This window comes from Mirounga leonina, unplaced genomic scaffold (genome assembly GCF_011800145.1).
Source record: "Mirounga leonina isolate KUSES-001 unplaced genomic scaffold, KU_Mleo_1.0 Mir_83, whole genome shotgun sequence".
NCBI classification, from domain to species: Eukaryota; Metazoa; Chordata; class Mammalia; order Carnivora; family Phocidae; genus Mirounga; species Mirounga leonina.
The window spans coordinates 1,776,355-1,848,443 of record NW_023270826.1 but is presented as its reverse complement, the minus strand read 5'-3'; the positions used below and the strand labels follow the sequence as shown (position 1 = coordinate 1,848,443).

Below are 72,089 nucleotides of genomic sequence, written 5' to 3'. Positions count from 1 at the left end.
CCCCTGTGTTAGTTGTAATCTTTGCCATAGTCCAACGCTTACTAACACTGTTTCATACTGGACCAGTCTTATTAGGCAAACAGATGCTAAATTTGGGGGGCCAGTGGTGTGGGTTGAATTTTATTTCAGGCTGTCCCTGGGTATTTCAGGGCAGGAAACTAGGAGAGGTAAAGACCTAGAACCACAGGGCGCCTGGGTGGCTTAGTCGTTAAGCGTCTGCCTTTGGCTCAGGTCATGATCACAGGGTCCTGGGATCGAGTCTCACATCGGGTTCCCTGCTCTGCGGGGAGCCTGCTTCTCCCTCTCCCACCCCCCCGCTTGTGTTCCCTCTCTCGCTGTGTCTCTCTCTGTCAAATAAATAAATAAAATCTTAAAAAAAAAATAAAAAACAAAAAACACCTAGAACCACAGCCTGGTCTCCCTGATCAAGGGAGTCAGTCACTTCATCCCCAGATGGCACCAGCTTGGCTTTGTAAGTTAACTATCACATTATCTGGCAGCAGCCTTCATGTTACTCCTGCCCTCCTTTGTCATTCCCTTTAAAACTCCTTGCAGATGGTTCCAGACAATGCAAAGCATTGCCCAAAGTAAGTAGCTAGGACTGCATTGTCACTAACTTGGGTTTGGCATAAGAGGAAAGGTCGCCAAGTTTTCAACCCTGCTTCAGCCTCCTATTAGCCCACCATGTTGCAAGCGCCTCCTCCTGGTGTGGCGCCAACCAACATAAGACCCAAGGTCGACTCTCAGCTTTCCCTGCACCCCAACCCTTGGGACTAGAAAGAATGCGTTGCCACACAGAAGGCACACTCAGACATGCCTGCATCATCACCAAGTCAAAGCCAACATATATTCCAGGAGAATTTACAAGGCAGAAAGCACCCTCTAATTTAACAAAAAAGCAAGAGGGCTGGGTGTTTCCTTTCTTTTCCAAAACTAAGACACAAAAGCTTTTCTCATATTAAAGAGCCGGAACCCACCCAACCTGATTCTCTCCTCTCAGTCAAGGAGTACATCATCGTCGGCAACCAGGGACCAGGGCAGACTGAGTCATGAAAGAGGCAACAAGAGGAAGCTGTCATCTCTGTCCCACCACCTCTCCAGGATATGGGAGTGTGAGGGGGTTGTCAGCTGACTGCTTCAGGGACAGGCAGGGCAGTGCTCTGTCTCACGTCCCCTGGGAACCTGTATATCACCTCACACCACGATTTGCTACAGAAACAGAGCAGGGACCAGCAGAGACAGCCCTAAAATATGATGGTGAAGACTCCAAGTATAGGTCCTTCTTGATGCCTCTAAGCTGCTTGGATCTCCCCATTTTAAGATAGATAGTGAGGCCATTTTATACTCAGCCCTTTTCTGAGCCCACCTCTTTTCATTAAAACTTTTCTGTCCAATGTGCTGTTCCTTCCCTGTCTTCTACAGGGATGATTCCTCCCCTCAGTGACTCCAGAGAAATATCCGTATATTTGCATGAACTGCTGAGCAATCATTGCAAGCATCCTTCCTCCTCCTCCCAGGTTATATAAGCATCCTAAATGTAGGAAATTCTCTTCAGTCCAACTCCCAATTTCAGCTCATTGCAGACTAGTGAGGTGTGAGCTATGGTTCCCCTCAAATCCTTATTTCTCAGGTACTTCCTCCACCTGCCCCTAAGGTCCATTGTGAAGGACGTTGGCCTAAGGCAGGAGTTCCAGATGATAACCACAGTTTTTCCTGCCCCTCCTCTGATTGCAGTCCCCTTCAACTTTGTCTCAACTGTGGTCATCCTTGGTGCACTGCTTCCCCAGGGATGCATGTACAGTCTGGTCAAGGAGAAGGTACTAGAGACAAAGGGTGACTCCTTGCCCTCCTCCTCCCTGGCACTGTCCACCTCATCTCTCCATAGCTCATCTACCATGCCTTTGGAAGGAAGGCACCCAGAACTGCCCTTCAGAGGCCATGGAATTAGCTCAGTGCGTCTCAAAAGATCTGTAGTGAAGAGCCAGTTCATTTTTTTTCCCAATCCATTATGAACTCCAACTTTTATAAAATAAAATTACTAAAAAAGAGTTTAAAGTAAAAGACATGCAAATGTAAGCCCAACTTCTTTTGTTCTTAGATCCAACAGTTATAAAATTATGCTAGCATGTTGCTATAAAAGTTTCTAAACACTGGCTCTCAACTTCTTACCTTAGTCCCAGACCAGCACAGGTATGAGTAGCCTTGCTCTAACGTGAGGCCTTTGCTACTTACTTAACCACCGAAACCCTTGAACCTCTGGTCTCTGCAAGATTGGAGAACAGGCAGCCGCTCAGCTGGTCAGTGATGTCCCCCCTCTGTATATTCCAGGGACTCATTGCCAATTCTTCCTTAGGTTCCAGAAATATCTCTAACATTAGAATAATGCTGACTTCCTCAGGAGGAGATCTGTCTGCACTTCTCACTACTAATCTGGAGCTACCAAACCCTAAAGCAACTTGGGGAGCAATGAGGAAACACTGTGAGAAGGAACAGGCAAACTGGCAGGTCACTGTCTTGGGCCATCCTATGAAGAACCGATGGGAATTTTAAAAAGCATCCCCAGAACATGTGAAGGTCTGAGAATTGTTATCATTCGAGCTGGTAAGTCATGGCCCACCCAGGCTTGCAGTCATGCAAGTACCAGCTACACAATCGGCTGCTGTTTATTCAAAAACCTGTCACTGGAGCCAGGCGGGGGGCAGTCCCTAAATGGCTACAGACAGAAGAGGGTAAGCTTCTCTATAGCATTCAGGAGGGCCTGGGGATTAAGTGGGAGGAAATGGTGACCCAGTTTAAATACTTCCTTTACTTCCAGAAGAAGCAAAGAAATCTCAGTGTCTACCATAACAAAGGATTGATTGCATGTTAGGAACAAAATTGGGTGGGAACTAAAATCACCTTTTAGTAGGAGGAAGCTGGAAAGTGAGGTAGGAAATATAGGGTGGGGAATAGGACTCCATTTGCTTGCAATAATTTTAAAAACACTTTATTGGTGTGTAACTGACATCCAATATAATTTGCATATTTACAATGCATAACTTGACCAGCTTTGACATACATACACACTTGTGAAACCATTAACACAATCATAATAATAATGAGCATACCCATAACAACCCAAAGTTTTCTGGTGCCCTTTTATAACCCCTGTCTCCTACTTCTTCCCTTCCCACCTACGAGGCAACTATTTTCTGTCACAATAGATTAACTTGCATTTTCTAGAATTTTGTGTAAGTGGAATCACACAGTATATACTGTTTGCTCAGATTTCTTTCACTCAGCAAAATTATTCTGAGATTCACTCAGGTTGTTGTATCTATCATGTTGTTCATTCTTTCTTACTGCTGAGTAGTCTTCCACTGAGAAGTAATTTTACATCACAAGCAAGGTTAGCCCATGACTAAGATTTTGAGGTGTTAAGGGAAATTTATGAAGATTTGGGCTTTCCCCTAGAGTGGAGTTTGCTGCTCCTATCTCGGGAAATAAACCTCTATTGCTTCAAAATTAAGGAGGATAACAAAGAAAAATCAGGCATTTAGGATTCTTAAATGATAAAAAGGATTTTGTAATATCCAGGGTCTGTGGGCTGCGGGGAGTTAAGAAGAAAGAACCGGAGAAACCAGGAACCATCATTCCTACCCAAGATACTTCTCAGCCTTTCTGACTTTCAGTCTCTGATTCAGTTTGTTTCTTCCCTCATGGGAGGAAATACTCTGGTGAGGATGTTCCCATCACAGCTGTGGTTTTGCTTTGGGAGTTACCAAAAAGGGAGACTATTCTGCAGTCACAATTAGAGTTATCCATTCATTCACTCACCGGACATTTCTTAGGTGTCTTCTGTGTGCTGGGCATCATACTGGGGATACAGAAACATGCCAAAGACTTATAAGAAGACTTGGTTCCTGCTTTCACAGAGTTGTAGGGTGTGCAGGCCTCACAGCTGGTTATTTTTTGACAGATTCCTTCACAATAAACAAGAGATCAGAGATGGCAAGTAGGTCAACATGGTGGTTGGGGCTGAGCTGTTACCAGCAGGGCGACCAGAAGACATGATTGAATGTGGATACGGTGGCAAAGGAAGAGTTCTGGTTCACAGATGGTCAGGAAGCACAGTGTCAGTGACAAGAATGAAAACCCAGCTGCCCCATATGGAGTAGTGAGGAAGATGGGAAGATTTAGGGGATATATAGAACATGTCTCCCGTCCCCCCCACATGTGTCTTGGACATGCACATTATTGTTTGTCCTACCAAAAAGTAGAGAACCTACTTTTCTAAATAGGTGACAGTGTTCTAACAGAAGGTTTCATAAAAAAACAGACCAGTATTTGCTCCCAATCTTCTGTCATAGAGTTATCCTAAAAGAACACAAATGGAAAAATAGCAGGATACAAAGTTGAATGAGTAAGGTGATGATTAAATGATGCTGATAAAACAAACAACCGGGGCGCCTGGGTGGCTCAGTTGGTTAGGCGACTGCCTTCGGCTCAGGTCATGATCCTCGAGTCCCGGGATCGAGTCCCGCATCGGGCTCCCTGCTCGGCAGGGAGTCTGCTTCTCCCTCTGACCCTCCCCCCTCTCATGCTCTCTGTCTCAAATAAATAAATAAATAAAATCTTTAAATAAATAAATAAATAAATAAATAAATAAATAAATAAATAAATAAATAAATAAAACAAACAAACAAACAACCTACTTCTTGGAAGGGAGGGGTCTAGTGGGGAAATGTCCAAAGAAAACACAAAAAAAGTTAAAAACCCACTTGTTTGTGTCTTCTTCAAAATTTCTTGAGTGTTTTGCTATTAAGTTTTTGAAGAACTACTTTGAAACACTCTTCATGGAAAGTCACGGGTTCTCAGCCAAAAGAAACCAAAGTCAACAGTCTGGATTTGCCCGTATTCTGGAGAGAAGCCTGGCCACGGAAGGATGTCAGGGAAAGCAGGGGCAGTGGAGGGGTGAGACCTCGTGGGAAGGTTTTTGCCCGCCTGAGGCTCTACCCTGAGATGCAGAGAGCCAAGAAGAGGCGCGGCCGGGAGTGGGACTACAGCGCTACTGGAGAGCAGCGCAGGGGCGAGCATGAGTATGCAGACAGCCCCAGATGGGCCAGGACCCACGAGGCCAGGACCTGACTGGGAGACCACGAGAGAGTAACCTGATGGGCCTTCGTGATCCTTGCCTATAAAAAGAAAAAGCAAGACTGGATAACCTCTAAGTTCCTTTCTAACTCTAAACATGTGGAATCTCAGTTGTATGATTCACTTCGACATGTATCCATTGAAGACCTTGGCTGTACCTGAAGAAGCTCTGTGGGTCAACAACCACCTACATCCTCTTTGATTCAGCGCACATCAACTAAAAACAATTGAACACCTGTTACTAAATGTATAGTGATATATATTTTCCAGAAAAGGAGTTCTGCAAAAGCTGTCCCTGATTAGAGCCAGGGCTAAGAGAGCAAATCCACCTCTTTGACAATGTGACAATCCGTGTGGTTAGGGACATAGGAAAAGGGATTTTCCAGGAGTCATGGAATGGAAATTGACCCATACCGCAATGGGGAGAGGCCAAGGCGTTGAGAACAAGCCTGCGCCTCCATGGGCACTGTTGTTGGAAGAGGTGGTCCCAACTTATTCCCAGAACTATCTCCACTCACCCCTCTTGACTCAAGTTAGAGGTAAGTTGTTGTCTGTTGGTGAGGAATGTGAAAACTCACGCACAGATGGGTGGAGCAGGAAGCCAAGGGAAGGTCAGAGAAAACAAAGGGGTTTCCTGTGATGAGTCACTGCCTTCTGGGAAACAGTTTCAGAAGCCACTACATCCCCAGCACCTGTCCAAGGTTTGTATTTTGTGCTGAAAAAAAATGTGGCAAACGAAGCATCGAAACACATCTAAGAACCCACAGGCCACGTACGGGGCAGAAATCTGGGAGAGAGCCAGGCCAGGCCAGGCACATGTGACAATTTGCACATTGCCTGCCAACATCCCCAAGCGGGGAGACTGTGTGGGTGGGCTGAAGCTCACCCCCTTTTCTTTAAAGGGAGCAAACTTTATGCTGTTCTTTCCTTCGATAGTCACAGCTTGGATTTTCAGATAAAGGTTTTTCTTCTTTTTTTTCCTATTGCCTTCTTATTAAGGTCAACAAAACTCAAAGTTTTTAACTGTAACAAGCTTGCTGAATCTAGAAAGAAAACAAATTTGACTAATTCTGGAACAGGAATTGTTGGACTCCAGGTGGGATGAATTCCTTTCTTGGTTTATGCTGAGCTGAAAACAAAAACCAACATTTATTTCCTCACCCATTAAAAGGGTGAGGTTTATATGTAGCAGGGTAAAAAGCACATGGGCAGTCTCAGGCCACTCCTGGATAGCATCTATAATAAAACTAAAAGAGTAAACCAAGACATAAGAAGACATAGGAGCCAGAACTAGGGGATCCAACTCAGGAGAGAGGTGGAGGAAAGTTTCAGGGTGATGGTGAGGAAAACACATAGCAGTCCTGGAGAGCCACCAGTCCTGATAGGGTACGGGAGAAGGAGCCTCTTAGGAGGACTCTCTTGAAAAAAAAAAAAAAAAATATTTGCACATAGATCAAGATGTGATCAACAGTTATGTGAAAGAGCTCGGTATAGAAAACCAAGCAACGAAGCAAATTAAAACAAAACTAAGTCAAGTATTAACTCCAGGGGGAAACAGTTCGATAAAATAGAAAGCACACTCCTAGAACCCTGTATGGCTCAGCCTTAATGATATTTACATACTTGTAGAAATGTGATCACTGAATATTCATTTAACCCACATTACCAAACAGTGTTGTGACCATATTTGGAAAAAGGGAGGAAGGGAACAGTGAGGGACATGGGTGACACAAATGTAAGAAACCAAACCATCATCTTACATAGAGGAAGTTGATATGTAATATCTAAACCTGAAAAACTAACAAAGAGCATTATAAGCTTGTTATTTAGAAAGTTTTAAGATTTAGAAGTAGTTGCTTCTGGGGTGGAATCAAATGTGGGGTAGGATGAACATGGCAAATATTTCTTGATGTAAGAGTTGTAGTACTATTTTGACTTTTTCAATTATGTACATATATTACTTTGGTTAAAAAAAACTTTTTTTTAAGATTTTATTTATTTATTTGACAGAGAGAAACACAGAGAGAGAGGGAATACAAGTGGGGGGGGGGAGAGGGAGAAGCAGGCTTCCCGTGGAGCAGGGAGCCCGATGTGGGGCTCAATCTCAGGATCCTGGGATCATGACCTGAGCTGAAGACAGACGCTTAACGACTGAGCCACCCAGGCACTCCCAAAAAAACTTTTTTTAAAAGATTTTATTTTTTATTTAATAGAGAGTGTATGAGTAGGGGGTCGGGGTAGAGGGAGAGGGAGAAGCAGACTCCCCGCTGAGCACAGAACCCAATACCGGACTCCATGATCATGACCTGAGCCGAAGGCAGACACTTAACCAACTGAGGCACCCAGGTGCCCCCCACCAAAAAACTTTTAAGAGTTTAGTCTAGGGGTGCCTGGGTAGCTTAGTTGTTAAGCATCCAAATCCTGATTTCAGCTCCGGTCGTGATCTCAGGGTCCTGGGATCAAGCCCCAAGTCAGGCTCTATGCTCAGTGCGGAGTCAGCTTGTCCCTCTCCCTCTCCTCCTCTATCTATCTCTAAAATAAATTTTTTTAAAAAGACTTTAGTCTAAAGGCTCTTTTCTTCCCCCTCTTTGGGTCAATGCAAAAAAAAAAAAAGGGAACAAAAGAGAAAAAAGCATGTTATAGAAATTATGAGTAGTATGAGGCCATATGGATAATAATATCTATTGTATGCGTAGAAAAGAATGCAAAATGACAAACATCGAGGTGTTAACAGTGATCATCTCTAAGTGGTAGAATTATAATTTTTTCTTCTTTTCAAATTTTATCTATATTTTATTCTATCTTAATATATTTAATAACATTTAACAAGGATCATATATTGCCTCCATAAAGAAGAAAAACTAATAAAACTTTTAAAATTAAAAAAAGAAGGAAAAGAGGAAGAATGGAAGAAGGGGGTTTGAGTTCAGAAATCAGGCCCTACCTCTTCCTAGGTTTTTCTTCTATTAGGCATGTTTTTATCCTTCTGGGGCTTTAGATTTCCCAGCCATAAAACAGAGATACTGCTACCTACTCTCTCTCTCTCCCCCTAGAGAGGTTACTGCAAAAGGTGTGCGAACCTGCCCAGTCATAAAGCATGTTATTAAACATATAGACATGGTAAGGGCCAGGGGAAGAACATGCAAAATGAGGGACTCTTTGGACTTCACACAGTCCTCAATGGCACCACTGACCTTCTTCCCTAGAGATCTTCACTCACTCAGAGCTTCGTCAGCCCACCTCAGGGGCAAATCAGATCCTCTATCCCCAACCTTTTCAGAAACCTTCCATTTTCCAGGATACACGGACTTACCCCTCATTCCCCACCAAGCCCACTCCCCCAACCACTCCCACTCCCCCTCCCACCAGTACCTGTCCCAGCCGGATGCTGCCACATTGGCATTTTGCACAGGGCCTCAGAGAGGACCTCAAAAGGGTGCTCCTCCTAAGACATCTACCAGGATAAGACATCCTAGTCCTGAGGACATTCCCCTCAGAACGGGGTTGCTTTGAAAGGCCAGGATTCAGGCCCAGGATCCAGAAGAGACTTAAAAGTCTACAGGGAGGAGGTGAGTGTATTTAACAATCAATTTCTATCCAAAGCCTTAGAAGTCAGACAGCAGCCCTTCAGACAAATTGTAAAACCTCAACCACCAACCTGTGCTCTGACTCAGTGTTGACCATCAAAACTGCTTATCCTGCATTGATACCAAGAAATACTCTGAAAAGAATCCTAAATTAGGAGCTGTTAGATCCTAATTTAGAATAGGGATCCATTCCCCAGTGTCATCTCTACCTCTGGCTAGCCATGAGATCTTGGTTAGTCATAACCTCTCTGAGTCTCAGGTTCTTTATCTACAAAATGAGACAATGACCGCACTGATTTCATGCTAAAGTCACAATCCTCTCCTGAGCATGTGTTCACAGCTCCTACCATCTTTGGTTCCTTTATTGTTTCTAGAGTTGCCTCTTACTCTGTCATCTACTCTCGAAGTTTGCTTTCCCTACTGTCTTTGTAGCTCTCAGCCCTTTTGCCCGGTCTCCAGGATGCAAGATCAACATGCCCCTGAGGAAAAAGGGAGTAGAGCTGCCTCTACCTCCTGGACTCCTAGACACCAAGGCTCTCTGCCTCCCCCACAGGGTCCTGCCTTAGCCAGCTGTCCTCCAACAGCAAGCTACCTGGAAGTAAGAGTCACTGAATGCATAGAAGGACTAGACACCCAGGAGCTGCCACAGGGCCCTTGACAGAATAATGAGATGTTCTAGGGTAATCTCAAGGACCCTCTCTTTACATAGAAAAGATTACAGAGAGCTACTTTGATTTTTAAAATTTAATCCTCAAACTGTTAAAGTTATAAACTTAAAAATCTAGGTCTTCCTTAAACTTTTGAGTTCAATTTAGAGATATTATTTATCTGTATAAATATAACAAGTGTTAATCACATTTAAGAGGTTTTTAATTAATGTTTGATTCCATTTACAAATTCAGTTTATGAAACTCACTCAAACATTTTATTTATTTTTTTTAAAGATTTTATTTATTTATTTATTTGAGAGAGAGAATGAGAGAGAGCACATGAGAGGGGTTAGGGTCAGAGGGAGAAGCAGACTCCCTGCCGAGCAGGGAGCCCGGGACTCGATCCTGGGATTCCAGGACCGTGACCTGAGCCGAAGGCAGTCGCTTAACCAACTGAGCCACCCAGGCGCCCTCACTCAAACATTTTAAACCATGTTTATATTTTGATATTTAATATATAAATTATGTATATTTAGTATTTAAATTATAATATATTATAAATACATTTGATATATTTATATATTATAAATATATTCAATATTAATATGTAACATGGTATATTTAATCTTTTATAAGTACATCTAATTGTCTAAAAATCTCATATAGCTCTAATAAAATAAACTTCAAAGTATGACAGATCTTCCAGTCTCTCAAATATTCCAATATTGATAGTAATTTTAGAATGTCTTTCAATATAAAATCACAAAACTAAATCATTTCTTAATTACATTTTTTTTAAAGATTTATTTATTTATTTGAGAGAGCGAGAATGAGAGAGAGCACATGAGAGGGGGGAGGGTTAGATGGAGAAGCAGACTCCTCGCCGAGCAGGGAGCCCGATGCGGGACTCGATCCCGGGACTCCAGGATCAAGACCTGAGCCGAAGGCAGCCGCTTAACCAACTGAGCCACCCAGGCGCCCCCCTTAATTACATATTTAAAATGGTCAAAAAATGACCATTACTCTCATGGGCCATTTTCCCTTAAATATTGCAAATGCTTAAAATACCAAGTGTACACAAATTAACAAAACTATTATGAGTTTGATGGTTCTCTTAAACATTTCTACATTTACTTATAAATCTTTGCAAGATTAAAAATGCTAACCCAAGGTCCAGTATTTACATTAGGGCTCACCCTCAGTGTTGTACGTTCTATGGGTTCGTACAAGTGTATAATGACACTGTTCAATGTAAACTATGGACTTGGAGGGAATATGATGTGTTGGTGCCAGTTCATCAATTATAACAAAGGTACCATTCTGCTGGGGGATGTTGATAATGATGGAGGCTATTTATATGTGTGGACAGGGCATATGCGAGCAATCTCTGTACCGACCCCTCAATTTTCCTGCTCTAAAACCGAACATAAAACTGTTCTAACAAAGTAAGTCTTCATTTAAAAAAAAAAAATTGCTCACCCTCTAAGAAACAATGTCAGCTTAAATAGCCTGGGCTCCCCTCCCAGGCAATTTAGGGGGTGCTGTCTCAGCTGGAGTAGGTTTGCTAACAACCAGAGTTCACTGGTGGTGACCCCACAGATCACGGCCTCGTGTTGAAGCCTGTTTCTGAGTTGCCTTGTCTTACAACCTGCCTCCCCAAAATTCAGGTAACTCCTTACCCGATTCTCTTCTCTCCTAGTTCGCCATGTGTTTAGTTTCTTTTTTTTTTTTTTTTTTAAAGATTTTATTTATTTTTTAGAGAGCGAGCGAGAGAGAAACAGCATGAGAGGGGAGAGGGTCAGAGGGAGAAGCAGGCTCCCCACTGAGCCGGGAGCCCGATGTAGGACTTGATCCCAGGACCCTGGGATCATGACCCGAGCCAAAGGCAGGCGCTTAACCATCTGAGCCACCCAGGAGCCCACCATGTGTTTAGTTTCAACCAGCCTATTTGCTGGTCCATTCTAGCCTGAACTTTTTTCTTGTTCATTTTTTTAGCACCACAGCTCTTACAGATAGTTCAGTGCCCCTCCCCCCACCCCATAGAATTCCTCACAGTTTTATGCAACTCTGTTTTCCCAGTTCCAAGTTCATGCCACTGACAGGTAGAAGAAGGTGGGGTAGGTAAAGCATATTTAAATTTCTGGATGGCTTTCACCTTCCTCTCTATAAGACAAGAAACAAGCAGAGAACGTATCGCTGTCCCTGCCCTCTCCTTCCATAGTGAGGCCATCTCTGTCACTTCTCATCCACCTGACATCTGGCTTCTTCCAGTAGAGTCCTGCAGGCCCATCGGGTCCAGGCACCCCAGGGTCAGCTCACAAATGGGCTAATGAGGTTGGCAAGAGATTTTGCTTTTTTTCCTCTCTCTCTCTCTCCTATGCACACGCATCCACACATGCATGGGAATAGGTGCGTGTGCACACACACGTCTATACAACTAACCCTCTGTGGCCCAGAGCACAAGCTCCTAATCATGCCCATTAACTCCTATGAGGCTGGGGAATTCCAAATTGAAATCCCTAAGCAGGCCACACTAATTCTATCATATCCTTCAGCTGTTGACAAGCTGCCTATCCTATTTCCTTTTCGGTCTTCTTTTGTCGTGGGTGCTCTTACTTAAATACCAAATAGGTTTTTGCACCAGGGCACACCAGTTGAATGACGAGTTTAGAACAGACCATTTTCAAGGTGAGGGGAATAACCCAATAAAATTGATGGGGCAAGTCTCCCTGTTCTGACCAAGAGGAGACCATGGTGCAGAAGTGTGGTACAAGGAAAAGGTACTGGACATAAAGTCAGACAAGTTGCTCTCTAATCCAATTTCTGCTTCAAACTGTGCATCTTGGGCCCAACCTGTGTGAGCCCAGGTTCCTCCACCTGTGACATCACCTACATGGCTACAGGGGCAACTGACAAAGATGTTTCCAAGATTACATTTTAAAACATGTAAAACACTTGAATCTCTCCTTTGGTTGGCTACCAGGATTCTGACATGCTCCTGGTTTTCCTCCTGCCTCATTAGCTGGTCCACCTCAGTCTTTGCTGGTTCCTCCTCATCTCCCCAACCTCTAAAGATTGGGTTCAAGCCTTGGACTTCTGCTTTCCATCTCTACTTACTCCTTCGGCGATCTTATCCAGTCGCATGGTTTTTAATATCATCTGTAGGCCAACGAGGTGCACATTCCTATCTCCATCCCAGAACTCTTCCCTGAACTCCAGACTCATATGTCCACCTGCCTACTTATCATCTCAGCTTGGGTGACAAATAGGTATCTCTAATTATACATTCCAACCCTACTCTCCTGCGGTCTTTCCTTATTCAATAAATGACAATTCCATCCTTCCAGTTGATTGGATCCAAAATCATGTAGTCATCCACAACTCATCTTCTTCACACCTCCTATCCATTCCATCATGCTAATCCTGAAATGGAGTTCTAACTTCAAAAGATATCCTGAAACACACTGTTTTTCACCACCTCAGCTGCTACCACCCTGACGCAAGCCAACAACATATCTTACCTGGATTCTTGCGATAGTTTCCTAAGTAGTTTCCTTGGTTCTGGCCTTGCCCCTTCCAGCCTCCTTAGTCTGTTTTCAACACAGCAGACAGAGTGACCCTGTTAAAACATAAATTAGATCATGTCATTCCTCTTCACAAAACTGTCCCAATTTCTACCCATCACTTTCAGAGAATCACACTTACTAAAACATGGGGATCAGGGCGCCTGGGTGGCTCAGTCGGTTAAGCATCTGACTCTTGGTTTCAGCTCAGGTGGTAATCTCAGGGTCATGGGATGGAGCCCTGTATAGGGCTCCATGCTCATCGGGGAGTCTGCTTGGGATTCTCTCTCCCTCACCTTCTCCCTCTGCTTCTTCCCAGCCCCATCCACTTGCACACACACTCTCTCTCTCAAATAAATAAATCCTTAAACAAAATAAAATATATTTTTTATTTTCAAACCAGTGCCTGCTTCATAGAGTTGTTGTGAGGATTAGGAGCCACTATATGGAAAGCCCTTAGAACTGATGCTCACCGAGTGCTTACCGCATAGCAAGCACTACCCTACATACTTTAATATACACTCATTATGTATCAGCTCATTAATTCTCATAAGAATTCTGAGGTATGTACTATTATTATGCCCATTGTACAGCTGAGGAAAACACATTACAGAGAGGTTAAATACCTCTCCCAAGGCCGCACAGCTAGTGAGTGGCAGAACTGGGCTTCCACTCCAGGCAGTGGGCCTCCAAAGCTGATGCTTTCACTACCCTGCCTAGTCAGTAAGACTTCTCCTGTGACATACTCTTTATGTTTTTTTTTTTTAAGATTTTACTTTAAGTACTCTCTATACCCAACGTGGGGCTTGAACTCACAATCCCAAGATCAAGAGTCACACGCTCCACCAACTGAGCCAGCGAGGTTCCCCAGTGACATACTCTCTAGATGCTGAATAGTATCCCATCATATGGAGGGACCATTCATTTACTTAACCAATTCCTCACCAAGTCCTCTGATCATTCCAGAGCTTCTCACTTAAGCTAGTAAATTCATGTATTCGACAAATATTATTGAATGACAATATACTAGGCACTGGGGACACAGCAGTGAACAACCAAAAAATGGACGCAAAACTGTCGTCACGCAGCTTACATTTTTTAGAAGTACTTTTTTTTTTTTTTTAAGATTTTATTTATTTGAGAGAGAGAGAATGAGAGACAGAGAGCACGAGAGGGAAGAGAGCAGAGGGAGAAGCAGACCCCCCGCCGAGCAGGGAGCCCGATGCGGGACTCGATCCCGGGACTCCAGGATCATGACCTGAGCCGAAGGCAGTCGCTTAACCAACTGAGCCACCCAGGCGCCCCTAGAAGTACTTTTTATAATGGAAGTGTCACCAGAGGCCTGATTTGCTTATGGACTAAGTGTTCTTCTCTGTTGAGGCAATCAGACTCCGTTTTATTCATTTGACGCGTCTCCTGGGCAAGGCACTCAGCTAATTTCTGTGGGAGGAACGAAAATGATTCAGACCTGGACCTTGCTCCATGGAGGTTGTATATTAACACGTGCCTGAGTCTCTCTAGGAAGCAGTTCTTGTAGCACTTGTTTCTGGGTCTATCCTGTGACTTTTCATTTGCATACCTGTCATTAAACATCTAAGCTCCCCAGGGGAGAAGAACATTCATGTAGTTTCCTTTTTCTCTTCCCACAGAGCCTAGAAGAGTGCTTTGAAAACAGTGGTTTCACAGATTTATGGAGTACCAAGTTCTAGAAAGATTCCTCAAAAAACTATTTGGCCACAAATTTGATTCCCCCATTGTTCTGCCCTTATTTAGGCCACAGGAATTTAGTCCATCAACAGACAGAAGAAGAAAAGAATTAAGACTATGAGCCACCTTTTATAATTATAAATATTTTAATTATTCTCTCCCAGACTACTTTTAACCATTTAACCATGGGGATGGAGGAACCCTGGCAATCAACTGGATGCTCACTTCAAAATACAAAAGATTAATCATCACATGCACACAATGCATGCACACGTGCACACACACGGCTGCTTAAAACCCTTCAATGATTTCCCATCATTCTTGAGGAAAAAATAGGCAAATCCTCAGCAAGGCCTCCAATGCACAAGGCCCCAGGTGGCCTGGCTGTGCCTGCCTCTCCAGCCTGGCCTCACAGGGTACCATAAGTGCTCTTGCTTTCTGCACGCCAGCCATAGGGCCTGACTGTGGTTCTCCAAACAAGCCTGCGCCATTCTGCCCCAGAGCTTTTGCACACGCAGTGCCCTCTTCCTAAGAAAGCATTTTTTTCTCCAACCTTCAGAGTCAGTTCAATCATTACTTCCTTTGGCAAGCTTTCACTAGCTCAGGGCCCCAGACTCTACCTGGCATCATACCTTCTCAAAGATCCATACCTCTCCTCTAGGCTCCTATCCATCTGTTCACCAACCCCATTGTAATTTTACTTGTACATGTGAAAATATGTCATTAATGTCTCTCTCTCCTCCACTAAACTCTATGCTTCATGAGTGCAAGAACCACTTCTGGTTTTGCTCATCATTGTACATCCAGAGCTGAGCACAGTACTAGAAACCTTAAAAAGTGATCATTTATTCAACAAATATAAAATAAGCCTGTTCTGTGTGCCCAGTCTTGTTCTGTGTGCTGGGAATAGAACAGTGAACAAACGCAAATCCCTGTCTTTCTGGAACTTATATTCTGGTTTTGGAGAAGAGACAGTAAGCAAATAAACAAGTTGATTTCAAGGGCATAAGTGTTATCAGGATAAGGGGGTAAGATGTGACCACTGGGGATGGGGTAGGATACTATTTCAATGATCAGGGAAGGCCTCTATCAAAACATAGCATGAGCAGAATCTTGAGCATTTTGAAGGGGGGCTGGATTTTCAGCGCAAAAATTGGAATAGTCCCAAGCAAACCAGAACAATCAACTGATCACCTTAGCACAGAATGCTGCTGAGAGCCTGGCTGCCTGCCTTCAGCCACTTACCTAAGAATATGTTTCTCTCACACCTTCTAAATGTCTTTTCCAGAAACATTCACTTTTTGAGAAACTGTTAGAGCTTAGAACTTAATAAATACTTTGTAATGATGAGGAGGCTTCCCAGGAATCCACCCCCACTCAGCTTAGGAATGATCATGGCTTTGAGATTCCCAGACACACGAGGCCCCCTCCTGCAGTCCTCCAGCTCTTGGACGCCCATATTTGGACTTCCATTTGGGTGAAATCCACCCACCAGGAAAAGCTCATTTCCTCCCTCCCTCTGGCTCACACTCCCAGCCTGGAACCTTCCCCTGCAATATCCCTTGGCAGACTCCTTCTTCACTCCTTCCTGGCTGGCTGTGCTTCCAGCGAGTTCCACCCAATAGTAAGCTATCTGTCATAAACTACAGAGTGGCAGATCTGTGCCCAGTGGTGCTCCCACTCCTTGGGGCCCCAACAATCTGTGGCTGCCCCCTTGGCACCGATGCTAATTTCTCCCCCATTCTCATTGCTCTAAACTACCTCTTTAATGGATTCCAAAAACAGTTCACTGGCTCACCTTATTTTTTGTTTCATGTTCAATCAAAGTCCTAAGCCACTGTTACGAGCTTCTCTTTTTCTGTTACCCTCTTTCCCACCTTCCCTCTCCCTGGCCTTCTCCCCTTGCCTCCCCACTGCCTCCAACTGAGCTGAGTGTCCTAGTGCTCCAGAGCCAAACCTACAGGGTTCTGGTCCCAATTGTAGGGGCGACATTCTCACCTACCGCATTGGGATGTTAGGAGGATAAAAGAGTTAATTTACATTAAGCACCTAGAACAGTGATACACAGTAGGCCTTCTTCACATGGAGGTATTGAACAAATGAGATGTTGGTTGTCCTGGAGATCTAAGGGCCCTTTGTGCCCTACTCAGAGAGTAAGTGGCTGCAGTCTATGGTTTTATTTGAAGAGACAAAATATCCTTCTACCCAAGCCTCCCTCCCAACTTTAGAATCCCTACAACTAACATCTGTATTTAACAAAACACATGGGCAGGAGGGGAAACATTATAACAATTATTCTATTCTTTTTCTAGAAGAGTTTATCAGATTAAATGGAAGAAGAAGAATAAGGATTATAGCTGGATGGGAAGGAGAGAGTATGCGGCTTGTGTGGGAGAAAGTCCAGGGGGGCACTATAAGGAGGGGGCACCAAGAGGGCCCTGAGTCTTGAGAGAGTGAGAAAAGCTGAAGCAGAGGGCATGCAGAAATGCAAAGGGTGGAGAGAGGAGAGATACAATGACAAAATTCATCTAGGTTAATGGAACCAAGTTCTTTTCTAAACCAACACACCTTCCCTCCCCAGCTCTGCCCCAGTCAAGACTGGGCTGCTTACTGCAGGCATCCTGGTCACGAGAAAAGAGCCTGCATTTCCAAGCCAGTCTAAGCTTGGAGAAAATACCAATTCTACCATTTACGATTGACAAAGTTAACTGAACCTTTCTAAACCTTCTCTGTAAAAACAACATAAAACCCAAAAAACTCTTAAACAGTAAAGTTGTGAGGATTAAATAAGGGAAAGCCTGTGAGATGCCAGGTTCGTGCCAGCTCCTGGGAGGCACTCAAATCATTTAGCTTCCTCTAACTGTTACCCCAGTGTCGGCCCTAGCACCCTCAGTCAGCTTTCTCAGCACAAACTCAGTCCATAACCTCTTGCACAGTTTCATGTCTGGTCTTTCCATGTGACTTATTATATTTAATTCAGTTCAACAAAAATTTTGTAGAATGCCAAGCGCTAAACTGAGTGCTAGGGATACAAAAGGATCAAGTCCCACTTGCTCCCTCCCCCCCAAAACGTGTAGCCTTTAGGGGAGACTGGTGAGGATGTAGTTCGCACAGTAATGAGCACACCAATAAGAGGAACACAAGGGCTGTCAGAACACATACAGCTCTCATATCATATAATGAATGCATACATAAAATCCATGTCATTTATGTTGTGTCAAGACTCCTCAGTCACGGACATCTGCAATAGAGATCTGCATAGACATCACAGTGGAGCTAACCTTTATGCTGAAGTAGTTCCAAAGTTGGCACATAACTGAAAACTATGTAAGCAATCACCTTTAAAAAAAAAAAAAAAACCATATTATTAATAAAATACAGTACACATGGTTTTTACATACAACCATGCAGTTACACATGTGTAAAAATCTACAATAATAAAGATTATTTAATAAGAAATAAATATGTAAAATATAAGTTTATAAAATTTTATTACATAGAAGAAACCAAAAATATGAATTAGATTGCAAAATCAATGTTCTTCATGTAAAAACTTTTGGTAAAAATGTATGTTTATTTTTTTTTTAAGATTTCTATTTTGGGGGGCACCTGGGTGGCTCAGTTGGTTAAGAGTCTGCCTTCGGCTCAGGTCATAATCCCAAGGTCCTGGGATGGAGCCCTGAGTCAGGCGCCCTGCTCAGTGTGGAGTCTGCTTCTCCCTCCCCCTGCTCTTGTGCTCTCTCTCTCTCTCTCCCTCCTTCTCAAATAAATAAATAAAGTCTTAAAAAAAAAAAAAAGTTTTTATTTTTAAGTAATCACTACACCCAGCGTGGGTCTGGAACTTACAATCCCACGGTCAAGAGTCACATGCTCCACCAACTGAGCCAGCTAAGTGCCCCAAAAATGCATGTTTATTTCTGGTAAATAAAGTCCTAAAGGGCCAGGATACAGCTCAACACAAAGCACATTCACACTCTTCAACTGGACTTTTCTGAAAAAATGTACATAAAGGCAATAGACTCAGGAAATCATCCTTTGATTCTTACAGGATCCGGCTGATTTTACAGAGTATTGGAAGAAAACTAGACTCTAAAACTTATTAGCTTTATATCCTTGGACAAATGATAAGATCATAAAATCTCTAGGTTTTAAGAGAACTTAAAGATCACTAGTCCAACCTGTCATTTAGATGTTTCAGTTCCTCCCTAAGGGATCAAACAGCCTCTACTTAGATCATGCCAGTGGCTAGAAACCACCCATTCCACCTAAGAACACCTCCAGCAATAAGTAATTTAAACATGCAATTACTTCAAAAATTTAACACATCAAAATAATGTGTTGCATCAGGATCTTCCTGGCATTGCTTCACTTTAAAAATATTATGAAGAAATTACTCTGCAATATCCTTAGTATATAAAAGGGTCATACAAACAAATCACCAAGATCTCAGTAAATAAAAATATAAATAGAGAATCACAACACTTGTATTAAAAGATTCAGTCTAGGGGTGCCTGGGTGGCTCAGTCAGTTAAGCATCTGACTCTTATTTTCGGCTCAGGTCATGATCTCAGGGTCCTGAAATCAAGCCCTATGCCGGGCTCCGGGCCCAGTGCAGAGTCTGCGGGAGACTTTCTCTCCCTCTCCCTCTGCCCTCCTTCCACCCCCCCACCTCTCTCCCTCACCCCCTACTCAAATAAATAAACCTTTAAAAAAAAAAAAAGGTTCAGTCTAGCTCATTTAATAGGCAAAAAACATTTTCATATCTTAACCCACTAAATAGCAGAGGTTATGAAATTATAATATGTAATATTAACAAAGGAACAATGAAACACACTTAGAAACTGGTAGAAAAATTGTAGATTGCTACAAATTCCATGTATTTCAATTGGACAATACTCATTTGTCAAAGAATAAAGACCAAGAGCACCTGGGGTATTTTTTTTTTTCCCTAAATCACACCGGAGTCTACTAATTTACCAGCCAAGGGAGATACACCACTGGAGACATTTGCAGAGCAAGACCCTAAAGGGGGAAAAGTTGGGGTTGTTTTGTTTTCTTTTGTTTTGTTTTAAGTGCTAGGAGGGAGGAGTGCCTGATGGTTATTCCAATCAAGTGCTGAAAACTAGCACTCTGGATAGGTAGTAGGTTTAAACAAGTCCCATTACTCATTGGTCAGAAGAGTCTTCAGTCAGTTCCTGAAAAGGGGGGTGGGGGGGCGGTGTTCCTTAAGGTTCAAGGTCCTTTATTAGCTTCACCTGGTTAGAACCAATTGGGATGAAACATAATTTTTGGTTTTAATATTTCCCAGGCAAGTTTTGTTGTAAACGAAAATTTGTCCCTGTAGCCCTTCCTTCAACTGCACATTAACCAACTCCATGCTGGGCACTGGGAATACAGTAGTCAAGAAAGCAGAGCTAGTCCCCGCACACAGGGAAATTGCCAATTGGCAATATCTCATCATGAAAATGTTTATGTTATTTGACCTAAAAATTCCACTTCAGGAAACCCATGCTAAGGGGATAATAAATAAAATGGTCAAATATTTATACACAAAGATATCCATCGGAGTATTGCTTAGTCAAAAAATGGAAACAACCTAAACTTCCAACAATGTTGAAAAAATATAATATATTCTGAAGGTGACTATAATGGTTTAATGACATGGGAGAATGTGTACGATATAACATTAAGCAAGGTAAATAATATAAAATAACATAGATTGTGGTCTCGGTTATATTAAAAAGAATTTTTAAAGTACCTAGAAGAAATATACCTGAAATGCTAACATTATTGGTATATATATGTTGGGTTATAAAGGGTTTTTTTTTTTCTTTATATTTTAGTTTGTTTTTACAAAATCATGTATTAATTTTAAAATCTGGAGTTTGGCAAACCCTCTGCCCCCTCTAAAAAAAATCAAAACAAAAACAAAGTAGGCAAACTGAAGAGTTCTCTACAAGTGGCTTAGCTCTGTGTTTGCAGTCAAGATCCCATAACCTTGTGCCCTGTGTCTAAAGGCGGAATTTCCATGAGAATTAACTCATCTTTGTTCCTACTGACTCTATAGAAACTGTGTTCTCCGTGGTTTACCCAAGATGAGCAAACAAGAGTGACACGGATTTTTCTGAAGTGGACAACATCTCCCACTTCCCACCACTGATATTGTAGGACCAAGGAAAAGAAACCCTGCCTCTCCTTTCTACGGGACACGGTAGTTAAGGAAACTCCAAATACATTCTCATCTTGAACCTCATGGCAACCCAAAGTGAGAAGAAGCTGAGTGATGTCAGTCACACTGCTCAGAGTCACTGGTAATGACCGAAGGCTCAGGATTCCGACGCAGGCCTGGCGTTACAGGGGCGACCCTTGCACCCCCGCACCAACAGGACCCTCAGCCATGGCAGACATCCAAGGACACCCTCGCTGTATTTGAAGAGGACTGGCCAGTTATTCAGCGAACACTGGTCTTACTGGAAGCTCAGCTGTGTCCCTTTGAAGCCTACCAAAAGGCAACAGCTGTGCAGACAGTGGGCCGATTTCACATATATTAATATAAACTCTCCCTCCCCCAGCTACCCCCACCCCACCCCCCGCGCGCGCGTGCACACACACACACACACACACACGCACGCACGCCCGGGACTCTTTTGTTCCTCTTTCACTTGTCTTCCCAGGGAACACAGGAGAATGGAAGATGTTGGTAAAACAGGCTATGCCGGCACTCAAATTTATTTATCCAAGAGCTCGGTGCCTCTACATATAAGTTACAGCAAATTGTTTTGTTGCCAACAGATACAATACCTAAACACAAGCTTTGATCTCCTCGGCTGTCCAGTGGATTGAACAGCGCCTGCCCTTCCTATCCTTTCCGTGTCACAGGGCTGTTTAGGGATCGACTGAAACAAGGAGGGTGCGAGCCTACAGATGCCTCTTCGCGTAGGTAAGATGCTGTGAGGTGCAGCCCCCGAGGCCGGGCCTCGGGCCTCAGTGGACTCCCCCAGGAGCCGGGAGAGGCTAAGCCCGGCGCCCGCGCGGACCTGACGTGATTGTGCCGCCCGTGCCTGGCAGAAATTCCCGGGCGCCGGCGCTGCGGATCCAAGATCACAGCCCCGCCGCAGCCGTAAAAGCCGTAAAGATCGCCAGCCTGGGGGTGAAGTCCTCGGCGGGCGCGCGCAGCGGGGCGCGAACCACCCCACCAGCGCGCGCGGCCGGCGGCGGCGGCGGCGCGGGCTTGGCCCCCACGCCCGGCCCGGCTCGGCTCGCAGCTCACGTAGCGAGAGCGTGAGTCAGCGCGCTCGGCCGCACCCCTGAGCCCGGGCAGGGTTCTCTAGAGCCGCGCCGGCCGCCGGCACGTCCCGCCGCCCCGCTCTGCAGGCCGAGCGGCCGAGCGGCTGTCCGCGTGGGCGGCCGAGGCGGCGCGAGGGGCGGGCGGTAGCAGTCGGGACAGCCACGCGGTGGTGGGGCTCGCCTTCCCTGCAAACCTTCCCCACCCCCGTCGCTGGCCCGCTCGGAAGGAGGGGCGGGGGGGGGCGGGGAAGGGAAGGACGGGCGGGGCCAGGGACGGTGGTCCTGCGCCAGCGGGAACTCGACCTTCGCGTCCCCGTGTGCTTTCCTTTGAGCCGCACACTCTCCTGCTCACGTTTGGCGCGACTGGGCAGTTCCCCCGCTGGGGCTGTGGGGCCCAGTTGCGGGGGGGTCGTGCCCCGGGCAGACTGGGGGTGGAGGGGGTGGAGGGGGTGGAGGGGTGGGGGTGACGAAATTAAGGGGGAAGTCCCTTATCAACCTAATCTCACAGGCAGCGGGGACTTAGTGGAGGCGGCCTGCATTTCCTCAAATCTGCACCTGTTTAGTTACAACCACCAACTTTATAAGAGGAAATTGCCTACGTGCCTGACGGCTGAAGGACAGAATTAGAAGTACTCTTGACTAAACGTGTGAACACAGCAGTGCCTCCCGTTCAGCCCTAGACCTACAGGGTTGCAAGACTGGGCCTCCCGAGGGCAGAAAAAATTCAAGTCCTCCTTTGCCCTTTGGTAAAATGCTCTTTCCCAAATTAGGGCGCGCTATAAAGCTTTCCTTTTTATGTTATCTGTGATGTGCCTTTGTCACTCTTTGAAAGCCCGAGCCAGGGGTAGCCATGTTATGGGGAGGGGGCCGAAGAAGAATGCTCATGAAGGGAAAGAGATAGATGGGGAAGAGGAAATGTGAATTAGGAAAGGAGCATTGAACAAAGAGTAAAGTGATTCACAGATTATTAGTGAGCCCCTAATGGAGGTGAGGCATGCCTGGGCACTGGAATGTAAAATCAGTGGCTCCCCAGGGTCCCTACTCCCAAGAGTTTACAGTTGAGAGGGGACATCAACCAAGTAAAGTGAAACACAAGGGAGAATTAGTGCAATGGTTCAAACACCCGGACTCAGGGGCCAGGCCGTCCAAGTTCCCCAGCCAGCTCTGCAGCTTCCTGAGCCAACAGATTGCCCTCAACCGCCTTCATTTTCCTTGTTTGAAAAATGAGAATGGAAAACAATATTTTTTTAGGACTTTTCAAAGAACTAAATACATTAATACAAGCAAAGCACTTGGACAATGCCCTGCGGTCCCGAGGCACTCAATAAATACTGTTAAAAAAATGAATGGAGACACAGGCAGGGCCCAGTACAGCAAGGCAGATTATTCACTGCTTAACTCCAGAAGGCACATACACATAGATGTGAATGCTGTACGATGTGGTAGTCCTGAGTATATCTATTTTAACATTGCTCATAATAGCAAAAAATGGAAATTGAAATGCATTTATTTATAAATAAAATGTACATTCATACAATGGAGTGATATTAGCACCACTAAAAGGAATAACTTACATCTATATCAAAATGGATAAATCTCAAAAATACATTGACTGAAAAACAGTTAAGTTGCAAAATGATGCACACAGCATGATGCCATTTATATAAAGCATGCACACACAAAAATCCATGTATTTTATATTTATTATGTCTTTTTTTTTAATGCTGGAAGAATACACACCAAACTTAAAGGTCTCTCTGGATGGAGGAAGAGGAATTAGGATTTGCTATGCGGGTCATTAGGGATTTAGCTTATTCCATATTATACAAATTGTTTCGAAGAATGGTGTACATATATATCATGAAGTTTTGTGGGGTTTTTTTTAAGGTAACGATATACCAAATAAAATCAGAAGCAAATATATCAACACTGGCTAATTCTGGGTTGCAAGAACATGAGTGATCATTCCTTTTTCACTTGTACTTTTCTGTATATTCAAATTAAAAAATAAACACAACCTTGCAGTACAAGTGCTATCAGAGTTATGAAAGGCGTGGGCCTGGAGAGCCTGTCTTGGATGAAGCTAGCCTTGCATGCCCAGAACCTCTGGTCACAAAAGAGGAAAGATCTGGCTTTGCAAGACCCCTCTGTTCTGACTGTACCCCTGGGGCGGGAATGGGTGCCTCTGGAATGCCAAGGCTGGCCCACGGACTGGGCCGAGGCTTCCCTGAGCATGGTATTGCGGGTGCCTACCCTGTATAGGTTCCTCCTTCAATCCTTAGGCTCCCTAAAAGATGGCATTCTAGTGCCTGCAGGGGGGACAGCTGGTGCTGGCAGAACCCCTGAGAGAGGGCGCCGTGCTCCACGAATACGCCACCTACAATACTGAAAACGCAGTGAGCTACTGAATGTCACACAGCAGGTGAATAGTAAATGTGGAAATGGAAAGCATATCCAACTCCCATCTGTGGATGCCTGCTCTTCTTCTCAGCCCCTGCTGAGGACACTTTTATGGGTAGTGCCCTCTCTGGAAGCAGCTCAGTGTAATGGTCAAGATTCCGGCTTTGCAGAACTCAAATCTAGACTATGATTTGGGGCAAGTTACTCAACTTCTCTGAGCCTGTTTTCTCCTTTGTGAAATGGGGATAATAACGGGGCTGGGGGTACAGACTGGGAACCCTCAGTCAGTTGTGACTAGGTGTGGATCAGAAAGAGAAGTCTTTTGATAACAGAGACTGTTTTAAAGAGATTTTTCTTATTCTATGGCTGTCCTTTACCCTAGTAAAGGGTTAAATGACTGGAGAAAAAGGATGAAAGCCTTTTGCCTCAGTCACGTGGGACTGAACTTGATATTGACATTCTAAGAGAGTTTTAGGCCTAGGAACAGTTGTTTCGAGAAAGCCCATTACCCCCCCCCCTTAAAGAACCCATTGTTTTCGTTTCTTAATAGCCAGCATTATCCACTCAAAGCCCCCATCACCAAACAGGATGCTCTTACATTTAAAAAAATCACTTGGACACCAGTGCCTTCTGAAGGAAGCAGACGGAACTTGTGATTAAATGAAACACACGAAGAATTCCTTCTTTCTTCCTTGGTTGCTTTCTCTCCCTGGCACCCATAAACAAAAGCGTCTAAGGCATTTTTAATTCCCTCGTGCTGAAACTCCATGATTTAAACCTGATTCCCAGCTGCTCCTTTAGAACGGGTTGCACAAAATGTTGTTCAGTCCAACCAGCCCCCAGGGAGGGGTAAACACGTACCGCGGGATGGTGGGACGTGCAGAACGTCAGGGGAGCAGAACCAAGCAGAGTTAAGCATGTGCTGTGACTAATAAAGGAGACCTGGGGTGTGGCTGTCATGAGAAAAGTCACCTCCCCACAGGGCTCCAGTACCTAAGAAAGTTGGGGAAAACAACGAGTGATTCTCAGGCAATATTTACCCAGCCAGGGTGAATGTGGCTTTAGTTATCACATTCATGCTTTGCCAAGCTGCCCTCCTGTGTTTGTGCAGGAACGGGGTGCTGCCGCAGGAAGTCTAAATGATCTCTCTGGGGTAAGCCCCGTATCTAGGAAGCCAGCAGCCCAGCCCACAGCAAGGCAGAAAAGCCTCCGCCCTCCGCCCTGGCCTGAGCAGAGATGCCCAGGCATTTCCCCAGTCATCCCAGCCCCACACCCGTCCCTGTCTTGTTCCCAGGGTTGGGCTGGGTATGTAGGAAGCCTCTTGGCACAGAGCATCATCACTAGCATGAGTAACCCTTCTTCTACGTTTCGGGACAGCACTGGCCCCTTCACCGAATGCAGTTTGTATTATTTCTCAGAGTATTGGTGGTGGGGATAGCATTTTTAGTTTTTGTTTGCTTGTTTTGTTTTTTTGCTTTTTGGTGTGGTTGTGTTGTTGTTGTTATGGGTTTTTTGTTGTTGTTTTGTGTTGTTTTTTTGCTGGTACAGAAGTAACACACGTCGGTTGCAAAAAGAAACCTAAAAGCAATAGAAATATATGAAGAAGGAAATATCAACCACCCCTGTACTGGGTGGAAGAGTGTTCCCCTGCTCAAATTCATGTCTCTCTAGAACCTGTGAAAGTGACCTGTGAATGGAAATAGGGTCATTGCAGATGTAATTAAGAAGTCATCCTAGGGGCGCCTGAGTGGCTCAGTTGGTTAAACATCAGACTCTTGGTTTCAGCTCAGGTCATGATGTCAGGATCATGGGATCAAGCCCTGCATCAGGCTCCATGCTCAGGGCAGAGTCTGTTTGGAATTCAGTCTCTCCCTCTCCCTCTGCCCATCCCCACCGCCCCACCCCCAAAAATATAAATAAGTAAATCTTTTTTTAAAAAAAAGAAGAAGTCATATTAAACATAATATGACTGTGTTCTTGTAAGAATAAGGGATTTGGACACAACACACAGGGAGAAGGCCATGTGATGACAGATAGAGACTGAGGGACTGCACGCAAACCAAGGAACAACAAGGATGGCTGGCCACCGGCAGAAGCTAGGAAGAGACAAGGAAAAATCAAGAGCCGTAAAGGAGAACACAGTTCTGCTGACCTTGATTTCAGACTTTGGGCCTCCAGAACTATGAGACAATAAATTTCTGTTGTTCTAAGCCACCCAGTTTGTGGTACTCTGTTACGGCAGCCCTTGGAAACTGACACAACCCCAAAACCCACCACCCGCAGAGATAAACAATATTAATATTTTAATGTATGTCCTTTGATTCTTTCTATAGTTAAATGCATCTTATGAAATAGATGGCCAGTCTTTCTCTGGGAAAATTTCAGCAATCCCTCTCCTCATTGACTTCGGGCATCCATTGCTTTTTCAAATAAGCAGCTGAGAGAATACTGAGGAATATCCCCGGACTCCTCCCACTGTACCCCCAAAATCAGAGCCCAAGGCCCTAAAAAGTCCCTGACGTCACCTCCAAGTGACTCTACAAGTCATTCTGGGAAGGACTGTCCTAGCTGATCTGACTGGCAGACACAGCCAGCAGGGCCTGTGCACCAATCACACTCTCTACCCCTGTGTTCCGGGGCAGTGAGAGCCTCGGCCATGGAACCCTCTTTGCCCCAACCCTCCCCCAGCTCCCAAGGGAGAAAACTGGCTATAGACTAAATCCTTTACCTGGACAGATCACCAGCACCTCTGCTAAATACACTAGCCATGAGCCCAGTCACCCGTATTAGAGAGGCACCCAAGGCAAAGGTTTTGGCTCCTCCTCTCCTTTTCCTTACTCTAACCATCCTCCCAAAATCTAAGTAAATGTCAAGTCCTGAAAACCTTGTCTGTGTAACATTTCATAAATCCATCCTCTTTCTACAGCTACCTGGAGGCTCCAGATCAAGGTCAACATGGACAGTGATATATCATGTTGGTAAGTATGTACCCTTGATATGAGGTGATGAAAATGGCATAATTTACCTCTGTGATCTTCCTCCCCAAAACCAAATCCCATCTAAATGTTAGGAAAAACATCAGACATTCCCAAGTTGAGAGAGATTCTACAAAACACCCAAACAGTACTCCTCAAAACTGTCAAGGTCAGTGTGCCTGGGTGGCGCCATCAGTTAAGCATCTGACACTTGGTTTTGGCCCAGGCTGTGATCTCAGGGTGGTGAGACAGAGCCCTGAGGCAGTTTCCACACTCAGCACAGAGCCTGCTTGAGACTCTCTCTCTCTCCCCCTCTCCCTCTGCACCCCCTCCCACACCCACTCTCTCTAAAATAAATAAATTTAAGAAAAAAAAAAAACCCACCTGTCAAGGTCATCAAAAACAAGAAAAGGTTGAGAAACTGTACTAGCCAAAAGGAGTCTAAGTAGTAGTGATGATTAAATATAATGGGGTATCCTGGATAGATCCTGGCACAGACAGAAAAGGACATTATATAGACACTAATGAAATCTGGATCAAATATGGTCTTTAGTTAGTAATACTGGATCAATATTGGCTTATTAATTATAATAAATGTGCCACACGAATGAATATAAGATGTTAATAATAGGGGAAACTAGGTGGGGCAGTATATGGGAATTCTCTGTACTATCTCTGTAATTTTTCTGTAAGTCTAAAACCATGCTAAAAAATTAAATTTATTTTTTAAAAAAAAAGAACAAAGAAAAGGAAACTGTGTGCATAGGGCAAGGAGCTGGTTGTGGATGAGGGTAAGGGTCTGGATGAGGATGAGGGTCAGGATGACTAATCAGGAGTATTACATTCCCTCCTGGCCTGAAAAATCAAAACACCATTAACTCAACCCACTCCTTCCTCCCAAATACCAACAAGGGTGTCTAGAATTCAAAGAATTCATGACTCTTCCAACAAAAGATATTTCAGAAAAGTAAAAACAAACAACACACAGGGTATATACTACATTAATATTCACAATAATAGGATCCTAAATTTTTCTTACCACTTTATTTACCATGACCTATCCTGTATAAGTTCCATGTTTCTAGAACGGTAGTCCCCAAACTCAGCTGTGCATCAAAATCACCTGGCAGACTTTTATTAAACACAGATTTCTGAGTTCCATCCCTAGAGTTTTTTATTCATTAGGTCTGAAGTGGGGCCTGAGAATTTTCATTTCTAACTAGTTTCTGGGTGATGTTGATGCTGCTGGTCTGGGGACTAACAGTTGGAGAATGAATGGTCTAGAATTATCTTCCTTATCTACAGACTTTTTTTCCTTCTTATCTCTGTGTCTTTGCACATTTAGAGTCCTATCTGGAAGGCAGTCAACATATTTAGTACCAGGCATGCCAATAGATTCATAGGCTACAACAGTGGTTCCTAGCCTCATGGAATTTACATTCTAAGAGTCAGACAGGCAAACAATCAATCAATCAATCAATTAGAGAATTATAGTCTATGGAAAGTGCTCTGAAGGAAATAAACAGGGTTATATGACAACAACTAATTAAGAGTAGGAAGTATATGAACATTTCTTGGGTACCTGATCACCATCCGTTCTCCCCATTTCCCATGCTTACACTATCATGAGTTTTTCAGCAATGTTGGGTGGGTGGCCTGGACCCCATCCATAGCTCCAAAAGTGAACCCTACCTGGCTTAAACCAATTAGCACAGCAATCTTCCTGGCCTCAGTGGTGCGATGGAGGCTATGGTGCCCCGTTCAGATGTTCTTTTCTGGGCAGTACACGCATCCCCCGGATACTGTGGAGTATTGACTGCTAAGGCACACGGCTGTCCTCTTCTCCAGAGAATGGTCCTGGCTGATGGGAGCTGCCCAACCTGGGGGCAGCCCTCAGCCAATAACTGACTGATCTACAGGCACAAAAAGCTACATTGCCCCTGAGTTGTGGTTTATGCTCCCTCTGTGCATCAAGCCAAGGCTAGAATTAACCTGAGATTTCTTAATTCTTCAGTATGTTTGCCTTCCTTACCCTGTTCTACTCTCTCCCTCACAAATGTGTCTTCCTTCCTTCTCTCTTTTCTTTCCCTTTTTTCTTTCTTCCTTCTTTGCTTCCTTTCTTCTGTCCTTTCTTTCCTTTTATAGTCATCATACTGCACATTAGGTCTCCAGAACATGTTCACCTTACAACTGAAAGTTGGTATACTCTGACCAATGTCTCCCCACATCTCCCACCCCTCAGCCCCAGGTAACTATTGGACTCCCTGTTTCTCTGAGTCTGACTTACTTAGATTCCACATGTAAGTATCTGTCTGTCTTCCTGCAGCTGGTTTATTTCATTTAGTATAATGTCCTCCACAATCATCCATGTTGTCACAAATGGCAGAATGTCCTTTTTAAAAAAAATTTTAGGGACACCTGGGTGGCTCAGTTGGTTAAACATCTGCCTTCGGCTCAGGTCATGATCCCAGGGTCCTGGGATTGAATCCCACATCGGGCTCCCTGCTCCACGGGGAGCCTGCTTCTCCCTCTGCCTGCCACTCCCCCCTCCTTGTGCTCTGTCCCTCTCTCTCGAATAAATAAATCTTTTAAAAAAATGTAATGTAATTTTTAAAGATTTTATTTATTTTAAGTAATCTCTACACTCAACGTGGAGCTCAAACCCAGAACCCTGAGATCAAGAGTTGCACGCTCCACCAACTGAGCCAGCCAGGTGCTCCTGGGTGTCCTTTTTTTTTTTTAAGACTGAATACTCCACATCTTCCTTATCCGTTCATCCATTGACAGATATGTAGATTGTCTCCATATGCTGACTACTTGAATAATGCTGCAATGATCATGGGAGTGCAGATATCTTTTCAAGATAGTAATTTCCTTCCCTCTGGATATATACCCAGAAGTAAGATTGCTGGATTATATGGTAGTTCTATTTTTAATTTTTTAGGAGCCTCCATACAGTTTTCCATAATGGCTGTATAAATTTCTTGCCAACAATGTATAAGTGTTCCTTTTTCTCCATGCTCACCAACACTTGTTATCTTTGGACTCTTTTATAGTAGGCATCCTAACAGGTGCAACATCTCTCATTGTGGTTTTGATTTGCATTTCGATGATTAGTGATGTTGAGGATCTCTTCATGAACCTATTGACCATTTGTATGTCTTTTGGAAAATGTTGATTCAGGTCCTTTGACCATTTTTTAAATCAGGTTATTTGGTTTTTTGCTGCTGAGTTGTTTGAATTCCTTACATATTTTGGATATTAACCCCTTATCAGATATATGATTTGCAAATATTTTCTCCCATTCTGTTAAGTTACCTTTTCATTTTGTTAATTGTCTCCTTTGCTGTGCAGAAACTTTTTAGTTTGATGTGGTCCCACTTGTTTATTTTTGCTTTTGTTGCCTGTACTTTTGGTGTCAAATCCAAAAAGAAAAAAGAAAAAATATCATTTGCAAGATCAATGCCAAGGGGTTTTCCCCCATGTTTTCCTCTAGGAGTTTTATACTTTCAGGTCTCACGTTAAAGTTTTTAATCCATTCTGAGTTCATTTTTCTGATGGTGGAGGGTCCAATTTCATTCTTTTGCAGGTATGTATTCAGTTTTCCCAACACAATTAATTGAAGAGACTATCCTTTCCCCATTGTATATTCTCGGCACCTTTGTTGAAGATTGGTTGACTGTATATGAGTGGGTTTATTTCTGGGGGCCTTGATTCTGTTCCATTAATCTATGTGTCTGTTTTATGCCAGTACCACGCTGTTCTGATTAGTGTAACTTCTAATATAATTTGAAATCAAGAAGTATGATGTCTCCAGCTTTGTTTTTCCTGCCCAAGATTACTTTAGCTATTTGGATTTCTTTATGGTTTCATATAAATTTTATTATTGTTTTTCCTATTTCTGTGAAAAAGGTCATTAGAATTTTGGTAGGAATTACACCAAATCTGTAGACTATTTTGGGTAGTATGGATATTTTAACAATATTGATACTTCCAACCCATGAAAATGGGACAAGTTCCCATTGCTTGTGTCTTTTTTTATTTCTTTCAACAATGTTTTATAGTTTTCAGTGTACAGATCTTTCACTTTCTTGGTTAAACTTATTCCTAAGTATGTTATTCTTTTTGATGCTATTATAAACAGGATTGTCTTCTTGTCTTTTTCAGATAGCTCATTGTTGCTATATAGAAATGCAACTGATTTTTGTATGTTTTTATATCCTACAACTTTACTGAATTTGTTTACTAGGTTTAAGAGTTTTTGATGGACTCTCTAGGGTTTTCTATATACAAGATCATGTCATCTTCAGTGACAATTTTACTTCTTCCTTTCTGATTGGATACTTTTTATTTCCTTTTTTCTTTTCTTATCAGCTGTGAGTAGGACTTCCAGTACTATTTTAAATAGGAGTGGCAAGAGTGGGCATCCTTCTCTTGTTCCTGATTTTAGAGGAAAAGCTTCAGCTTTTGACTGTTGCATATGATGTTAGCTGTGGCTCGCCATATATGGCCTTTATTATGTTTAGGTACATTACCTTATACCTAATTTGTAAGAGTTTTTTTTTTTTTTTTTTTCATGAAAGGATGTTGAACTTTGTCAAATGCTTTTCCTCCATCTATTGAGATGATCATATGATTTTTATCCTTCTTTATGTTAATATCACATTTAATGATTTGCATTTGTTGAACCATCCTTGAATCCCAGAGATAAATCCTACTTTATCATGGTGTACGATCCTTTTAATGCACTGTTGATTTGGTTTGCTAGTATTCTGATGAGGATTTTTATATCTATCCTCATCAGGGATATTGGCCTGTAGTTTTCTTGTAGTGTCCTTGTTTATCTTTGGTATCAGAATAAGGCTGGCCTTGTGAAATGTTTGGAAATATTCCCTTCTCTCCAATTTTTTGGAAATATTTGAGAAAGACTGGTATTAATTTTTCTTTAAATGTTTGGCAGAATTCAACAGTAAAGCCATGTGGCCTTGAGTTTTTCTTTGTTGGGAGATTTTTTTTTATTACTGATTCAATCTCCTTATTCATTATTGCTCTGTTCAGATTTTCTGTTTCTTCATGATTCAGTCTTGGTAAGTTGTATATTTCTAGGAATGTAGCCATTTCCTCTAAGTTATCTTCTGAGTTTGTTGGTGTATAATGCTTACAGTAATCTCTAGCAATCCTTTGGATTTCTGTGACAAAAGTTGTATTGTCTCCTCTTTCTTTTCTGATTTTATTTGAGTCTTCGCTTTTCTTTTCTTGGTTAGTCTAGCTAAAGATTTGTCAACTTTCTCTTTTCAAGAAAAACAACCCTTAGTTTTGTTCTTTTCCACTGATTTTCTTTTTATTGTTACAGTCTCTATTTCATTTTGTTTCTACTCTGATCTTTGTTATTTCTGTTGCTAACTTTAGGCTGTTTGTTCTTCTTTTTTTCCCTAGTTCCCTGAGGTTATTTAAGGTCTTTCTTTTCTTCTTAATTTGTTGTTTATCGCTATAAACTTACCTCTTAGAACTGCTTTTTCTGCATCCTTCAAGTTTCGGTATGTTGTGTTTTCATTTTCCTTTGTTTCAAGATATTTTCAGTTTCTCTTTTGATTGCTTCTTTGATTCATTGGCTGTTCAGGAGTGTGCTCTTTAATTTCCACGTATTTGTGAATTTTCTGAGTTTTCTCTTGCTATTGCTTTCTAGTTTCTTATGTGGGGTCAGAAAAGATACTTGACACCTTTCAGGTATTTCTTGAAGAACACTTACACATGCATCTGAATACCTACCTCAGACTCCGCTTTTGGAAAAATGGCCTAAGACAAATGAGCACAAGATCCATATCAGGACTATCAGAGCCAATGTATATTTATCTCAATACCCAGATGTTAGGTGAATTGTTGACAGCCATTGGAAAGAAGAGAAGAATCAAACCAACACTAAGGGAGTAGGGTGAAAAACAGAAGACAGATCTTGGTCATTTAGTTTAAACTATGGCTATGATGTATTCTTAGGTCAGATCTATGACTGGTTATTTAGTTATGTGAGACAATAAATTCCTTTGTATAATATAAGCCAATTAAGCTGGAATTTGTTACTTGCAAGAAAAATCATCCTGGCTGATATATTGGGGTCATCAAAGAAGGTGACTCAGAAACGACATCTAGACTGAGATTTAAAGCATGAGAAAGAGCCAACCATGCAAAGAGGCAGGAAAAGGAAAGGAGAAAATAACCAATGCAGAGGCCGTTCAGTGTGAATTTAGCAACTGGAGCAACATAGAGGTCAATGTGAGCAAGGTGGAAAGAAGTAGGACACAAGATTGGGAAGAAGAGCAGAGACCTCATAATTGTGGCTTATGCAAGAAAGGTGAGTAGAATTCTAGTCGGCAAACCCATACTCAAAGAAAAGACCGTGTCTTAGCATCAAAAGATTAATGAATAATTCTATGTTTAGAGAGTTTAGGTGAAAATTTTATGTTTAAAATACATATGTATCATTTTTTATGATTCCCCATTTTAAAATTTTTGAATTAAGCAACTACCCATTGCAGATCTCATCAGATCAGAGCGTTGTCACCCTATCCTCTCGTATGGATGTACTATAATCTATTAGCCTTATCGACTGTTGCCAGTGTTTCACTTAATTAATAGTTCTGCAGTGAATGACCTTGTATACACACCTTTGCGCAGTTATTGGAGTAAACCTGTTATTTTATAAACATAGAATTTCTCAGTCACAGGAAAGCCACATTCCCACTTTAAATTTCCCAATTTAAACTTAAATTGCCAAGTTGTACCTAAAAGTACCAATTTATACTCCATTTACAGCAAACCTTACTGGACATTTTATCAATTAAAAAATACATTTTCCGGGGCACCTGGGTGGCTCAGTCAGTTAAGCATCTGCCTTTGGCTCAGGTCATGACCCCAGAGTCCTGGGATCCAGTGGCAACTTTGGGCTCCTTGCTCAATGGGGAGCCTGCTTCTCCCTCTCCCTCTGCCCTGCCTCTGCTCATACTCTCTCTCTCTAATAAATGGATAAAAGCTTAAAAATAAATAAATAAATAATACATTTTCTAATCAAATAGGCCAAAAAAATGCTTTCATTTACGTTTGTTTAATTATTGAAGTGTATTTTTATTTGTCTGCTGGCCGTTTGTACTTCTTCTATTATAAATGCCCAATTCATGTCTCTTTAAACTTCTGTAGAGTTCTTTATCTTTCTGTAGACTTGTAAAAGTTCTTTGGCTATTATGAATATTGATCCTTTATTTGTCATGTGTGACTGAAATATTTTTCCCATTGTCATTGGCATTTGACTTTGCTTATGGTGTGTTTTAGATTTTTATGTAGTGAAAATCACTCTTATAAAAATGCTGCTAGGTTATTTTTTCATGCTTGGAAAAGACTTTACGCAGGCACACCTCGGAGATAATGCAGGTTCAATTCCAGACCACTGTAATAAAGCAAATATCACAACAAAGCAAGTCAAATGAATGTTTTGGTTTTCCAGTAAATGTAAAAGTTACGTTTACACTATACTGTAGTCTATTAAGTGTGTACTAGCATTATGTATTAAAAAAAAACAATGTGCATACCTAATTTAAAACAAAAAATAAATTAAAAAATACTTTCTTGCTAAAAAATGCTAACCGTCATCTGAGCTTTCAGTGAGTTGTAATCTTTTTGCTGGTAAAAGGTCTTGTCTCGATGTTGATGGTCGCTGACTGCTCAGGTAGTGGTTGCTGAAGGGTGGGGTGGCTGTGGCAATTTCTTAAAATAATACAACAATGAAGCTTGACACATTGATTGACCCTTCCTTTCACCAATGATTTCTCTATTACATGCAATGCTGTTTGCTCACATTTTACTCAAGTAGAACTTCATTCAAAATTAGAGTCCTCTCAAACCCTGCCACTGGTTTATCAACTAAATTTACGGGATATTCTAAATCCTTTGTTGTCATTTCAACAATCTTCACAGCATCTTCACCAAGAGTAGATTCTACCTCAAGAAACTACTTTCTTTGCTCATCCATAAGAAACAACTCCTCGTTTGTTAAAGTTGTACCACAAGATTACAGCAATTCATCACATCCTTAGGCTCCGCTTCGAATTCTAGTCCTCTTGCTATTTCCACCACATCTGCAGTTACTTCCTCCACTGAAGTCTTGAGCCCTTCAAAGTTATCCCTGAGGGTTAGACTCAACTCTTCCAAATTCCTGTTAATGTTGCTATTTTAACCTTCCCATGAATCACAAATGGCATCTAGAATGGTAAATCGCTTCCAGAAGGTTTTCGACTTACTTTGCTCAGATCCTTCAGACGAATCACTACCTTTGGTAGCTGTAGCCTAAAGAAATGTATTTCTTAAATAATAAGACTTGAAAATCAAAATGATTGCTTGATCCATAGGCTGCATAGTGGATGTTGTGTTAGCAGGCACAAAAACAACATTAATCTCATTGTACATTTCCATCAGAGCTCTTGGGTGACCAAGTGCCTTGTCAATGAGCAGTAACATTTGGAAAGGAATCTTTTTTTCCAGCAGTAGGTCTCAACAGTAGGCTTAAAATGTTCAATAAACCATATTGTAAACAGATGTGCCATCAACCAAGCTTTGTTGTTATTTATAGAGCGTGGGCGAAATAGATTTAACAAAACTTTTCAGAATGGTCAATGAGCACTGGCTTCAACTTAATGTCACCAACGGCATTAACCTCTACTAAGAGAGTCAGCCTGTCCTTTAAAGCTTTAAATCTAGGCATTGACTTCTCCTCTTTAGCTATGAAAGTTCTAGATGGCATCTTCTTCCAATAAAAACCTCTTTCATCTACACTGAAAATCTGTTGTTTAGGGTAGCCACCTTCATTAATTAGCTACATCTTCTGGATAACTTCCCGCTTTACCTTGAACTTTTATGTTATGGAGATGGCTTCTCTCCTTAAACCTCACAAACCAACCTCTACTAGCTTCCAATTTTTCTTTTGCAGCATATTCACCTCTCACAGCCTCCAAAGAGTTGAAGATTTGGCCGAAGGTAATGTGACTGGTTTAGTCTTCTATCCAGACCACTCAAACTTTCTCTACATCGGCAATAAGATGTTTCATTTTCTTATCATTTGTGTGTTCCCTACCAAAGCATTTTTAATTTCCTTCAGGAACATTTCCTTTGTATTCACAACTTGGTTAACTGGCACAAGAGGCCTACCTTTCAGCCTGTGTTGGCTTTTGACATGCCTTCCTCACTAAGCTTAGTCATTTCTAGCTTTCGATTTAATGTGAGACACATTTGACTCTCTCTTTCACTTAAACACTTAGGGGCCATTGTAGGGTTATTAGGTGGACTAATTTCAGTATCATTGTGTCTCAGGGAATAGGGAGGCCTGAGAAGAGGGAGAGAGATGGGGGAACGGCTGGTCAGTGGAGTAGTCAGAACACACTCACATTTATCAATTAAGTTTGCCATCACACATGGCATGATCCATGGTACTCCAAAATAATTACAGAAGTAACATCAAAGATCACTGATCACAGATTACTATCACAAATATAATAATAATGAAGAAGTTGAAATATTATGAGAAAAACCAAAACGTGACACAGAGATATGAAGTGAGCAAATGCTGTTGGAAAAATGGTGCTGGTACAGTTGCTCAAAGCAGGGTTGCCACAAACCTTCAATTTTTAAAAAACCCAGTATTTACAAAACACAATACAGTGAAGTGCAATAAAACAAGGCTGCCTGTATTTAAAATTAGAAAGCCTCTCACCTGTGTTTTCTCTAATACATTTATGGTTTAAGTCTTTACATTTAAATCCTTTTGGAATTAATTTTGTGTGAGGAGTGAGGTAAGGATTCAGTTTAATTTATTTTCCTGAAGCCTTGCCAGTTGTCCCACTATAATTTATTGAGTAATCTGTATTTTCCCTACCAATTTGAAATGAGGTTATTATCAAATATTATTTTTACGTTTGGGTATATTTCTATGCTCACTATTCAATTTCATCAGTGTATCTATTCCTACATCAGTACTAACCTGTTTTCATTACTGCAACAAAAATGTTTGCCTTATACCTGCCTTTTCTTGGCTATTCTCATTGCCAAGTTTTAACAGTTATTTATTTGTTTTATCCCCCTAGTGAACTTAAGTTCCTTTAGAGCAGGAACTGTTGCTTAAGCATTTTTATAGCCTTGACAACTTGGCTGAGTATTTATTTTTCTTAGTAGCTTTCCATCTTGCTCCCCCAACCCCACAGTGCCTTGCACAAAGTAATCACTCAGCAAACATTTATTAAATTTTAAGTGTTAATGGGTGCCTGGGTGGCTCAGTCGGTTGAGCATCTGCCTTCAGCTCAGGTCATGATCTCAAGGTCCTGGGATCGAGCCCTACGTCGGGCTCCCTGCTCAGTGGAGAATCTGCTTCTCCCTCTCCCTCTGACCACCGCCCCCCCACTCATGCTCACGGCATTTTCTCTCTCTCAAATAAATAAAATCTTTAAAAATAAAATAAATTTTAAGTGTTAAAGTAGGAAGAGCAAGATGTCCTAAGATAAGAGACAGAAATCAAAAGAGTGAATTTGTGAGAGCTGAAACAGATAGCCCCAGCGGTAGTGATGTAAGACAAGTGGGATGATAAGCAGCCCCAGCCGGGGTGACAGTCTGCTCACAAAAGCACCAGTGTTCTTGGTGTCAGTGAACCAGCTCTGGTGCCTGATCAAGTGCTCTGGTCAACAGGTCTCGATGACTGAAGGAATGACTGCCTTTGTCATCCAATTCTGTAATGGATGAAGAACGACTACCCGTTGCCTCCTGCATTTCCTGAAGAATGGCTGTCACTGTAAAGGACTGTGACTTGGCATGCGCGTACCTCATCACCCAGAGGAGCTCTCTCCCTCTCAAAGTAGCCCCCTACGTGTTGATGAATCACCTGTGCTAGGAAGCTGTATATTTCTTCCAGTGATTCTGCCATAGACTACAAGTTTTTATTGGCATTGCCCTCAGAACCTAGGGATAATCCACATGTAAGGGGATTTGGGGTAAAGCTGCCAGCTGAGAGTTAAACTCCCAAAACTAACACAGAATCATCATTTTCCAGAATCTGCATCCTTCTTAAATTGTTAAAATTTCAGATTTCCAGTCACATGAAGAGTCTGGTTCGGGAGGTCATGGTGGGCTTGAATATGTATGTCTAATAAGCGCCCTCGGTGATTATCAGTTTGGGAGCCACTAACATAATGGATTAGATTAATCTAGATAGAAATGGGTTGTATAAGAGACTGAGGAAACACAGGAGTCCAATTAAATTAATTAGGGTGTATCCTTAAAACAAGAATGTAACTAAAGAAAACCAACCTAATTATTTACACTGAGATCTATTTTAAAAAAACGAAACAAAAAACCTCTGCTGACAGAAGAGTATGTGTCAGACTCAAGCCTAAAATAGAAATCAGAATGTGTCAGTATTATTAAAATGAAAGAATGAATGCACAGACCAGCCAAAGCAAATTTTCAGCTCTCCTTCGATTAGAGACTCTGAAAAGTTCTGGCCATGGCAGTTGCTAGAATGAAGTATGCAACTAACCAGGATGACACCTTTAAAATATGAAAATCATCTGAATGTAGATGTTTCAACATGGATTACCTTTGAAGAGTCCTATTAGTTCGAAGTCACAGTATGTAGCGCTGATGATAGCTAAGTGTGTGACTTTGGGCAAGCTGCTTACCTCTGGGCCTGTTCCCTGCCTCTGAAATAGTGCTAGTTTGTTTCTGAGTCCCAGTGATCTGTAAGTTCTCCTACAGGCCTTGAATTCTTTGGTTCTATGACATAACCATCTCTTACCAGATGCACACACATGGATCCCGGCTGCTGACACGGGCCCAAAATCTTGCGACCTCACTTCTTTTAGTCCTTCCCTAAGACAAGGCCTGTGACAACCTGGAGATTCAGACACAGTGACAAACTGCTGCTGAACACTCAAACTCCTCTACAGATCACTGTCTGACCTCTGAAGGGGTTTCCGGTCTGTGTTCCAGGAATATGCCTTGGTCTCACATCGTTCCTTCCTTTCCAATAGGTATTGTCCCTTAACTGCTGGTTGAAGGTGAATGTGATTTTCTATCCTCTTCCCAGGGCCTCTGCTCATCGACAGTTATCTAAGCAAAGACATTTGTTTGTCATTAAGAGTCTCTAAAACAATGTTACTATACAAATATATCACAAAGGTATGAAAGAGAGAGAATTATATCTTTTATTTTATTTTGTAAAGATTTTATGTTTAAGTAATCCCTATACCCAATGTGGCACTTGAACCTACAACCCCAAGATCAAGAGTCACCTGCTCTACCAACTGAGCCAGCCAGGTGCCCCAAGAATTATGTCCGTTAAAAAAAGTAGATAGAAATTGGGGCACCTGGGTGACTCAGTCAGTTAAGCACCCAACTTTTGCTCTCAGCTCAGGTCTTGATCTCAGGGTCGTGAGTTCAAGTCCTACACTGGGCTACATATTGGGCATGGAGCCTACTGAAGTAAATAAGTAAACAAACAAACAAACAAATAGATAGAAATAAAGATAGAGATAGGAAGAGTGATAGAGATGGAGAGATCTTTCTATGTTAGGGATATCAACCTAATGCTCCCAATATCCAGAAAACTCTGAGAAACTGAAGAATAAATGACTAAAAATCACATAAAGATATCAACCATTTACCCAAAAGGACAAAAAACAGCCATAAACATTTAGAAATTGTTCAACTTCAAAATAATAAGAGAAATACAAATTAAAACAATGCTGCAATAGCTTTTTGTTCTTACCAGGTTGTCAAAACTTAAAAGCCTTGACGAAACATTCTGCTGGCAAGACACTGGGGAAATTGTCGCTCTCATAGATTACTAGTGGAAATGCAAAATGGCGCACACTTATAGAAGGGAATTTGGCAATACCTAACTAAACTACACGTATGTTTACCTTTTGACCCAGCAATCCCCCATTTATGATTTTACCCTGAAACTGTACCTCTACCATAATGAACAGATATAACAGCAAAAATAAGCAGTTGAATAAGGTGTAGCGCATCCATTCAATGGAGTCCTGTATAGCTATAAAAAGGAATAAGGAATATCTCTATGAAATGATAAGAGTGATATACAGAATATAGATTTAGGTTTAAAAAAAGTGAAGTACAAAGAGTATAGGTGGTATGTTACCTTTCGTGTAAGAAAATAAAGGTGAAATAAGAATATGTATATTCACTACATATTTTCGCAAAAAGAAACACAGCAAGAACAAATGAGAAATTAATGAGTTTGGTTATCCAGAGGGTAAAAACAGGGTATAAAGGGATAAAAGAGCACTACACATTCTTGGAATATCTTTTTCAGGTATCATTTTGGCTCTTGGAAGTATATTACTGTTTTATTTACTCAAAAACATAAAATTAAAGCAACAAGAATGGAGGTGGATGAAAAATCTAAAATGGGATACAAACAGAAACAGAAGAGTCTTACTATATTTTAAACAAATAACCTAAGCACACTGAAGAAAAATAAATTAAGCCAAATAACTTGAACACAATGCTTTGCTTATATAACCTTGATCTAAAGGCTAAAACAGCTACCAAAACTGAACTCCACTTTAGTATACACATTTTTCTCAGTGGTATGGGTGCATAATTCTGAAATTATTTTCTGTCTGTTGTAGGATGGAGTAAATGAATAAATATTTTGAGAATGTGGGGAACCAGGTTTCTTGCTTTCGGAGAAGACATACAAATATGGAGGAGGTAGGCTTTAAAGAATCCTGTGTTGTTGGATTGAAATTGGATTCAGTATGAATTTATAGTTTTTAGTGCATATATAAATATAGAAATAAATATGCTTATTTGTGTATATATGAATGGGTACAGTATGAATTTATAGTTTTATATATACACACACACACACACACACAGAAATAGATGTGTGTGTCTGTTTCTTAGGTCTGTCTGCTGAAAGGGCCGGTAGCATCCAAATCTGGGTTTCTAGAAACCATTCCCCACTAAAAGGAACCAGGGCTCCCTGGAGAAACAAGTGATTCCAGGGCTCAGACAGAAAAAGTACAAGATGAGTCTCCACTATCTTGTGTCAGAAAGTAAACAAGTGCTCAAAAAATGATGAGACATGTCAAAGGAACACAAGAACCAGCTTAAAAGGTGCATCCACTAGGTACATCTGAGAGAGTTTGAGCATCAAAATTAATAATTATAGTAATGAACAATAACACACTGAACAAAAATAAGAACCCGTTAGTCCATACTTATAATTAATGACACCAGTAAGTGCTCCCTAACCACAACATGCCAACTCATAAATGTAGAAAAAATGATGGAGTTAGAAAATCAGCGTTTTGCAGCTATATAGTATTAATTGATTCAGAGAAGGTCATTAATGAATGATAAAGCTAGTAGATAAAAGTTTGATGAGAAATGGTTTATTTACAAAATCTCAAAACATCTCACTACAAGTTATTAATTAAAAAGAGGAAAGTAGAAAATTTGCAGGAAAGAAATCTGGCAGACACCACCTTAACCAAGTGATCAAAATTAACATCATCAATAATGGGTCAAACTGACACAGAATGCCTCCTCATAGAATGCACTGCGAAGGACACAGTAGCACTTAGGTAGGATTCCTGCCAAAAAGGCATAACCTAAATCTAATCATGAGGGAACATTAGACAAATCCATATTGAGAAGTATTCTGGAAAATATATGACCTGTACACTTCAAAAAAAAAAAAAAAATGTCAATGACATGAAAGGCAGAGAAAGCCCAGGAATCCAGACTATGCAAACTAAATTCCAGACTATGCAAGCTAAAAAGCCAGGTAAGTAAACGTAATACTTAATCCCATATTGGATTGTGGGCCAGAAAAGCAAAATTGTTAAAAGGGACACAATTGGTGAAATGGGAATAAGATCTGCAGATTAGACAACAGCATTATATCAATTGCAAAACTTCCTGATCTGATATTTGAACTGTGGTTGTGTAAACGAATATCCTTATTCTTAGGGAATATACACTTGAAGTGTTTAGGAGTAAAGAAGTATGATGTATGCAACACACTCTTAAATAGTTCAGAGAATGATAGAATATTAACAATTGGTGGATCTGGGTGAAGGGAATAATAATGGTTTTTTTTAATCTATTCTTGTAACTATTCTATAAGCTTGAAATTATTTCCAAATGGAAAGAAGGAAGGGAAGCGAAGGGAATAGGTAGGGGCTGGGGGAGAAAAGAGGAGGGAAGGGAAGTGAGCGGAAGGGAAGAAAGCAAGCAAACAAGCAAGCAAGCAAGCTTCAACTGTACTTCAATTAAAAAAAGAAGAATTCTAGTCTCCTATCTCAAAGCCCTCTGGCCTCTGCCTATGAGGTCACCAGTTGGCCCACTAATGTGTGATCGCTCCCAGAGGGAAGAGCGAGTGTCAAACGTTCAACTCACAGCCATGACCCCAAACTATTCATGACGGTTTTGTTACAAAAAAGATAGCAGGAAAAATAATTTTCAAGAAATACAACCCCAAGAACCTTCTGCATGTGTGGCCAGACTTGTTTTCTAGCTAGAAATCTCAGGAGGCTTACATGAAGTTCCCCACAGAGCACAGACTTCAGGTTATGGAATCAGAACTAGGCTCAAATGCCGGCTTTGTGACTTAATAGCTACTTAATTTTCTGAGCCTCAGTTTCCCTTCTATCAAATGGAAATAACCGCGCCTGCCTATATCATACAACTGTGAAAAAGATTAAATAGAATAATAAATACAAATATAATGACCTGTGTATAGCACCTAAGTTTTACTAAATTATGTTCAATATATCCTTTTCCCCCTTTTCCTTTCCCATAAATGACAAGAGTGTACCTGATAGTATAAATATCTTTAGGATTATGACCAATATTCAAACATGAAAGGTAATTTTTTTTTAATTTTCAAGTTAATCAGTGGTAAATAGATTCATTAATATCTATCAACAGGTAAACTACCCAGAGCTGCAGGCTCAAATCAGAAGAAAGAATTGGATAATGATCTAATTGGAAACTGGAAGGTCAGCTGTGAAAACAGCCCCGTGTGTAGGGCACAGACAAGGAGTCCCTTGTTATCACTGTGGCTCTTAAACAAGGTGCTCAGCATCTCCTTTGGTGCCCAGACAGGCATTCAGACCTTATAACTGTATCCCAGCCAAAACTTTTGGCCAAAAGCAACACCAAGTTGCTCGAGATGATAAAAGCTATCTGTCTACTCTGGAGGTTTAGAATTAAACATAGAGATGATGAAATAAACCAAACCATGCTACTAATAGTTCGTTCATGCATTTAGGAATGATCTGTATACATTTTATATTTGAAGTATTTGAAGTGTTTAAGAGATTTTAGGGAAATTTGATAGATTTGGCCTTTGATTCTAGTTTGAAATGTATAACTCAGTCATTTATTTTAGACTTAGATTTTCAGTTGAAAGATAAAGAGAATTATGCAAAGTTTGTAAGCAAAACTGGAATTTATAGGATTAGCTTGAGATGGACCATGTTCATTAACTTAATTAGCTTTTTTAGAGCTGGGAAGCCTTTGGTGGGCAGGTTGGGCAGTAGAAGTGCTTTAAATAATCAGATACACTCAATTTATAAATGCAGTTTAAAATGTTCAAGGGAATTTTAAAAATTGAGATGTTAATAGCACAGACTGTTTTAAGGAATTTGGTCTGTTCAGCTACTCAAGCAAATTATAATCAAATACCTCCCTGGATTGATTACATTTATTTTTAAAATAAGAATTATAATTTGAACTTGAAGGCTTAAGGAAAACTAGTTTTATTTTTCCTTTTTAACTTTTCTAAATTGAATATTAATTCTAGAATCTTGAGGTTTAAATTGCATTTTATATCCACAAAAACATATTGCACAGAAACTAAGTAACTCAACTGGACAGTGCCAATTTTAGGATGATGACCACTTAGATCTCTACTATATTTTGTTTCCTAGGAGAGCTACATTCAGAAAATGGAATTTACTCAATTTTGAATTAAATATTTTTAAACTATTTTAACCCTCAGGAAATGGGAGAAAGGAAATAGGAGGAAAAAATCCATAATAGGATGATAATGCTAATAACTAAAACTTATTTTGTCCCTAATATGTACCCCGCACAGCTCTAAGCTCTCCACATCTACTACTATTCACTTAACTTAAAACCCCATGAACTCTTAGAAGTAGAACAGCAGAGAAGAATAAAAATGCTGTGTTGGGCAGCCCAATCTAGGAAAGAAAAAAAACAAATGAACAAAGAAACAAAGGAAGAAAGAAGGAAGGAAGGAAGGAAGGAAGGAAGGAAGGAAGGAAGGAAGGAAGGAAGGAAGGAAGAAAAAGGGGCGCCTGGGTGGCTCAGCCATTAAGCGTCTGCCTTCAGCTCAGGTCATGATCCCAGGGTCCTGGGATCGAGCCCCACATCGGGCTCCCTGATCAGTAGGAGGCCTGCTTCTCCCTCTCCCACTCCCCCTGCTTCTGTTCCCTCTCTCGCTGCGTCTCTCTCTGTCAAATAAATAAATAAAATCTTTTAGGAAGGAAGAAGTAAAGAGGGAAAGAGGGAAAGAAAGGAAGGAAGGAAGAAAGGGAACTTCAACTAAAATTCAATTTAAAAAGAAAAAAATTTCCACTTCTAGTCTCCTATGTTGAAGCCCTTGAGCCTCTGTCTATGAGGTAACCAGCTGGCCCACTAATGCGTGATCCCTCCCAGAGGGGAAGATTGAGTGTCAAATGTTAAAAAATTCTACAAAGAGGGGTGCCTGGGAGGCTTAGTCAGTTAATTGTCCCACTCTTGACTTCCGCTCAGGTCATGATCTCGAGGTTGTGGAATCCAGCCCCACGTCGGGCTCCATGCTGGGCATGGAGCCTGCTTAAGATTCTCTCTCTCCCTCTCCCTCAGCCCCTCCCCACCCCAACTCACACATACTCTAAAAATTTCTAGAAAAAAACTCTTATGTCAACATTCCAAAGTAGCTCGGTTACAATATGCAGCACCCTGTGACACCATCTATTCACATATTCACTCACTCTCGCAACTAACATTAAGCTCTGTGTGTCAGGCTAGAGAGTGGGGAATAGCTTGTAGGGAATCAGGCCTGGAGACCAGTTAGGAGGCTGAGGTGACAATCCAGGAGGAACTGATGGAGCTTGCCTAAGGGTGGTGGCAATGGAGATGTTGATGAAAGAATAGACTGAAGAGTTCTTTAGAAGTTGGAATCGATATGACTTATTGGAAACAAGGACATTGGGGAAAAGGTAGTATCTTTGCTTGGGTCCTCAAAAAGCAAGGCCTGACACTCTGGAAAACAGTATGGGGGTTCCTCAAAAAGTTGAAAATAGAGCTATCTTACAACCCAGCAATTGCCTACTGGATATTTACCCCAAAGATATAAATGTAGTGATCTGAAGGGGTACGTGCACCCCAGTGTTTATTGCAGCAATGTCCACAATAGCCAAACTATGGAAAGAGCCAAGATGTCCATCGACAGATGAATGGATAAAGAAGATGTGGTATATATATACCACATATACAACGGAATATTATGCAGCCATCAAAAAAAAAAAAGAAATCTTGCCATTTGCAACAACATGAATGGAACTAGAGGGTATTATGCTAAGCGAAATAACTCAATCAGAGAAAGACAAGTGTCATATGATCTCACTGATATGAGGAATTCTTAATCTCAGGAAACAAACTGAGGGTTGCTGGAGTGGTGGGGGGTGGGAGAGATGGGGTGGCTGGGTGATAGACATTGGGGAGGGTATGTCCTATGGTGAGCGCTGTGAATTGCGTAAGACTGATGAATCACAGACCTGTACCTCTGAAACAAATAATACATTATATGTTAAAAAAAAAAAAGAAGAAGAAGAAGATAGTAGGAAGGGAAAAATGAAGGGGGGATATCGGAGGGGGAGATGAACCATGAGAGACTATGGACTCTGAGAAACAAACTGAGGGTTCTAGAGGGGAGGGGGTGGGGGGATGGGTTAGCCTGGTGATGGGTATTAAAAAGGGCACGTACTGAATGGAGCACTGGGTGTTATATGCAAGCAATGGATCATGGAACACTACATCAAAAACTAATGATGTAATGAATGGTGACTAACATAACATAATAAAATAAAATTAAAAAATAAAAAAGCAAGTCCTGAGACCATAGTGATGGTCGTAACAATATATTTGGTAGATGCAAGCCCAAGAAAGTGAGAATGAAGACAAGTGGAGCGAGCAAGGACAGCCGTGCCAGAACTCAGTGAGCTGTGATGCCTCCCGGGCTCCTGGTTGGTGACAGGATGCAAAAAGAGTGCCTTGCTTAGTGCGCATGTGTATTCAGCCCACAAGACTCCTCAGAAGGGCTGCAAAGAACAAACAGAGCCTGAAGTAATCCACAAAGGAGAGAAAGGATAATTCTCACAGGTTATCTTCTCTCTTCCATTTATCAAGACAAAGAACCCTAAGGAAGGAGTGAGTGGAGTGGTAGAAAGTGATGAGTTAAATCTGAATGTTTCATTGGCTTTTGGGAGATGTCCAGATGGAAATGTCTGACAGGCAGTTGAATGTAGATGGAGTCTGGAGCTCAAGAGAAAGCCAGGTTATAGAAGGCTAGGTAAGCAGTGTGCGCTAGGCTGTGCCACCCAGAAACCCCCTCTAGGAATGAAGCACTCCTTCCCCCAGCTGCCAGGACTGTTGCCTGCTGGTGGCCCATGGCCAGATTCTTCTCCAAGAATTACCCTTTATCAAAGGAAGCTGCCTTGCCCGAGGGTGTACACCTGTTGTGTGCATCCAATGACACGTTGATGTGGGGTTAAAAAGGCCTGTCCCCTTTGTCTCAATTCAGGTCATCCCTGAAAGGCCATGCCAGCTCTCGAGTTCTCTAGAGTTGGATGGTGCCCCTGTTGTATCTACATCGCCAATCCCGCTTCCTTTATCCCACTCCCAAGGTGGTTTCTAGAGCACCCACCCCCATATACCACCTGCATGCAAATTTCTGGGTCGGAGTCTCCCAGACAACTTGACCCAAGATTAAGTGGAACCTGAGGATGTGAGAGTTCCTGGGAGAGTGCCTGGGAGGCTTAGTCAGTTAATTGTCCCACTCTTGACTGGGACAAGTGGACAACTCTTTCAAGAAGCTTGTCTGTGACAAGGAAGGAAGATTCCTGCAGAGAGGTACTCTCAAAGGAGGATGGTTTTGCTTTTTGTTTTTTGTTTTTTTTTTTAATTGGGAAACACTAAGCATTTTTATCTGCTGACGGCAAAGAGCCAGTTGAGAGAGAAGAAGGGAAGATTCTGGATAGAAAAAGAACCCTGGGAAGAGATAGGGTCCAAACGACAGGTAGAAGGATTGCCTCCTAGAAGAGGGAGACGTTCCCTATGAGGAGAATGAGGGAGAAGGAGAGGATGAGTGTGGAGGTAGGTGAATTCATTTTCACTGTAGGGAAGGTTAGATCATCTGCTGAGAGGAAGACGAACTCAGGGAAAGTCAGAAGCTTGAAGACAGTGGAGAACATCAGAAATAGGCACTGAGGCAGCGGCAGGGAGAGTCGCCGGGCAGAAATGCCACATAATGACTGAGCAGTGATGAGGGCTGCCGGAGAGTGAGGTCACCAGGAATTTATAGTGGCAATCATCACAGCACTCAACTTGCTTTGTTATAATTATTCACAGGCCTCTCTCCACACATACACCTGACAGGCTGGAGCACCCACTAAATTTTGAAGCAATGAATGGACCCAGTTTAAATGAGCCCTCCAGTCAAAGGGCCTCGTCTCTTCCACCAACACAGTTTCATCAACTAAAACCATATGACAGCTATCTTGGGTCTCTTGCTCCCTGATACTTTTAGTCTCAAGAAACGTTGAGGTGGAAAATATGCTTTTGTACAAGTTTATCATATGTTCTATATGTATCCTTGGTAATGCATGTATGCATTAAACAGTTTCCCAAAGATCACTGGGTAGGACAAGGCAGAGTTCAGGCTAACCCAGGTCACCTAACTCTCTTTTCCATACACTCTGCTATGAGATACGCAGTGTGAAACTGCCAATGAGTTCCAGATGATTCGGTAGGCCTTCAATATTTCCCTCCTTCCTTCTTCTCTCCCTCCCCCCCTTCTTTCCCTCCCTCCCCTGCTCCTTCCTACTCCCCCTCCCGCCATCTTTCCTCCCTGAGCATGGTAGACCTCTTGGAATCTTTTCTGACCTCCCTACTAAGCTGTCCCCCCCAGCTTCATTATGTTCAGCCCTCATTTGCACATGCTCTTGACACCTGGTGTTTGGTGGCAGAAATGGCTGATAAAATTCCACACTGATTAATTTCATGTTTAATCTAACTGATACTTCTGTAGCCTTTGCAAATAACCTTTTTGAACAAAAACTGCAACGGCTCATTCCAAACCCGATCAAAGAGGTATGCATGACTCACAGCCACTAAATAAACATTGATGCCTGATGGCAGTAATATGGCTATTTATATTCAGAGCCTGATTTAACCAGTGGCATTCCTGTAATAAGATAATAAGCATGAGCTGTTTACTAGAAAAAAAGGAGAGTCTGTGGTGCTGGTGTTCAATAAAATCTCTTAACAGGCAAATGAGTCTCTGAAATTGGTTGGCAAATACATCCAGAATGAGATGTGCTAATTAGTTGCTGTTACTGATTTTCTAAAATAAAGAGTTTAAACTTAAATTAGCCCTGAAATTTAGTACAATAAAAAATGCTGGATGTATGATACGTTGAAAATCTTATAGATTATGCCTAATTTATGTCCAGCGATACAATTAAGAAGAAAAGAACTCTGCACCTAAATCACTAGAATTTAAACAGAGACTAAGAAGAGGTTTTATATGTAGAGAATTATAAGCATAGATATTTGAATCTCAGGTTCGAGGGTTTTTTTTCTATTCAGAGAGCATTTGTAGGTGATCCTCTTGGCTATACTGGCAGAGGTATCTATGACTATAAGCCCTTGAATTTTTAAATAGAAAGATCAAAGGAATGCAAGAGTTATCTTAATAGCATTTGGATACCCTTTAAAAATAGATTAACCTAGGGCGCCTGGGTGGCTCAGTTGGTTGGGCGACTGCCTTCGGCTCAGGTCATGATCCTGGAGTCCCAGGATCAAGTCCCGCATCGGGCTCCCTGCTTCGCAGGGAGTCTGCTTCTCCCTCTCCCGCTCCCCCTTCTCGTGCTCACTCTCTCTCTCTCTCAAATAAATAAATAAAATTTTAGAAATAAATAAATAAATAAATAAAATAAAAATAGATTAACCTATTCAGAACCAAGATCACGAGATTCTAGGTAAGCACAGAGGAGACAATCGTCTGGATTCAGAAATAAACGATGAACACGCCAAGCTTTGAAGCTTCCCCCAACACCTTCCAGCACTGTTTTTCCTCCACTGAAGGAAAAGCAGCAAGCACCTCGTGCGTGCTTCCTTTCTCTTCCTGCTCTCACTCCATGCGGCCCCTTCTACCTGCTAAGGATGCATCTTCAAACCTCTATTTGTACGGCTTCCTTCACCAAGTTGGAGAGGACTTGCTTCTCTGGACTCGCAACTTCAAATAGTGAGATGATCTCAGGAGGCAATCAAATATTTTTTTAAATCAAATATTGCATCTAAACAGATATGGCCACGTAACAAGAGGATTTGGGTTGTGTCTCCACCTTTTTTTTTTTCTTTTTCCAAAAACCAAATATGAATTCAAGAAACTGCTGTTTGCATTTAGCTGGTGGAGATAATGTTGGTTTTCCCAGAGCACATGGTCATTCTTTGAAAGCCAGCTAGATGAGCAGATGTGAGTGCTCTAGCCCAAAGTAGTAATGTTCCTAAAGTCAGCAATGAGTTAATTCATTCATTTGGGTCCTATTTATCTATAGTTAAGCAGACAAAAGTTGATCATTTATTTGCTCTAATTAAGATTTTTAGTCTTTATCAGAGTTACTTTAGTCACCAGGGGTAATTGATTATGTACATCTTTGTTTCCATTTTATAGTGGGGACTCCCAGCTCAGGTAGCAATGTTTCCAACTATTACTGAGGCCCTAGAATTATGGAGGACAGTGTCATATAGGCTAACTAATAACTGAAATTATAAATAGAATTCTGAGTCATAAACAGGTGGTCTTCCCTGTATTTTTCAATGGTATTAAAGTTCTCTTGAAACCAACTCTGGATAGCTTAAGACAAAAGGGAATTTGCTCAAAAGGATATTCATAACCTTACAAGATGTAAGATTGAACAACCACTGCTCAGAAGTCAAGAATCACACCAACTCCAGAGAAATGAAAACAAGAGTTTCTGGGCTCACCCATTTTTGGAACTCAGCAACTAACATCTCCTGGTTCCTTTGTTTCTTTTTTTAAGATTCCATATTCTTAGACAAGAAAATCTGGTTGGTCCAGCTTGACTCAAACAAATCAGTTATGACTAACAGAAGAGGGGGACAAGGTCACATGATACAGACACAGCTTCTGTGGAAGTCTCCAGAGATAGTAAGATGGTTGTCAGCTGGGCAGCAAACCCAACAGTCCTCTACCAGTGCTCCTCCAAGTACGGGTCCATAGCTTGATGCCAACCCAAGAGCGGATAAAGAGTATGCATCAGAATCTGAATCAACATACTGCTAACTTTCTCAGGAAAGTATTTCTATTAAAAAAAAAAATGTCAGCTGAACTTAAAAAGTGTACTTAGAGATACAGTTTGTTTACATTCTGGTTCATTACTTCTTACCTCCTCTTGGACCAGTAGCAAAGAGTTTGCTGGTAGGCAACTGCCTGTGGACCACTCCTTGAGTAGAAGTCTCTTCTCTTCAGTCCTTGTCTGACTTTATGGGATGGTACCAGAGTAATCAAGAACATAGGCTTTGAAGTTGCCTGGGTTTTAGTTCTTGCTATGCCTAATAGCCGAATGACCTGGGGTAAATAAATACTCCTAGCCTCATTTTCTTAATCTACATGAGAGATAACAATACTACCAGATTTGTCAGGACTCTTTCAATCGCAGGCAGCAGAAGTTCAAATCATTAGGTTAAACCAGAAAAAAATCTGGAAGAAAAAAAATGGCAGTTTATATGGTTCAAACCAATGGTTCAAGCAAAAAGAGATTTTATTGGTTTATGAAACTGGAAAGCATAATAGTGGAGTAGGTACCATAATATATCTGAATCTAGGGCTCAAATGGATAAAGAGAAACTGTCTTTTCCAGCAACCAGAATCAGATAATATGGCATATAAAAACTCTAACTGTCCCCCCTTGGGTCATTCTCCCAACCCTCAGCCCAATCACTATCAAAAAAGACACAGTTTCATGATGGGCCAAGCTTGGGTCATATACTTGGGAGTAGTCAGAGCACTATGATTAACAGATTGGCAGGCCTATCAGCTAAACCCTTTGTCTTATTTCGTCATAACCCTAATGTCTAGCACCTAATAGGTGCCCCCCAAATTAGGTAAATAAATGATTAGGAAAGGGGTAATGTGTAGCCCCTCTAGTCTAAAGAGGGGGCAGACTATAGCAATAAAATTCCATAATAAATGCCTACATCATATGGCTCTTGTAAAGATTAACTAAGAATGTGACACACATGGGACAGGGCCTGACACATAATGGCACTTTCATCTACAGTATAGACCAGGTCAGGGTAGAAGCCCACATTTTCCATGTGTGACTTGCACGTAGGCGCCTAAGTTTCTCAGTCAACCGAATGAGCTAATAAGTGAACTCATGAATAGACAATGAGAAATCTGGATCCTATATCTTCCCCTGGAAAATGTCTTTCATCCTATTGCAATTTTTATTTTGTCTGAAGTTTTCCTCTGAATAACCAGACAAGAATCATACAAACAATAGGGCAAAAGCAAACAGGCTTTGAATTACAATAGGAGGCATTTTAGTTAGAAACCTACATTGAGAAAACCTCCTAGAGTCTGGAAAACAAATCTTCTTCAGTGAAACTTCAAGAAAACAGGCTGATTTTCATCACAGTTCTTTCTGGTGGCAGAAAAGGGACAGGTGACTTTGAAGAGCCCTTGCCCAGCGACTGGCAGCATTTGTAGGTCACATTCCAATCCAACAGAGGGCAAGGGAAGGGGGACGGGAGCAGGAGATACAATCAGAATGTTTGACTTGGCAGGTGTCCACAGAGCTCATCTAAGTCTAACCCCAGATTTTACTGAGGAGGGAACTGAGGCCTGGAGGAATGAAGGGGCTTGCCTGAGGGTCACCGTGAGGCCCCTGGGAAGGGGCAGAGCTGAGTCCAGATTCTTTTTAGTCCACGTCCAGTATTCGTCCTCCACACCACACCACAGGCAGTGGTGGCTCAGAGTGCCCCAACAGTGCCCCGTCCCCCATGATTAGGTGGACAGGAAAGCAGGCAGGGAATGGTAATACTTTAGGGAGAAATCAGTGAAGACCTTCATGTGGTAAAGGGTCAAAGGATGGGGATTAGTGTACCCTGAAGAATAATCTGTCTCCCACTTTTGGTCACCAATCCCCCATGTATGACTAACCTATACCTTTCCACCTGCCACCTGAAGAGAATCCAAAACGTGAACAATGTTTTTTAAAAAATGACATGTGTCAAGCAATTTGAGCAAATAACAAATTCAGTTCTTTTGTGAACAGTTCATTTTCTAAAATAAAATTCAGGACAAATGAATCAGACAAAGGATATTTGAGCCTTTTCTGAATAGAAAAAACATACATTTAGGTGCCAACATGCTGACTTTGTGGGTTTAGGAGAATAGGCAGGTTATTTGCAATTGGAACTAATCCAAAATCCAAGACATGTGCTCACTTAGAGGGTAAGGGTATCATATTTGTGGTGGACCATAAGTTACCCACCCAATAGTGATTCTCGCCTTCCTCGCTGTCAGAGCTCCCACATTGCTAGGACTGACAGAATGCCCAGCTTCAGTTTATGACTTACATGAGATGTAAGTAAAAGACATCGAGGCTTTCTAGAAAGCCCCCTTTAAAGGGAATGACTCAGATGACAGGCCCCTTCTGTTCCTCTTTCTATATCTTTCAGATGCTGGGGTCAAGTGGCTGGAGCTCTAGAAATCATACTATAAGCACGGGATGAAGATTCACCCTAGGGATTGTGGAATGGCAAGCTGCCCAGACCTTGGATCCCCAAAAAGCTCATGGCACTGCCACATCAACCCTACACTGCCCACTTCTGAACACCTTATTAGAGGAAAGGAAAAGAAAGTTCTGTGTTGCTTAAATCAATTTTCAGATCAGCCAAGTACAGTTTCTGACTGATACAAACACACAGCGTGCCCTTGGCAAAGTAACTTCTTTAGCCCCTTCATGTCTCAGTTTCTTACTCTTTGAAGTTGAGTAAGAGTACTAACCAGTTTTAAAGAACACATAATACAGTGATTTTAATATTCTGTTTACTAAAGCCCTAGAAAATTTTTGGAGGTAGTCCAAAGGAGGAAGGGGGTAAATACATGGGTATCTGAATGCCCAATATTCAATCAGAACAGTTCCTCTTCTATTTGATTTTTATTTTGGGTTTCCAAGTAAGATTTCATTTGGAGGGGGTGAAAAAAGAATTTAAAGGCCAAAAGAATTTGAAAATCACTGGCAGGGAAAAATGTTTAGTCCTTTGTATGTGAGAAGGACACTTGGGGCGTACCACTAATCCTGAGATGATACTTTTCTAACATCGCCAATGGATCTAATGATGCCAGTTCGATGCTTCTTGAGACCAATATCTCACACCTGTAGACCAGCCTAAGGGAGCAGCCTGGGGCCACGGAGCAGTGCAAAGTGCCCTGACCCATGCAGGAATAAAATCAGTCACCCCCACTACCTCCAAGCTGCACTCTAACCCTCTGAAGGATAACAAGCCAGAGAGCCATGCCCAGCTGCACTCTGAGGTGTTACATAGAGACTGGAGGAATCTAGGGAGCTGTGTCCAGAAGGAAGGCATTTTGTCCATCACTGGCTCTTGTTACCTCCCATAGCCCTGACCTCTCTAACCCATCAGACTTAGCGTAATTCTTTATTCAAGGGTTCAGTAGTCTTCCATATAGGAAAAAGTTCCCAACTGAGATTTTGGGAAGGCAAAAGGGAACAGGAATGGGAACAGGACCGGGACGGGACAGGAAGGGAAGGGAAGGGAAGGGAGGCAGTCCTGGGCCTTTCACAAACTTTGACTTCTAATCATGCTATCTCTTAGCAGAACATCTCACCTGGGCCTTGGAGAAAGAGCTAAACTTACAAAGATCTTGGGATCTTGGAAATCAGCATCTGTCTGTCAAATCCCCAAAAATGATACACACCAGGCTCATTGGTTATAGAAGTCTCCTCTGCACACTCTGCCACCTCAAATAATAAGCAGCAGCGGAGGGCTGAGGACTGGCATCTGCTCCACCAGAGTCCCTGAAGGAATCCCACCCCTGACTCCAAATTCTCCTTCCCAACTGCCTTGCTTTCAACTTTGACTTGCCAATCAAGCCACGGCTTGTCCTACTCAAGTCCTTGGCTTTGTTTCTCTGAACATGATCATTGCCCATCTGTTTTTCTTTGTTGGGGGTCATGTCCCAATGCTGAGCCCCCAGCCTCATGAGCTCTGTCCTTAATTACCTCTTGCTAACTCTGCACACTATCTCCAGGCTACATATGTGCCCATTCAGAGCACTCCAAACTGCCAAAATCTAGACTCTTCTGTCTGCCTTTCTTTCTTTCTCATCTTCTCAAACATCTCTACACAAGCACACTTCATTCAAATAGGTCATTCAAATAGCAGCTATCCTATTGCATTGCATCTTACCTCTTTCTTTTCCACCCCAACTCCACCTTTGCAAATACATCCTTCTGGGTAGGTTTTTGAATGATGATGAGGGCAATAAGAGGAAGGATGACATCAAAATTTAATAGATAGAATTTGCAGGGTAATTAAGAAGAGTAGATGGAAGGTCTGCTTCCTATCAGATTCAGTGAGGCAGATGGGAGTGCTAAATTTTGTCTCTTCGCCCTCTGCATGTATTTCTGCCTCTTTTCTATACTCCTCTCTGGATCACAGGGGTTGGAAGACTTAAAACCATATCTTCCTGACTCCTTTTCTGCTAGGATTTTAGATATGATTTACCTTCTGCCTTTAAAATGTCCTAACGTGCTATCTGGCGTACAGAAGGGAAGCGGAGGTCATTCTTTCTGGGACAGCAGTGACTGATGAACATGCTCCCACAAACACAAGCTTTCACAGTAGCCAGACTTCATGTTACACTCTCCAATGACCAGCCTCAAGGGTAATGGGCAGGTGTCCCTACCGGCAGCGATTTCCTGACCTCTGGGTAATAGTAGAGAGTAGATGGAAGAGAAAAAGAAGTCTTACTGGATTCAGTAAAGTGGATCAAGCCACATGCCTTTGGCTCCAGCTACTTAACCTCTCTTCTCCCCCCACCCCCATTACAGGGTCAAATAACTGAGACACTATTTCTTATAAATGAACTTTAAAATAAGTAGTATTGGAATAACTGATAGCCACAGATACAAGTCTGGTTTAATGTTCAAAAATCAATCCATATAGTCACCCACATTAATAAAGAGAAAAAATCCCTTGTGATTGTATCAATTGATGCAGAATGAACATCTGATAAAAATTCAACACCTATTCATGATTTTAAAAACTCTCAGAAAACTAGGAATAGCAGGAAACTGACTCAATTTGATAAAGAACATCAGTGAAAAATCCCATAGCTAATAAATTGTAAAAGACTGAATGTTTTTCCCCTAAGATCGTGCACAAGGTGGGGCGCCTGGGTGGCTTAGTCTGTTAAGCATCTGCCTTCGGCTCAGGTCATGATCCCAGGGTCTTGGGATCAAGCCCAGCATGGAGCCTGCTTCTCTCTTTCCCTCTGCCATTCCCCCCTCTTGTGTTCTCTGGCTCTCTCTCTCTCTCTCTCTCTTTCGAATAAATAAATAAAATAAAATAAAATAAAACAAAATAAAATAAAAGATCAGGTACAAGGTAAAGAGGTCTGCAAAGTTATCTGCTCTCATCACTGCTATTCCTGTGATCTAGCCAGCTCAATAAGGCAAGAAAAGAAAATAGAGGCATACAGATAAGAAAGTAAGAACTAAAAATGTCCCTCTTTGCAGATGCCACCATGGTCTACATAGAAATCCCAAGGAATCTGAAAAAAACATTCTGCAAACTAGTAGGTTCAACTACATCACAGATACAAGATCAACATACAAAAATCAATTGTAACAATAGAAAAATGAATTACATTTCTATATTCTTACAGTGACTTTGTGGACACAAATTAAAAATACAATACCATTTATAACCATTTATACACCATTTATCAAATAATACCATTTATCAAAAAAATATAGCAATGGAGTGACTGCTATTCACAGGTCTCTCAGCTGCTAGAGAGCCCCATTCTGAGATAAGACACCTCTCCACCCTGACTCTAGTAAAGAGGTCAGGAAACCTTGAGTAAGAGTAGAGGTACTAATTTCGGGCAGTTAATTACATTTTTTCAGCATCCATCTCCCTGAAGTTTTCACTGGGCAAATCCTTCAGGAGGACATCCTCATTAGCTATTCATTTTTCTTTTGCACTGACTGGAGAATGAAGCGACTGTTGGCTGTGTCACACAACTCGTTGAATTCACCCCTGGGTGAAGTGATCCTCAAATAATTACCAAATGTAGTTCAGGTAACTGAATTAGTGAATTACATTGGCTCCTTTGAGATGAAAGACTCTTTAGGAATGTGAAATACTTTGGTTCTTTGTTATTAATAACTTGAACAATGGAAGAACCCAAAGTAGTATTCAATATGCTCCAGGAATGGGATGACTAAAATTAAAGAATGCAATTGACTTTCATTTTCCATACTTTTCATTTCAATAGTCAGGACTGAATGTGACAAGTCATCAAATCCCCTCTGAGGTTAATAAGGCATCAACTACAGAACTCTGGGAAGAGAAAAATTCAGCCAAAGTGTGGCAAGTAGGTGGGTCCCCTTTCTATGGTTTATTGTCATTTCCTCTCACCCACCCTGTTACAGTTCTCTACGGGTGAAAACCTACCCTGACTTGCTTTCATTTTCTTCTGCCTTAGTCTAATTTTCCAAAATTAAGTGTCTCAACTACTTGCCCACCCTTCAGACAGACAATTGTACCCATCACTTGTACCCAACAGAGGAAAGTAGGATGCTCTCAGCTTAGTGCTCTGCCCTGGGTATGACAAAGACAGAAGCATAGAGGTGAATCCCCAGCAGAGAGTTTGACCTTGGGGCAGGAGGAATGGGAAGTGGTAAGGGAGGGGGCTTAGGGCTGGCAAATCAAACCCCAGCCTATGTGAGGTTGGTGAAGAGCTGAAGAAGGTGGAGATGCTGGATACAGGTGTCCTGCATTTATTAAATTAGATTTACAGTTCCTCATTTTCAGTTTTCATTTTGAAAGCATTGAGGGTTTTTCTATTTCTCCTCCTTGCTTTTCAAATACCTTTTTAAGTGTAATTTATTTGTTTTGAAATTGGAATAGGAAATCCATTCATGTAGTTCATAAGTCAAAGGCATACAATTTTACACAGTGAAGTCTCCCTCCCCGGCACATACTCCAGCCCTCCAGTTCCCCTCTAGAGGCATCAGGGTCACTGATTTCCTCTGTTTCCTTGCAGAAATATACAAGAAAATTTGTGCAAGGCACCTCTCACCATCTTTTTTTTTTTTAAAGATAGAATTGATTGATCGATTTGGGGGGAAGGAGACAGGAGAGAGAGGGAATCTCAAGCAGACTCCGTGCTGAGCATGGAGCCCAACGTCGGGTTCGATCCCATGACCCTGAGATCACAACCCCATGACCCCATCAGGACCCCAGTGGAAATCAAGACTCCCCCAACCGACTGCGCCACCCAGACACCCCACCTCTCACCATCTTTTATTTACACAAATGGCAATCCACTATTCTGTTACATTCCTTTTTTTTGCTTAATATATACCAGAGGTCACTCCACACCAGTACACAAAGAGCTCCTCAATCTTTCTCCATGATGCGTAGTAATCCATTATATTAACATAGTACCATTTGTCTAACCACTCTCCCATTAGTGATCGTTTCCATTATTTCCTTTTTTTTGATACTACAAAAAATGCTGCAATGAATAAACCTTGTTCAACAAGTGATTTCCACATCTAGGAGTATGTTGTAATTTAATAGAATTGCTAGTAATAGAATTATTATAAATAATTCCTATAAGTAAAATCACTGAATCAAAGATTATATATATTTGTAATTTTGATAGAGACTGCCAAATTGCCAATCCAAGTCACCTGACCCAATATCCTTCACCCACTTTTGCATTGCGTTATTGGTCTTTTTCCTAAGGATTATGTAGCAATGAATTGCAAATATGTTTCCCAATTTGTCTAATGACTTTTGACTCCCCTTTTGGGTTTTTTTTTTGCATGCACATTATTAAAAACATGGTTGAATGTTTCAATCTTTTATTTTATAACTGCTATAATTTGTGTCATATCTTAAAAGGTTTTCTTTGGTCATAAATTACAACCAAAAAAAAGAGTCCATATGTCTTCTCGTACTTTTATGGTTTCACATTTTTATATTTAAAATCTTGGACCCATTTGGAATTTCTTTGGTAAAGTATGAGGTATGGCTCCAATTTTATTTATGTATCCATTGTGATAGCTGGCTACCATGTTGTCCAAACACCACTGATAAAACATCTAGTTTTCCCCACTGATTTGAAATGAGACCTGTATTATTTGCTAAATCCCTGTCTGTTTTGGGGTCTCCTTCTTGACATTGATTTTGTTTCAATTTCTCTATTCATGAGCCAGTGGTACCCTATTTTAATGTTTTGGAACTTAACTAAAATTAATTGTACTACAGTTTTTAAAGCTTTACTTATCTATCTCCCCAAAGCAATGAGGTTTCTTCTCTGCATCTTATAACTTTGTTCACTTCCCCTCAGATAGCTCATGACCAATTTTTTTCTTAATCTCCCAGAAAAAGAAATTTGGCTTCTACCAGCTGAGTGGCAGAGGCAAATAAATGGAATAACGTTGGGCCTATAAGGAGAAAATCACAGGAATATCATATTTTACTTTTCCAAATCCTAGTGCATGACAGAGTCTTGGGGAACATGCTCTTTTGTTTCTAAGGCCATCACTTTAAAATCAAGTTATATTTGATGAATATTTATTATATGGCAAGTTGTTTCAGTTAGGATGTTTTTGGCTTCAAGTCATAAAAACAGATTCAAGCATCTTTAAACAATAAGGAAATGCATTCATTGCAATAACTGTAATTCTTAAGGGACAGAGGGTTGGGTAGGCAGTTTCAGTGGCCCAGCCATGTGATTACAGATCCAGGGTCTTACCATCTTTCTGCTCTGCATCCTCGGGCATCTGCTCCATCTCAAGCTGATGGCAAGATGGCTTCATTAATGCCAGGTCTCCCCTCCAGACATGACAACACCCTGAGAAAGAAGAGACAACATCTCTTTTGTTCTCTTAGGAGCAAGAAAACATTTCTCAGAAGTCTCCCATGTCTCGTTGGCCAGAATTGGGTATAATGCCCATTCCTGAGTCAACCTCTGGCAACAGGAATGTGATTACCTGCAGTCCAGACAGACCCACCCAATGAGGCTGGGGAAGGGTGAGTTTCCTCTAAGGCACACGGCTGCTTGGAAGAACACACATACCCGCACAAAACCTGGATTCAGGTAGTAACAGAAGTGGATAATGGATGCTGTTAACTAGTGCCCCATTTCCCTCTCTTTCTCTCTCCTGGCTGGATTCCTTTGCCAGACATCCAACAGTGTCCTCCCCCACACATGCTTACTGTTTGAATGGTAATGTATTAACTACAAACTCATTTATTCAATAAGCATTTACTGAACTCATACTAAACACCCAATACTGTGTGAGGAGCTGAGGACTGGGAAAAGGAAAGACAGGGAACCTGATCCTGATCTCAATGATGTCATGGAAGAGCAGAAAATTGAGGAATTCCACAGTACCATGATAAATGCTATGTCCATAATTTAAGGGTGCTATGGGGGTCCTAAAGACTGAGCAACTTCGTGGGGGAAGGGTAGAACAAACAGGGACTATTCCAGCTGAGCTTGAAAAGATGAGCAGGTGATGGAAGAAGAAGAAGTAGGGGAAACAGCTGTACAAAGGACAGAGAGGACACTGGCGTGGCGCTGAGGTTCTGTCAAGCTGTTGAATTCGGGGCTGCAGTGCTACTCTACCCAGGACACAAAGGCACCTGGGGGGGAGCTTTGGGCCTGGCTAGCAACTTCTGTTTGCACTGTTCAAGAGACGTCACCAGTGGATACCATCCCTAAGAAGTTCTGGAAGCAGTTCAAGCTAATTGTAGCAAGCACAAATAGAAGATTATTAATTAACCTTCTAAGGTCACAGACCACATCTCAGAGACCACTAAATCTTCTCTCTCACTTCACAGTCAAGCTCCTGGCAAAAAGATATCCATACTAACAGTCTCCTCACCTCCATTCAATCCTCAACTCCAACCCACTGATGGTAACAATATGGTGGTTGCTCCTGCTAAGGTCACTAGTGGCCTCAATAACTGCAAGACACCAAACTGAATAAAACCACCACCACCAACAACAACAACAGCAACAACAACAACAACAACAACACTCTCACATTCTACCTTCTCAGCATACTGACCTATGTATAATTCACTAATTACCTTGATTAACATCTTTAGAGACCCCAGGCAGCGAAAGTATGATTTCTCGCTCCCATTTCAATATGAAATTAGAATTTAAAACAATCCTAAATCATAAATACCAAATTCTTTCAAAAACAAAATCAATCTCTCTGGCTCTGAGTACTCCTGTTTGTTTAAGCACATGGGTGGTCCACCAGGGGAATAATCCAGCAATAAACACATTTGTATCTTGTTTGTACTGGGCTAAACAGTGTTCTCCCAAAAGATCTATCCATCCAGAACCTCAGAATGTAATCTTATTTGGCCTTTGCAGATGTAATTAAGGTAAAGATCTTTAGATGAGATCATCCTGGATTAGGGTGAGCCCTAAATCCCATGACAAGTATTCTTATAAGACACAGAAACAGAACCGTAGAGACCAACGAATATGTGAAGACAAAGGCAGAGATTGAAGCAATGTATCTACAAGTAAAGGAATGCCAAGAATTATTGACAGCCACCGGAAGGTAGGAGAGAAGCATAGAACAGATTCTCCCCCAGAGCCTCCAGCAGAAACCACCGCTGCTGACACCTTAATTTCAGACTTCTGGCCTCCAGAACTGTGAGAGAATACATTTCTGTTCTTTCAAGCCACCCAGTTGCAGTAATTTGTTACATCAGGGCAAGGCATTATTGCAACAATTCTCATGCTTGCAAACACACACACACACACACACACACACACTATATATATATATATATATATATATATACACACACACACATATATTGCCTGCACTTTTCCGGGGGGATCCATGGCCCAATTACCCAGCAGCCAGTACCTAAGCCCATTTCCACACTAGCTGGGTTTCCAGAGAGCCAAAGCCCTGTTCAGTAATAGTAATATGCTGGCTTTCTCCAACATTTACATCCTCTGTTCACCAAGGAATGGCTAAAGGAGACTGGGGGTCCCCTGAGTGGGGACACAGGGTAACTGCCAGGGTCCCCACCGCTGCTCCATCACTGTAAATGAGTAGACCTTACGAATGAATGGGTCCACTGGGTAGTTTAACTAGCGTCGGAACAAAGTCAAACATTTTGTTCTGGAATCTTGGACGTCCACAGAAAAGGCCTGAGGTAGAGGCAAACCAGAACACAGGACCTCTCCTCCCTGGAAGGCTACCCTTCTGCCCTCCCCTGCCCCAACTCTCACCCCTTTCCCAATTCTCCCCTCACCCCTTTCCCAATTCACCCCTCACCCTGGTGAACGTTCCCAGCCAGCCCAGGCCTTGAACCACCCACGCCAGCTTACTCCCCATTCATTCACTCGCTCATTCAGCAAACATCCACAGGCACCTACTGTGTGTCAGTCATCGTGCCAGGCCCTGGAGACCCAGGGCTGCCAGACCCAGGCTGCTTGCCAGGCCCCGCTGGGGAGAGCAGAGGAGCTGTCCCTCCGCTCCTCTCATCCCAGGCACGCTCCACACAAGGCCTTCTCTTCAGAGAACCATGGCTTCGCCATTCCTTTCAGAGGCCGCACCCTGCTGCAGGAGCAGTGGCTCAGAAAATCTGTCCTTTCACTTGCATTATAGGATTTTTTAAAAAGCCGCTGCAGCAGCAGGGACAGCCGCCTTACCTTCCAGAAGCCTGTGGCTTAGGCTAATATTTACATGCATTTGCATTTCCTTTGTACACGAGGATGGGGAGAAAGGGTGGGGAAGGAAGTTTTGCCAAGGAATGAAAATGTGCCCTGAGCCAATCCTCAAAGTGCGATGGCAGTTGCCAATTGAAAATCAAGAAGCGACTTTTGAGCTACCATTCAGGTGATTTCTATCGCTCCCACCCTGGCTCTCCTTCGCAGGCAAACTCCTGTCTCCTTAGCTGCCCTGTGCATCTGGTCGCATCAGCTGTGGGCCAGCTCTATTTTGTCTGGGTCTCACAGGCCCTGGGAATCGTCTTTCTCCCCTCATTCTTCGGGTTTGGGTCATTTTCAGAGAGCTCTGTGGGCACCCTCTGGTGGCTGACTGGAAACTTTACCTGCAGAAACTGCAGTTGAACAGGATGGCTTTACGTCGCAGCCACACTCTTCCGGTGGGTGTCGGAAAGGGCCAGCGTATCTGCTGTACTTTGTACCACCTCTCCCCTCCCACGGTACGGGAGATGGAGACTGGGACGGTAGCTCTGTCCTCTCAGGAGGCAGGGTACTTTACGGAAAGGGCAGAGCCAAGAAACAAGGCATGATATGTGGGTTGCGGCTTTCCCAGCTCAGCCTGGGTGAGGAGGATGAGGGCAGCAGATCTTTGGGCTCTCAGAGTCCAAAGTCCTCAGAGTGAGGACTCACCTCACTGTAGCTCAGGGGCAGGCCAGGCTCCTGGAATGGCTCTCTTCCCAGAATTCCTGCCCCTCTGCCAGGCCAAGGGGCAACCATTCCCGAGAATCTTCCTCATCTTCTTTTTTTTTTTAAGATTTTATTTATTTATTTGAGACAGAGAGAATGAGAGACAGAGAGCATGAGAGGGAGGAGGGTCAGAGGGAGAAGCAGACTCACCGACGAGCAGGGAGCCCGATGCGGGACTCGATCCCGGGACTCCAGGATCATGACCTGAGCCGAAGGCAGTCGCTTAACCAACTGAGCCACCCTCTTCCTGAGGCGCCCCTCTTCCTCATCTTCTGAGAAGGACTGGGACGGGAGGGAGGGAGGAGTCACGGCGGGAAGAACCTTCCACCTGAGGATGACCGCCCCACAGGCCTTAAAATCAGAGGATCTAATGAGCATTACTGTTCTGTCAACACCATCAGTACCACCACCTGATATTCTTTAGCCTCAGGATACTTCCTAAAGTCATTTAATATTACCTTCATTTTGCAAAAAGAGGTTCCAAGAGGTTCACTACTAATGGGACTTCCCGGGGCCTGCCAGTGTAGGCCCTGACTGAGTTTTCCCTCCTGCCTGGTGGCGCTCTGGCATATTGACCAGTAGCAGCTGTGGGTCTCAGCCACATCCCGCCCGTGTCAGTCTGTCAAAGCAAGCCACACGGGAACAGGCGAATTGTGAGGAGGCCTTTAAAAGGCAGGATCTTAAAGAAGGCTATCCTGGAGGCACAGGAGGGTGGCAATATCACAAGTGGGTTCCAGAAGCTGGAAACAGAACCAGCTTGCTCCGATTCCAGACGCCTTGGTTGGAGGCCTAAGCCATAGCATTTACCTGGAAACAAAGAAGCATTGTCTACCAGGAGCAGTCTTCTTTATTGCGACCATTTTTCATTGGCTTTTTTTCCACAAGCAGGCCGCAGGGCAGAAGGGAAGCCCAGCTCCCCGTGAGCCATCAGTCACCCCACACTGGCCGTGGCAGCCCTGTTCCGCCCAGCCAGGTCTCACAATGCCGCTGGGGAAAGCCTAGAAGCTAAGACTGGAACAGAGCAAAGAGGCCAGTGTGAGCACAACCTGAGGAAACAGACAGCTCAACCACCCACGGAGCCACCCACCCATAGGCAGGGCCATAGGTCCTGATAAATCTGAACTGCGCCCTCGTGGGTTGCTCCCCCCAGCTTGTGCTCCCAGACGGATGCGGATACTGATGTTGGGTTAGGACTGCAGTCCCCAGATGTGCCCTCGCGTGGGGATGGAGCAGCCAACATGGTCATCACAGCTAAGGGACTGCTGGCTAGGTGCAGCTCAACTACCCACTCCGAGCCCTTCACCCAGATTAACTCATTAGTCTTCGTGACAGCCGAATAAAGGAGGTGCTGTTATTACCCCCATAAAACAGGACACCACGATGGAGAAATTCAATAACTCGACCCACCTCGCGCCTATTGTCAGTGGGGGAGTCAGGATTCACATCTGGCCACCTTGCTCCACAGCCTGTGCTCTTAAACCCCCTCATCCTACAGTGTCCCAGAGTGTGGGGCACAAGCTCTTCTATCCCTCCCGGAAGCGGCCGCACAGCCTACGCGCTAGTGTCTCCATCTTACTGACGTGAACACTGAGTCATGGAGGAGTTAAACAGGGTTCTACAGCGGGCAAGAGGCAGAGTCAGAATTTGAATCGAGGTAGCTAGACTCCTGAGCCCCAGCTCTAATCATCACATTCAACCACCTCCCTCTCAGCTAGAGCAATTCCCCAAAGCTTCCACTCACTTGGTTTTGCAAATTTCCTCCTAGACATTGGCCAGCGCCAGGCTGGTTTGGGAGCTGGCCCCGAAGCCCAGGGAGTAGCCCTCCTCCCTCCTAAAAGGCATATCGGAGAAGGCTCCTCCCTCTCTGCACACTGCTCCTGGGATGGGTTCATGGCCACCTGCCTCTGACTAGCAAGGTCATACCAGTCTTGCTTATGCCCAGGTCACCCCCACCTTTCTGGGGCTTCCAAGTCCAGGAAGGTAGCTCTCTCTTCCTTAGCCAGATGATTCCAATTTCTCTGGAATTTTATGGGACACAAAGGCAAATCCAGTTCCTCCACTGGCTCCCCAGGGCTCCCCGCAGGTGGCCATTCAAGAAATTAGGGAGTGAGTTGCTCAGCCACAGCCTTGATCCCGATGGGCCAACATTCATAGGGCGTTGCCACAATTTAGGGCCTAAAGTCTTAGGCAAATTTTTCTCCTTTCTGGCTTATTGATTATCTACCTGGCTACCTTCCAAAACTGACACTGGCCTTTGTCTTTCAAGGTTTGTGTCCTGCTGTGTTGGGCAATTGAGTTTTATCAAATGGGATCAACACCATGAGATCGACTTCAAATTGCCTGGTGCCAGTTTTCCATTTGTCCCTCCCCCCATTCACACTTCTCCCAGGGTACTGACCTAGAAGGACAATATCAATAGATTCCTTGTCCTCTGGCTTTCATTGGGTTCATCCAGTGGAGGTCACTGGCAGTAAATAAGTAGGCAGGAGGTGAGAGAGGCCAGAGTGGTTGTCCTGCCAGGTTCCCTTGAGTTATCTGAGTCACTCTCCTGACCATAACATATATATTCCTGTATCCACTGGTAGGTAACAATCTACCTCAAACACTTAGTAACCAAAAACAATTAACAACCACTTATTTTAATGATGAACCTATAATTTGGACAGGGCTCAGAGAGGTGACTCAACTCTGTTCCATGTGGCATAAGCTGGGGCAGCTTGACTGGGGCTAGAGAATCCACTTCCAAGATGGCTGACAAGTTGGTGCTGGTTATCATTTGGGTGAACCTAATCAGGGCTGCTAACAGAGACCTTCAGTTCTCCAGGTAGGCCTCTCCTTGGGGCTGTTAGACTTCCTCCCAGCGCAGTGAGTGGCCTGAGAGCGCAGAAATGGAAGCTGCCAATCTGTTAAGGCCTGGGCCTAGAAACTGGCATGACATCACTTCTGCTATGTTGGTCAAAGCAGTCACAGAGGCCCTGATTCAAGGGGGGAGAACACAGACCCCACTCCTGATGAAAGGAGTATCAAAGAATTTTAGACTTTAATTCCATTTAATCCACCACAGTTTATAAGCGGTCTCTCCTACAGCTACCTTTCCAGGGTCCAATAAGTGATCTCTCCCCTTGTTCCATCAGCCCAGGAGTGGAGCCGCGGGCTCCTTATTAGTGCTTGTCCCAAGGTACTGTACTGTCCCTGGTTTGATTTACCTATACCCTGATCACACATTTGTAATAGCCTCTTTATTAAACTCCCCCTCAAAATATCCAGCTTGGGTGTATGCAGGTACTTGCCTGGACCCTGGCAATATTTCTCTGCCAAGTGCCTACTTCACCCCACGGGAATGTTCCATGAGACCACCCTCCTCAAAACCTCTCCTCCCGACTCCCACCAGTCTCAAAACTCCCCACAGTCCAATCTCCCTTCAGCTTTGCCTATCACTTTCCTTCTGGCCCTTGGAAGACCTCAGCTCAGTCAGGAAGAACTGGCTAACTTAGCAAAATAATTCATGCTTCCATGCTTCAAGGGTGCTCACACTTCATGCCCACCTCACCCAGGAAAATGTTTATACTACTGTACTTCCTCAAGAGTCAGATCTTAACCCAAATTCTTAAATTCTATGCTCATAAACACAGATATGTGTGAACCTCCAATTAGGCTAATAAAAAAGGGGTGTTCTGGTCAAGCTAGCCTTTCAGATCTCCTCAAACCACACAGACAACCTCCAAATCTTCCTACTCCCAACCTCCCACTTCCTACTTCAACCTCCCAAAGTTTGCCTTGACCTTGAATCCCTATGCAAAACCTGAAGATCTATTTTACTTCTTTTGATTTTCCCTGATAACTCTCCTGCCTCTAATGGGGGACCTATAGCCGATAAGTCCAGAGCCAGGGCAAAAGGGCATATTGACTGCCCCCATGTCTCATTTCATTCAGACAAGCGTATCACCAACCAGTGAAGAGGAACAAAGGTTGTCTTCCTATGACACTGCAAAAAAATAGCATTTTCTGGATTCTTATCTGGAACTCCAATAATTATGGTATCTGTCATGTATTTAATCAGCAGAACCCAAAAAGGCAGTGCTAAACAATTTCTGAAGCACTTTCTTCCCATCTATACTTCTAAAACTTCTTTTCATTCATTCATTCACTGAAGAAATATTTATCTGAACACTTGCTGTACATGGCGGGCAATGTACTAAGCACTGGGAATTGATGATGAGCAAAAACAGATGGACCGGAGGATACATCACTCAAATAATCACACAAATATATGTGAAATAACAAATTGCGATACCATTTTCCTTGTATTATGAGTGTGTATAACGGAGGGGGGGGACTGTCATCATCAAGGAGGTCAGGGATAAATATCCGTCACCCTTAAGTCCCACTGATGCTCCCACCCTCCACCAGGCTCATCCCCGCCCTGGGATGACCACAGAACAGCTAAAATGGAAGTGTTAGTCTGCGTTGCTTATAGCTCCCGGCTGCTAAGGGCTAGGGACTTCCTCTTACAACCCCCTGTCAGTTCCCCAGTCCAACCCTCCCACCCTGGGAGGTATCAGGAGCCGGAGGCCACCACTCCCATTAATGCGCGGGGAAGGGGGTTTCTGGAGTGGGTCTTAGTAGGAGGCTTCTTCTAAAGCAGAGCGAACCTTGTTCCATGGTGGCATGGCCAGGTCTTCTGTGACACCTACCTGCTGTCATGCCAAGCTGCCCAAGGAGTCGCTACCAACAAGTCCCAGCCCTATTAACGAGGATGCCTCAAAGGCAATGTTGCCCGAGAGGACAGTGGGGTATCTGGCTCAGCACCTTCGTCCACATTTTGAGAGAGCTGGTTTTTGTATCTTTCCTGAGTCCATGTGCAGCAGGGCTCTATGGACCTCTTTCTACCACTTACAAACTGTGGTGGATTATCCTGCTATTTACTTCCAGTTGCTTCTCTTCTTAGAGCTACTCGTGGCAGAAACTATACCTCTAGGCAGTACCCAAGGTTCTCTGGGCCCCACGTTCACTCTGTCTTCCAGTGAGCGCCAACTGCCAGCAGACAGCCCTCTGGGGACCTCTGTGCCCGCCTGACACCGCCCCTGTCGCTAGAGCAGACACCCACCAAGCTCCGCCCTTCCCGCGCGTGCACAGCACGTGTCTGCCTGGGCGGCCTCGTGCCCACACGTGAGGATGGATGTTCCTATCTGAGGATGCCAGTCTGCGGGGGCCACAAACCGGAGCTGAGGGAAACGTAAGCCAGGACTGGATTTCAGTGCCGCTTCTACCTCTTACCAGCGATGTGCGTTTGGGTAACAGCCTGCGACAGCCCCAGTTCCCTCACTGACGGAAAACGGAGATAATAATTTCCACCTCCTGAGAAGAAATAATGGCAACCCTAGTACAGTGCCGGGAACCCAGAAGGTGCTTGACAAATGCTAGTCTCCTTTCTGTTCTGACAAAGCCGCTCTGGCCAGAGATCCTGCAACTAGGTCTGTCCTCAGCCCACTGGCTCCGAAGGACTAGAGCAAAGGGGCAAATAACGTAAAACCACCCTCGAGCTGCCGAAATAAGGCACTTCCCCCGCTGAGAAGGACTGCGTCCTGAAGGCTGTGGAGGCGGAGGAGTCAGATCCCACCGGGAGCCACCCCTCCCCCAGGGGACGTCTGCGGGGTGGGGGAGGGGAGGTGCGCGGGGTCTAAGAGACCCTCTCAGTCCTGAGGGAGCAAGTGTGGACCTCGGAAAGGCTTCAGAGTCAGCCCACTGCTCTAGAATGCGGCCTTGACCCGACTCAGGCCAGTGCCTCCCTGCCCACCCCCGTCCTGAGGCAAGATGACTACACGGACTCCATCCTCCCTCGGAAAGAGCTAGCTTGGGCTCCGACCGCAAGAGGATCTGTGAGAAAGGGTCTGATGTCCCCGACAAAGCCTCAAGTGGATCTAGATGACCCCTCCAGGCTGAATCGGGAGTTTCTGAGACTCCCCCGGCCTGGCTTGGAAAGAGACCTGAGGAGGGAATCTGCAGGGGGGGTGGGGGGAGGGGCTCGGCTCAGCCAGCAAGCCTCCGGAGGGTCTGCACTAAATGCCTGTGGTTCTGCATGCCCAGAGGACAAGACTGCCTCTCCTTGGGCGACCTTGCTGGCAGCAGTGGCTTTGTTAGCCTGTGGACTTTCATCATATTCAAAGGATTCTACATTTGAAAAGAGTTAAGCTGGAGGAAGCTGGGGGAAAAAAAAGAGTCCGAGAAGGCCTACCCGGGTAGCAAGAGCCTTCAACCGAGTTGTCACCCCCCGGGCCTGAGTGGGTAGTACACAAAGAGGGCTTTTCTCTCCTACACACACTTTCCCAAAAGCAAGGGGCTACCGTAATAATAGTGATAATAACCCCATTTATTGAGAGTTGACCGTGTGCCCGGAACTCTACCGAGCGAGCGCCACTTTACATCTGGTGTTTAATTTACTCCTCACAAACGCCCCATGAGGTAGTCTCTCCATTTCACAAACAAGGAAACTGAGTCTCAGAGATGACCCACCACCGCCAGCCCCGGGTCATAATCGTTTTTAAGTGGTAAAGCCACAATTCTCAATTTGTGGAGAGTAATGAAGAAAAGTGTGGCATCTGAGAATTAGAGTCTCTCCTGGATAAGGGCTTCCAAGTTTATACACGGGAGGATCAGAAGGATCTCGAAGGGGTCCCCGTCATTCACTCGGGTTTTTCTGTCTCCCCTCCACCTAGGGCAGGAGGAGTGGATCCCGGGGCCCTCAACGGAACATCACCTCTTCCCTGCGAGAATTTGGCACATGCTGTCAACCGTGTAGGGAGGATGACGGTCCTTCCCTTCTTATCCCATCTACTTATTTAGGAAAGTCAGAGCCGAGCTGAGCCAGCTTCTTCACGGGCCTGCGACCAGTGAGTCACGCAGAGCCCCTTGCTTAAAAGGGTCCCATGCTTGGTTTATTGCTTTGCTGTTACCGCTTTAAAATTCTTAATACATTTTCAACAAGGGACCCTGCCTTTTCATTTTGCAATGAGCCCCACAAATTACATCATTGGTCCTGGACAGAGCTTTAGGCAGGGGGCAGGGAGAAACAGCCCGTCAAGCCACAGTTAGTGTCTTTTGCCTTGTGGCCTCTTCTCATGAGCACTGGGCTGTTCTGGTGAGAAAACCACACATAGTGGAGCCCAAAGAGCATGGATAAGGCCCCTTGCAACAAATGCAGATGATACAGTTCCTTGAAATTTGGCAATGTAGAAGGAGTTCATTGGTAAACGTGTGTTTTCTCAAAAAACTGAACCTCATGGCACCTGGTACCAATGGCTAAAACTGGCCACCATCGAGCCCAAGTTTTACCAGATTTGGTGAAAACCACAAAGAGCTTGCTACTCTTTCCTCATCCTGGCTGAGCTCGGAATGTTAAGTGCACAATCATAACAATTATCACAATTTTGCTCAGATTTCCGCAGCAATACAGAGGATCAGAAGGAAGAAAAGGAGCATTGTCTGCTGTCCAATTATGTGGAACATGTAGGAACAGGATTGTTTGTCCCGATGTCAAAAATCCTTGTGTTTATCATAACCTGTGCTTCAGGGCATGCTTTAATTTATGGTGTTAAGGAGCCAGATGCTTGAATAAAGAGACAGCAGGCCTGAATCATGTTCCTAGGACTGTGACCACCTGAAATAACATTTGCTTTCACCTAAAGACAAAAGTGACAGTTCCGGTAGAGAATCTGTGTTTGTGAAGAATTAGGTTCCTCCAAATGTTGATTTCATGGCACTTAAGAGGGGGCACCTGGGTGGCTCAGCTGGTGGGGCATCTGACTCTTGGTTTGGGCTCAAGTCATGATCTCACAGGTCATGGGGTCGTACCCCATGTGGGGCTCCGCGCTCAGCAGGGAGTCTGCTTGTAAATTCTCTCCCTCTGCCCCTCCCCCATTCACTCTCCCTCCCTCTCTCTCAAATTAGAAAGAAAGAAGGAAGGAAGGAAGGAAGGAAGGAAGGAAGGAAAAAGTAGGTAGGTAATATGAGTGCAGGTAGATGTAAAGGACCAAACTAAATCAAAAGCAAGCAGAGTTTCCAAGTGTTTTTTTTTTTTTAAAGAGAGGAAAAACTATTTTACATAGAGATCTATTTTCCCCTCCCTCCACACACACATATACAATTTTGCCACCTTCATTCAAAGGCTAGTGATTTTTCCCCTCTAGGTTTGGTGCTGGAATAGCTGACAACAGTGATGTTTATTCCAAGTCATCATTCATTCATTCATTCAGGTCAAACCATGACGGTACCCTGAATAGGCTAATAGTTTAGCCTCCCTTCCTCCAGTATTCTTTTACTACTGGTTCAGTGTCTATTTAGTGGCAGTGGGGAAAGCTAAAGCAATATTAACAAAAAATGAAAATGTTTCTGTTTAGAACCCACATGTCAACTATCCTCTCATCCTCTTCTCGGAGTATTTTCAAAGCAAAACTCCACCTTGCAGAGGAGTACTGGTGAGCAACGTCATTTACCGACGTGTTTGAAATGGTGATGCGGAATGGCATTTACACTGCTCAGCAGTGTTTTGCTTAAAAACTCCCAATACCTTATGTGTAGGACTCCAATATACATTCCAGGAAGACAGAAAGGCTCCTCCAGGGAAAGAAAATAAAGCTGCTCCGTCTTCACCTTTTTATCATTATTCTCCCCACCACACACAC

The 72,089-nt window shown here is 43.0% G+C and overlaps 1 long non-coding RNA gene across 3 annotated transcripts; it reads left to right on the top strand.

Annotated features, from left to right (window-relative positions):
• The first annotated feature begins 21,283 nt into the window (after window positions 1-21,283).
• On the top strand, window positions 21,284-53,457 carry LOC118002816. Of its 3 annotated transcripts, XR_004677184.1 has the most exons (5): window positions 21,284-21,580; window positions 27,254-27,305; window positions 36,277-36,323; window positions 40,985-41,066; window positions 43,293-44,568. It is a non-coding gene; the product is annotated as an uncharacterized LOC118002816 (long non-coding RNA). The 3 variants fall into 3 exon arrangements; XR_004677183.1 differs by lacking the exons at window positions 36,277-36,323; window positions 43,293-44,568 and adding an exon at window positions 53,364-53,457; XR_004677182.1 differs by lacking the exon at window positions 36,277-36,323.
• The last annotated feature ends 18,632 nt before the right edge of the window (window positions 53,458-72,089 follow it).